This window comes from Akebia trifoliata, chromosome 12 (genome assembly GCF_017979445.1).
Source record: "Akebia trifoliata isolate Shusen 1 chromosome 12, ASM1797944v1, whole genome shotgun sequence".
In the NCBI taxonomy this organism is placed as follows: Eukaryota; Viridiplantae; Streptophyta; class Magnoliopsida; order Ranunculales; family Lardizabalaceae; genus Akebia; species Akebia trifoliata.
This window is the reverse complement of record NC_141386.1, coordinates 3696591-3768679: the sequence shown is the minus strand read 5'-3', so window position 1 is coordinate 3768679 and position 72089 is coordinate 3696591. Positions and strand designations below refer to the sequence as shown.

At 34.5% G+C, this 72089-nt stretch overlaps 7 protein-coding genes across 9 annotated transcripts in view; 1 reads left to right on the top strand and 6 right to left on the bottom strand.

Moving 5' to 3' along the window:
* Positions 1 to 7949, bottom strand: part of LOC147388669 (disease resistance protein RGA2-like) — a 20062-nt gene extending 12113 nt beyond the window's left edge. Inside the window, exon 1 of the mRNA XM_086418370.1 lies at positions 5165 to 7949. Within this exon, the coding sequence (XP_086274496.1) occupies positions 5165 to 7949 (2785 nt within the window). The remainder of the gene's footprint in view (positions 1 to 5164) is intronic.
* Positions 7950 to 14400: 6451 nt separating this feature from the next.
* LOC147388668 (disease resistance protein RGA2-like) lies at positions 14401 to 18659 on the bottom strand. Its single transcript, XM_086418561.1, has 2 exons — positions 15585 to 18659; positions 14401 to 14502 (listed from the first exon to the last, which is right to left on the bottom strand). The coding sequence occupies exon 1, from the start codon at positions 18617 to 18619 to the stop codon at positions 15626 to 15628; it is 2994 nt and encodes a 997-aa protein (XP_086274687.1). The 5' UTR covers positions 18620 to 18659; the 3' UTR covers positions 14401 to 14502; positions 15585 to 15625.
* Positions 18660 to 18664: 5 nt separating this feature from the next.
* LOC147388667 (ELF3-like protein 2) lies at positions 18665 to 19781 on the top strand (the record flags this gene model as incomplete). The annotated part of the gene is made up of 1 exon (XM_086418368.1): positions 18665 to 19781. A coding segment is annotated over one exon (849 nt), but the record flags the coding sequence as incomplete, so codon positions are not given.
* Positions 19782 to 21616: 1835 nt separating this feature from the next.
* Positions 21617 to 28523, bottom strand: LOC147388666 (putative disease resistance protein RGA4). Its single transcript, XM_086418559.1, has 2 exons — positions 25163 to 28523; positions 21617 to 21986 (listed from the first exon to the last, which is right to left on the bottom strand). Exon 1 carries the CDS (start codon positions 28449 to 28451, stop codon positions 25224 to 25226), a length of 3228 nt encoding a protein of 1075 aa, XP_086274685.1. The 5' UTR covers positions 28452 to 28523; the 3' UTR covers positions 21617 to 21986; positions 25163 to 25223.
* Positions 28524 to 35013: 6490 nt separating this feature from the next.
* Positions 35014 to 38475, bottom strand: LOC147388665 (disease resistance protein RGA2-like). Its single transcript, XM_086418367.1, has one exon. It carries the CDS (start codon positions 38473 to 38475, stop codon positions 35014 to 35016), a length of 3462 nt encoding a protein of 1153 aa, XP_086274493.1.
* An 8701-nt stretch (positions 38476 to 47176) lies between these two features.
* LOC147388664 (disease resistance protein RGA2-like) lies at positions 47177 to 50541 on the bottom strand. The gene has a single exon (XM_086418366.1). The coding sequence runs from the start codon at positions 50468 to 50470 to the stop codon at positions 47177 to 47179; it is 3294 nt and encodes a 1097-aa protein (XP_086274492.1). The 5' UTR covers positions 50471 to 50541.
* Positions 50542 to 54308: 3767 nt separating this feature from the next.
* LOC147388663 (uncharacterized) lies at positions 54309 to 63584 on the bottom strand. 3 transcript variants are annotated; one of them, XM_086418566.1, is made up of 6 exons: positions 63066 to 63584; positions 62919 to 62956; positions 59083 to 59314; positions 55470 to 55516; positions 55087 to 55154; positions 54309 to 54627 (listed from the first exon to the last, which is right to left on the bottom strand). In XM_086418566.1, the coding sequence occupies exons 1-5, from the start codon at positions 63402 to 63404 to the stop codon at positions 55127 to 55129; spliced, it is 684 nt and encodes a 227-aa protein (XP_086274692.1). In that variant the 5' UTR covers positions 63405 to 63584; the 3' UTR covers positions 54309 to 54627; positions 55087 to 55126. The 3 variants fall into 3 exon arrangements, with proteins under 3 accessions (XP_086274692.1, XP_086274691.1, XP_086274690.1); XM_086418565.1 differs by having other exon boundaries at positions 55119 to 55154; XM_086418564.1 differs by lacking the exons at positions 54309 to 54627; positions 55087 to 55154 and having other exon boundaries at positions 55198 to 55516.
* Between the last annotated feature and the right edge of the window lie 8505 nt (positions 63585 to 72089).

Below are 72089 nucleotides of genomic sequence, written 5' to 3'. Positions count from 1 at the left end.
TTTATTAGGTGGAAGCACATTTGAATAATTAAGTTGAAAGATACCATCCCTACTTGGCTTGGATTTTTGGGTGCTTTGGCTCAAAACTTATTCTAACTAACTCATAGAACCAACTTGGTAAAGTAGCGTCAACTCAATAACTCAATTGAGTCAACTCGAAAATTAACCGATTTGGTTCAGAAAAATTAACTAGAATTCAGGGTATTATATTTAACATTTTCCAGGAGAACAAAATAATAAATATTTTTTTATCATAAAATACGTATTAATAATATATATAACATTTTTATAAATATTTTATTAACTTATCTTAGTCAATTTGCAAGCCATCAAATTGATTTGACTCCGGTAACATTTGAGTCGAGTCAATTGAAAAGTCAAACATTCACAATGTGAAAAAAGCCCAAATTTGATGGCTTTAATTGGGCTGTCAAATTTCATAAAATTCGATGGACCAAGAGGTCTAATTTTTCATTGTCAAATTTTTTTTTGACGCCACGAAACTGTCAAATTAATGAAGGGTGGGAGAAATTCGACAGCTCTAAGAATTTTGACGGTCTTAAACTGTCAAAATTCAGTTTCTAAAATTCGTGAGCCTTGACCCATCAATTTTTTCTGTCTAATTTTCCAGTTTTCATGTAGTGTTTGTTGCTTCGTTGGAAGTTAAATGATATGAAGCTAAACACCCATCATATAGGTCTCTCATCAGTTTGACCAATTTGAATCTCGGTCGGACCCCTGTCCCATTAGTTGAGCAAAGTTTTGGTTCCATTATCAGTCTGATTTTTAAAACATTGTGTGGATCTATGTTATCTGTGTAAACAAGGACTTTTCATTGAAAACCCAATCTCTACTTGGATTTGGAGTCATCAACAGACACTAGTGATAAGGGTCGTGCCTCACAATGCTAGATTGCTACCGAGTGAGCGGCTCAAATTTTTCGGTCTATACAAGAAGAAAGGCACAGTGTGATCCATAGTAGGTCATGGTTTGGCAGTTATTCGTTTCGTAAACTTGAATCCCCTTGACCATCACTGCACCATAATGAATAGTGGACTTGTCCAAACATGTTTTATATTGGAACGTATCCTCAATAATTTGGTGTTTGATATTTTGTGTGTTGTTGACCTTTTCAATCTAATTCATGTTATTTATACTCATATATACTTAAGAAATATTGAGAAATAAAACCATGTTTTAGTGGGTTTTATGTGCATAACCCTTCTGAGAGATATCTAAGCTTTACAGAGTAAATCAGTTATTTACATGAAATTGGTATTTCGTGATAATTATCATCTTATTGTATTATGTGCTTTAGAAAAATCATATCTTGTACTGCTCAATTTGATTTTGCTTTGAATTTACACAATCTTCTATGGTCCTGCTTGGTACCATGCAAAAGCTTTGCACCACAAATGATTTGAAGCATTTTTTGAGCTGCAAACTATTTGCTGAAATTTGTGAAGGGTTTAATAGATTCATGCAAATCTATACATCCCCATCACAGGACCGTAGATCATTTGCCTCAGGATGCATAAGGAAAAAAATTTGTGATTATGCATATCCCGATGCAAAAGATCTATGATTCTGTGATGGGACATATGTCAGAGTGGGGAGTTGGAAAATCATTACATATCTTATAATCTTTTATACATGTTTTTTGAACAATATTGGGACAGACAGGCACACATCCATACTGAACGAAGTAACAAACCATACTTCAGTTTGAAAGATTTGTGATTTAGTTAAAGTGTGTTTGATCCATCAACAGCTTGAAATATTTATACAATGGCCGCCCACCTGAGTAGTCGTGAGATAGTCCTGTGAGGACTGAGGAGTAGTTATGGCCTAACCTCTGAAGATGTGAAAATATTCCTAAATTTAATCTTTTTATTTATTTTTTTATTTTTATTTTCCAGGTAAAACGTAATCATATTTGTTATAAGCATTCCATCAGTTTGAATAAATACTATATAATAAATATTTATTTTGATTAATCAAGAAAATAATAGGCAACTTCCAAATCTAAAAAGGAAAAAAAATAAATAAATAAACTACATTCCTAATTGAATCTATAAAGCAAATAACAACTACTAAATATTTTTAGGAAACTAAAATAAAGCAAACTCAAAATATAAATGCTGTTCAAAACAGGTTTATTTGGTTGCAGTTTCAATCTGGATCCAGGTTGGCTCGAATCAACTGACTGGATTGGCTTGGTTCGAACCATTTAGATATCCATAAAATTGAACATTTTTTTTTATGGATAAGGTGCTTGGAAGATCAACAATATAGGCATTGTTATTGATTTTGTGGATAACTTTTAAAGGACCAATCTTCATCTTCAGTTTAAGTCGACAAATTTTATAGATAAATTGGTTATTTTGTGCAAGTTAGCCATTTAATGGAAAATTTCGTTATTATCATCTCCTTCTTTGAACCATCTCTCTTATTCTTGTCTTTAACTAATCTCATCGAACATCGACATTTTCCAAAATTGCATCCTTAAATTGACTTGGGATGCCCCTATCTTTAGTGGACTACCTCCCTGATTCCTCTTCTTTCCTATAAAATTTAATGGTTTCATACATAATGGATTGCTTCTTGATCTCAGCAAATCATAGGTCACCTTATTCCAAGATCTAAGATTTTCTTTGATGGCTCTGGTTTTTTTCCTAAATCTCGCACTAAGACGAGAATCTAATTGTATTGAAATCACCACCCACACCCCACGGCTGATCCTGTCAAAGCAATTCATGCCATAGAGTTGAAGTTGAAGCCCCATAATTCAAGCACAATGTTACTCAACTTAGTTTCTTTCAAAACCACCATGCGAGACCCAATCGTTTCCTTCATAACCATCCTTTTTGAGTGATTGCCGAATCCCAAACATTTCAAGAGAAAATATGGTAACATAGGCATGTAACAAACCATAATTAGTCCCACCCAAATCTTGCCCTAGAATCGACCTAATTTGTATATTTAATCGTTCATTCTATATGACCAAATGTTCGAAATCATGCTCTACTAATTTTATCTTCTTAATATTGAGTTCCAACTAAAGCAAATCTTCAATGAGGACATGTTTCAAAAATCCCTAATACAAGATTTCAAAGCCATCCATAGGTAAAAGTTACGAAAATATTGGAAGAAATCACAAGCTAAATCTGTTGAATCTCTCTTGATTTATAGTCCATTATTACTAATAAAAATACAAGACACAAACATAACAAATCAAATCACGCAAGGTTTTTCAAATTAATAAAACGAAATATATATTAAATATCATAGACGAGTCTTGAACACGATGATAGCCATGAAACTCGCGACAACAACTACTTCTTCTTCTTTAGGAGCATCTTCCATAAAATTCAGATCCTTTTAATTTGTTCTTTATCCTGGACAAACAAAACAAATATTTTTTATGACTGTTAATGACATATTATAAAAACTATACAAAAACAATTTAAAGGTTTAATCTACTAAACAAAGAGAAGTCGTCACTTTAACTCTTAGCCAATGTCCCTTATCAAAAGCACACCAAGAAAGTTGAATGCTTCTAATATGAAATTCTCAACAGATCATAGATAGGTCACCTACAAATTCCATAGGTTCTGTTTCATTGTATGAAATTCGTTTTCAAGAGGATAAGAATTCCTTGAAAAAATGATCATGGGAAAATGAATTCCATTGTTTGATTGAAACCTTGGAAAATGTCAAAAAGAGAGTTGATTTTAGCATGGTTATAAAATTGTCCAGTTAACTTCAAACTTGATTGAGTCAACTCGACTTGGTCAGATTTTGAGGTGACATGGCCTCAATATTCGAAGAAACCAACTTGGAAAGTGTACTCAATTGGTAAAACTTGAGAAAGCACCTAGTCAAATAAAAAACTCAATCGAGTTATTTGATTATACAAAATATTTTTCTGGAGAAATGAAATTAAATCTTTTATTTAGTTTAAAATAGAAACTATTTTTTTAAATACTTTTATAAGTCAATTTTTATATTATTGTAAGTTGTTAGGCTTAACTCCACACTAGATGGCCATCCAAGTCGAAATTTTGTTGGTTTTAAAACCTATGGTTTAGTAGGTCTATTAATGGATAGTATCCAAATTCATATTCAAATAATCAAATATTATTTGATGTTTATGAATATGGATTCGAAGTCAGATATTGAGATATTCTATCTCAATAGCATTCAATTTAAACCCAAATAGATATAATAGTTATTATGTAATATAATACACTTATATTATTATATATATCAAATCCGAATCGGATAAGTATCTTATCAAATTTGAATATTGATTTAGAATAACCTTCCCATCATCTGAACCATTGGCATGTGATGTGATGATGAGAGATAACCTCAAATCACAAGCAATTAGGAGTGGAGTTGTTTCTTTTCTTAATTCAAAATTCAAAAGTAAAATCTTACTTAATTAAAAGAAAAACAACCCACGAACATTACCTCTTTCAGATCTCAGTGGAGTCTGAGATATTCTCATCTAAATAAATGTGGATGTTGGGGATGTGTGATATGATGCTCCAGTCCTCTCCTACCTCCTTTTCGCAACGTACTCCCAAAACAGAGCACTGATAAATTTCCAAGTGTTGAAGCGAGGTGAGCTGTTTCAGCTCCTCAGACATGCACATCAAGGAATCAGAATACAAGATTGACAACCTTTGGAGCGATGTAAGATGAGCCAAACCTTCAGGGAGTGACGAATGTGGTGATTCAGAGATAAGCAGAGACTTGAGATTGTTGTTGCTGTTGTTAACTTGGTTGGTGGGCAATGACCTTGAAAGAACACCTACATCCCCATTTAAAGTCAACTCTTCAAGGAGTGGAGGAAGGCATCGTGTCCAACTCAATTTTGGGCAATTATCAATTTTCAACTTCCTTAGTGAAGCAGGGAATATGTAATGAGGCACCTCCTTCAACTTGGAGCAATAACAAAGGTGTAATGTGTGGAGAAGTGGCATGATGATAATTATATCTCTTCCTCCTCCACTTCTAGCAGCATGTTCTTCTTCTTCTTTTTCTTCCCTCGTCAACATCTCCCACTCCTCCCACTCATACATATACGACAATTTAAGTTTCTTCAACTGTGGGAATGCTACCACAACTCTTGATTCTCCACCACCTCTTTTTGTACCATCATCATCAACATCCACATTAATTCCTAAAAACTCAACACCTACACGTTTCACCGAATTCATTATTCTTATATGGAGGCTTTCAAGGACTGGTAAATTTCCAAGAGCTGGCAAAACCTGAAACTTTGGAAAGTCCGAAAGGGATAATTTTCTGAGACATGGCATAATCACTCCATCTTCTACCCTCAAATCCCACTCCTCCAAGTTATCCATACCATCAATATAAAGTTCTTTCAATCTTGGCGGAACAATCGGAAGACCATCACTACCTGAAATTTGGCCAAACACCTGACCCATCAATTTAACCTCATCCATGTTTTTTATTTTGAGTTTTTGAAGAAATTGAAATTTCCCAAAAACAGGAAATTGCACACATTTCGTACAATCAACTATTTTAAGAGCGAAGAGTTCGAGCAACATTGAATCATCCATCCAATTAGGGAACTTAGAACCAAGGTAACCTTTTATTCGCAATTCCTCCAAGTTTCGATGTGGTTGGAGGCCTTCCAGCACACCTTCAATCCTTTTTATCTCGCCTTCTGCCATGTTTCCCAACCCATCGCACTCAAATATCAATTTCAAACCATGGAGATGTCGCTTATTCTTCAATTGTGCTTCATTAGCCTCATTTACATCCGCCACTCTTTCCAACCCAAATATTTTTAGATCCCCTTCAAGGTGGTCGAGATCTTTTAATTCTCCAATTTTGCATCCATCTCCTCCCACATCATCAACAATGAACTTGGACAATGTTCGAAGGGAGCTTAATCTACCAATTCCTTGAGGCAAGTAGCTTAGTTCAACAGTTTTATCAATTTCAAGATGCCTCAGATTAATCATTTTCCCAATCCCTTGAGGTAGTTTACATAGCCTCCAACAACTTTCAAGTCCCAATGTCTGCAAATTATACAATCTGCACATTGTTTCAGGCAATTCCTTCAAACTTGTTTCAGACAAGTCTAAGCATCTAAGATGTATCAACTTCTCAACCTCATTTGGCAGTCCTTCTAGATCCCAATTGCACAAAGATAGTGATCTAAGACATGTCACTTGACAAAACAAATCAGAAAGAGCTGGAAAGGATAATGGTGTCCGTGCAAGTCCGTCGATGCGAAGAGTACGCAGATTCTTTGCCTTGTAAATGGAAGTTACATCCATAAACCCAGTAGCGTCTAAATGGCGGACTGTCTTGCTGCATTCTGTGTTTATACCATCCATGATAAAGCATTCAGTCTTCGTAAGAAAATGAGCAAAATCATGTATAAGATCATGCATCTTGTAGTAAATTATATTTTCATCATCATCTGATCCCATGTTTTGGAAAAATGAGCGCATCAGTAGTTCATTGAAATATTCAACGCCCACTGCTTCCAATTCTCTTCTTCCCGTGGAGTTAAGAAGACCTTGTGCCATCCAAAACTTGATTAACCCATCCTTTCCTATCTGATGATCTTTTGGAATGATAGCACAATATGTGAAGCAACGTTTTACATTTGAGGGCAATGCATAATAACTCAACAGTAGAGCAGGCAAAACACCTTTTTCAACCTCTTGTAATTCCCATGCATCACTTTCCAAGACTTGTTCCCACTCTCGTCTGGTTCTTTTGAAGAGCATGAGACTTCCTAAAGTCTTCACGAAAAGAGGCACACCCTTGCACTTTTTTGTGATTTTATTACCGATATCTTCCAATTTCTTACAATCTTCTTTTCTCCTTCCCTGAAAAGCAATACGTTTAAACAATATCCAACATTCCTCCTCGGACAATTGGCCCAGATCATGAGTGTAGGCCGAACCCATCATTAATGTAACTTTCTCACTACGCGTAGTAACGACAATTCTGCTTCCTTGTGCACCACCCTTGAGAGCAAGCTTCAACTGACTCCAATCGGTGTGATTCTCGGTCCACACATCATCCAGCACAAGTAGAAACCGCTTTCCCATGACAGATCTACATAATTCTTGATGTAAATCTTGCCATTCAATGTTGTTAGAGACATTCTGACCACCAGCATCTTTAATAATCGCTTTGGCAAGCCTTGTTAAATCGAAAGGGTCAGATACACACACCCACGTTCTCTTTTCGAAATGCTTATTCACCTTATCATCATTGTAAACCATTTGGGCAAGAGTAGTCTTCCCAATTCCCCCAATTCCACGTATAGAGATGACAACTGGGACATTACTTGTTTCTTGTCGACTACTCTCTCTCAACAATTTGCTTAGTATAATATCTTTGTCGTGGTCACGACCGCATACATCTAATACATCAATCAAAGAGCTAGTCATTCGAAATGTTGGTGGTTCCTCTGTAGTAGTATTAATAGTCCTCATCCCACTATCAATAAGCTGGAACTGGTCTTTCTCCTTTGCGATCACATCTAGTTTTCCCTTTATTTCTTTTATCTTATAGCCGATGTCACGACGCAAAGAAACTTGACTGAAGCAATTGCAATTGCAGAGAGAGAACAAATAGGAGCATACCTTCTCAAATACGCCAACTCCCTCGATTTCCGATCTGAGAATTTCAGTGCTCCATTCGTCCAACACATCTTCCATGTCGTAGGCCACGTCTTTGAGTTTTTCTAACCAAAGCTTCACCGTTTCCTCTTTTACTTGTTTCTCCTCTGCATCTATGAGTACGGCTTGAATAGATTTGAGTGTAGAAGTAAAGTTTTCAACTTCTTGAGGGGTACCCAACACCAGTCTCACCTCTTTCTTCGCCTCTTCAAGGATGACAGATCCCAATTCCTTCAAAACAGAGGAAACGAGCGCATCCGCCATACTTGGAAATGAGAGATAAGTTGAGCCAAATGGGTCAAGATGAAGCAAGCAATGAGGATGAAGGGTGAACATGAACAAAACATGAATGAAAGATTAGAATCTATTATTTGACTTCAGTAATTATTATTTAAATTATTTCTAGTAAAGCTGTCACCATCTTTTTTTTTTTTTTTTTTTTTTTGACCCTTCGAGAGTTGTTATTGGCACTCCAACCTTTACTTATCAAATCTTAATTAAAAATAAAGAATTTTCCCCCAAACATGCACAACTTTTGTCCAAATTTTAGTTTCAATACCTTTTCATTTTAATTCCAAAAACATGTATCTAAGTGAAGTTGTCACTTTTATAATAAAAAACATGTATCTACAAATTCATAAATATTAAAATTGACAAATTCACAGATTTGTAGATTATAAAAATGACAAATACATGTTTTGAGAATTCAAATGAACTATGTACCCAACTCAAAATTTTCAATGCACAAAATGGAGATTCACCATTCTTCTTTTTAAAATTTTTTTTTATAATTAACTTATTTTTTTTTTAAATTTGAGATGTTATTTGAACCTAATCATAATTGTAATCAACTACTAAAATTGTGAACGAGTGTTATAATGTTTTATAATATTGAGATATAGTTTGAGACAAATCTCTCTAACATTTGAATGGTGAGTTTTAATCTTTAGTTAGGGGTATGATAAATAATTTTAGAAATTGGGCTGTAATAAGTAAGAGTTGGGGTGCTACTAGCGCAGTTTTTCTTTTTTAATTTTTAATTTTTAATTTTTAAATTTTGATTTGAGAGATTTACCAGACAGTCCTATCTGTAGCAATTTGATTACAAAAAACCCCCTTACTTCATAAATTTGTTATTAAATAAATCTTACTTTATTAATCAAGCTACCATGACTAACTTAGTAAGATTTTAAATCTTACTAATGATCGTTGGGCTCACATAGATTATCAAATCAGCAATCCAACAACAAGGCCTTTTAGGTTTCATGGAAAACCTTAGACTAAAAATTAAAAAAAAAATAAAAACCCTTTTAAGCTTAATCATAGTATTTAAAATCGATGGCTTCCATACTCCTAAATTTATAACTAAAAATAACGGTGAAAATTAAAATTGATGACTTCCATAATTCAAAACCACAACCCTCTAAATTTCATCAAAAAATTCAAATCCAAAGATATTAAAATCAATTTCCTAAATATCGCTCCAAATTTTTTGTATTTTTTTTCTCTTTCACCCCACTAAACCCCAAGCAAATTCTAATTTATATATGATTTGAATAAGATATCATGAGATATCTGATAATATAATAAAATATTTATACTATCTGCCAGATTTTGAATGTCATAAATGTTTTCCAAATTCAAATATTCACGTATCCATTGAACGTCCTACATATGAAAAAATAAAATTATAATTATTTTAATTTAAAATTAAATATTAACTTATAAAAAAGAAATTGAAGCCTCGATGCAAAGTGGGATTACAAACAATTTGACATAACTAAATGTGAAAAATCTAACATGGAAAGTTAGGCATAAAAAATATGTTAACAGTTAACACAAGTCCTCCAATAGGAAAAACTATTTTTCAAGCCTTAACCTATGTCATCAGGCTGAGAAATATATCGTTCAAGTCCCTAATTATTGCGCATCTGACAAATTTTCCAGGGTGATTGCTTGCCTACTTGAATGTATAAATTATTTTATTTTTCAGACTTAATTATTGCCACTTGATCCGGTAGTTGTTCTTGTGCTTCATATTTATATTTAAGTCAAATTCAGTTATGAATTGATCAATAACACTCTTACTATCCCAAAGTAGGCAATGGAAATATTGGTGCTAGGGCCGTTCATGGGTTGGTTCAAGCCTGGCTTGACTATGCCCTAACCCAGTCTTAAAGTGATGAACTGTAATTTAAACCAGTACTAAAATCCTATTGGGCTTAAGTCGTTTGCGGCACCCTAATAAAAATTTAGTGGGCTCAAGTTGGATTCAAGTCTTATAAAAATATTAAATTCATGCGTATTTTAAATTCATTTGGAGTCATCTAATATTACTTTTTCATCAAACTAGGGGTCCAATCTCTATCTTAATTGAAAGGATTTACCTACATCATCATTAATGGTTGCATTGACAATTATCTTCGTTCTGAAATCAGTATTGATAGTTTTGTTTCAAGCGAAAATGAAAATAATAGTAATGACAATTACATTTATAGTTACATTTGTTTTGAAGGCGTAAGTAGTAAAAAGAAATAGTATTAGTTCCACTAACACAAATAAAAAAAATTCAAAATAAACAAATTTCTACCATAATTTTTTTTTTTTTTTGATAATTGGGTATCCCTGTAGATAGCGGACCAGGCCCGTATCTGGGCATTGCCCAATCCATAGACCATGGTCTTATCCAAGAAGTAGTCCTAAGGTATGTAACGCTCGCACATCACATACACCAGGTAAGTGAGGGTGCGCCCTCACAGGTGACCCCTGAGGAATTAATACTCATACTGGGTATCGAACTCACGACCTATAGGCATTAACCGCTTATCGATCTGAAATTGCCACTGAGCCAACCCCTCAGGTTATTTTCCTACCATAATTAGTTTTAAGAAATTATGTAAATGACCTTATTTGAATCATATCTATTGCACTGAAAAGTAATAATATTCCTTTCTCAAATAGGACTTGGATCAAACTGTTGGTTCTGATCATCTGGGTTCAATCAATGGAGAATGTACCACACTGTCGCCTATCTTGTAGTGTCGATAGCAGTCCAACTCCTTGGTTCATAGGATCCAGATGGACTATTTTATGATCAATTGGATCAAATTCAAGGCCCTAGGTCAAGTATTCAATTTTTTTTTTTTTTCTAACGGAAGAAATATTAAGGAGATAATAAAAAAATACACCCCTAAATTTCTTTATTTATTGCCACTTGCTCGGTTGATTGCTCACCTGCTTCAATTATAATTCTATAATCTATGTTTAGTCGGTGGAACCTAATCCTTCAATAAGATTCTTATTGTTTTCAAGTTGACTAGCTTATCCTCCAGATTCTAATTTCAAAATTTGAGAATTATATAATAGTTAGGATTATAAGATGATATTTATATTAATATCCTCTTAGCTGGTCTTTGTACTTATTATGTTAGTTTAGTAAACACCAACAGTCTCTGTATTAGGTGGAGGCACATTTGAATATATAAGTTGAAAGATACCATTCCCACTTGGTTTGGATTTTTGGGTGATTTGGCTCAAAAATTCTAACTAACTCATAGAACCAACTTGGTAAAGTAGCGTCAACTCAATAACTCAATTCAGTCAACTCGAAAATTAACCGATTTGGTTCAGAATGCAGGGTATTATATTTAACATTTTCTAGGAGAACAAAATAATAAATATTTTTTTTATCATAAAATACGTATTAATAATATAAAATATTTATAAATATTTTATTTAACTTATCTGAGTCGACTCACAAGCCATCAAATTGATTTGACTACGTGAACATTTGAGTCGAGTCAATTGAAAAGTCAAACTTTGTTGCTTCGTTGGAAGTTAAATGATATGAAGCTAAACACCCATCATATAGGTCTCTAATCAGTTTGACCAATTTGAATCTCGGTCGGACCCTGTCCTATTAGTTGAGCAAAATTTTGGTTCCATTATCAGTCTGATTTTTAAAACATTGTGTGGATCTATGTTATCTGTGTAGACAAGGATTTTTCATTGAAAATCCAATCTCTACTTGGATTTGGAGTCATCAACAGACACTAGTGATAAGGGTTGTGCCTCACAATGCTAGATCTGCTACTGAGTCAGAGGCTCGGATTTTTTGGTCTATACAAGAAAATAGGCACAATGTGATCCGTAGTAGGTCATGGTTTGGCAGTTATTCGTTTCATAAACTTGAATCCCCCTGACCATCACTGCACCGTAATGAATAGTGGATTTGTCCAAATGTGTTTTATATCGGAATGTATCCTCAATAATTCGGTGTTTGATATTTTGTGAGTGTTGTTGACCTTTTCAATCTAATTCATGTTATTTATACTCATATATACTTAAGAAAGATCGAGAAATAAAACCAATGTTGTAGGTCATTTTGTTTGAATTTTAATGTTTTAGTGGGTTTTATGTGCATAACCCTTCTGGGAGATACCTAAGTTATACAGAGTAAATCAGTTATTTACATGAAGTTGGCATTTCGTGATAGTTATCATCTTTTGTATTATGAGTCTTATTGTATTATGTGCTTTAGAAAAATCATATCTTGTACTGCTCAATTTGATTTTGCTTTGTGTCCCAAAATTTACACAATCTTCTATGGTCCTACTTGGTATCATGCAAAAGTTTTACACCGCAAATGATTTGAAGCACTTTTTGAGCTGCAAACTATTTGCTGAAATTTGTGAAGGATTTAAGAGGTTCATGCAAATAATTTGCAATGAAAAAAAAAATAGAACGTAGCCAAGCATCTGTAAATTAGATTCTTACAAGTTATTTGCATTTGCAAATGATTTGCTTTGTACCAATCAGGGCCTATGAGTCGTGATAATATGACACCCCTTTCTGACATACGCCCCCATCACAGAACTGTAGATGATTTGCCTCGGGATGCATAAGAAAAAATTTGTGATTATGCATATCCCAATGCAAAGGATCTACAGTTCTGTGATGGGGCATATGTCAGACAGGGGAGTCAGAAAATCATTACATATCTACTATTTGGGTCTTAATGATCTTTTATACATGTTTATTGAACAATTTTGGAAGAGACAAGCACACATCCATATTGAATTAAGTAAAAAACCATACTTCAGTTTGAAAGATTTGTGATTTAGTTAAAGTGTGTTTGATCCATCGACACCTTGAAAATAATTTAGTTAAAGGGATACAATGGCCACCCATCCGAGTAGTCGTGACAAGCACACATCCATACTAGTTATGGCCTAACCTCTAAAGATGTGAAAATATGCCAAAATTTAATCTTTTTTTTTTTCTAGGCAAAATGTAATCATATTTGTTATAAGCATTCCATCAGTTTGAATATATAATTTTTAATAAATATTTATTTTGATTAATCAAGAAAATAATAAGCAATTCCAAATCTAAAATGGAAAAAAATAAATAAACCACATTCCTAATTGCTAAATATTTTTAGCAAACAAAAATAAAACAAACTCAAAATATAAATCCTGTTCAAAACAGGTTTATTTGGTTGCAGTTTCAATTTGGATCCAGGTTGGTTCGAATCAACCAACTGGATTAGTTTGGTTTCGAACCATTTATGAGTTTTTCTTGATTCTTCTTGTTTTTTTTTTTTTCCTTCTCCTTCTCTAGAAAAGTGAGAGCTAGATGTTTCACATCATTGTCATCACCATGATAAGGAAAGATATCCATAATATTGAACATTTTTTTTTAATGGACAAGTTGCTTGGAAGATAAACAATATAGGCATTGTTATTGATTTTGTGGATAACTTTTAAAGGACCAATCTTCATCTTCAGTTTAACTCATCAAATTTTATAGATAAAATTCGTTATTTTGTGTGAGTTAGCCATTTAATGGAAAATTTTGGTTTTATTATCTCCTTCTTTGAACCATCTCACTCGATTTTTATTTTTAACTAATCTCTTTAAACAACGATATTTTCTAAAATTATGTCCTTATATTGACTCAGTATGCCCCTATCTTTAGTGGACTACCTCCCTGATTCCTCTTCTTTTCTATAAAATTTCATTATTTCCTATGTAGATCATAGGTCACCTTCTTCCAAGATTCAAGATTTTCTTTGATGGTTTTGAGTTTTTTCCTAAATCTCGCACTCAAAGGAGAATCTAATTGTATTGAAATCACCACCCACACACCACAACTGATCCTGGCAAAGCAATCCACACCATAGAGTTGAAGTTGAAGACCCATAATTCAAACACAATGTTACTCAACTTAGTTTCTTGCAAAACTACCATGTGAGACCCAACCGTTTCCTTCATAACCATCCTTCTTGAGCGATAGCCCAATCCCAAACATTTCAAGAGAAAATATAGTAACATAGGATATGTTTTCCTCGAATCATCCCATCCAAATCTTTTCCTCGAATCAACGTAATTTGTATATTTAATCGTTTATTCAATATGACCAAATGTTCAAAATCATGCTCTACTAATTTTATCTTCTTAATATTGAGTTCCAACTAAAGCAAATCTTCAATGAGGACATGTTTTAAAATCACTAATACAAGATTTCAAAGCCGTCCATAGGGTAAAAGTTTCCAAAATAGTGGAAGAAATCACAAGTTAAATCTGTTGAATCTCTCTTGATTTATAGTCCATTACCACTAATAAAAATACAAGACACAAACATAACAAATATAACCACGCAAGGTTTTTCAAATTAATAAAACGAAATATATATATTAAATATCATAGACGAGTCTTGAACACGATGATAGTCATGAAACTCGCGACAACAACTGCTTCTTCTTCTTTAGGACCATGTTCCATAAAATTCAGATCCTTTTAATTTGTTCTTTATCCTGGACAAACAAATATTTTTTATGACTGTTAATGACATATTATAAAAACTATACAAAAACATTTTAAAGTTTTAAACCACTAAACATAGAGAAGTCATCACTTTAACTCTTAGCCAATGTCCCTTATCAAAAAAACAACATCAAGAAAGTTGAATGCTTCTGGTATGAAATTCTCAACAGATCATAAATAGGTCACCTACTAATTCCATAGGTTCTATTTCATTGTATGAAATTCGTTTTCAAGAGAATAAGAATTCCTGAAAAAATTATCATGGGAAAATGAATTCCTTAGTTTGATTGAAACCTTGGAAAATGTCAAAAAGAGAGTTGATTTTAGCATAGTTATAAAATCATCGAGTTAACTTCAAACTTGGTTGAGTCAACTCGACTTGATCGGATTTTGAGGTGACATGGCCCCAAAATTTGAAGAAACCAACTTGGAGAGTGTAATCAACTTGGTAAAACTTGAAAATGCACCTTGTCAAATCAAACACTAGATCAAGTTATTTGATTATATATAATATTTTTCTAGAGAAATAAAATTAAATCTTTTATTTAGTTTAAAATAGAAACTATTTTTTTAAATACTTTTATAACTCAATTTTTGTATTATTTTAAGTTGTTAGGCTTAACTCCACATTGGATGGGCTATCCAAGTTAAAAAAAAATTAGTTTTAAAACCTATGGTTTAGTAGGTCCATCAATGGATAGTCAATTATCCAAATTCATATTCAAATAATCAAATATTATTTGATGTTTATGGATATGGATTCGAAGTTGGATATTGAGATATCCTCTCTCAATAGCATTCAATTTAAACCCAAGTACATATAATAATTATTATGTAATATAATATACTTATATTATTATATATATCAAATCAGAATCAAATAAGTATCTTATCAAATTTGAATATTAATTTAGAATAACCGTCCCATCATCTGAACCCTTGGCATGTGATGTGATGATGAGAGCCAACCTCAAATCACAACCAAGTAGGAGTTGAGTTGTTTCTTTTCTTAATTCAAAATTCAAAAGTAAAATCTTACTTAATTAAAAGAAAAACAACCCACGAACATTACCTCTTTCAGATCTCAGTGGAGTCATGATGCATGCGTGTCCTCTATGACTGGATATTCTCATCTGGATAAATGTGGATGTTGGGGATGTGTGATATGATGCTCCAGTCCTCTCCTACCTCCTTTTTGCAACGTGCTCCCAAAACAGAGCAGTAATGAATTGACAAGCTTTGAAGCGAGGTGAGCTGTTTCAGCTCCTCGGACATGCACATCAAGGAATTAGACCACAGGATTGACAAGCTTTGGAGCGATGTAAGATGAGCCAAACCTTCAGGGAGTGATGAATGTGGTGAATCAGTGATCACCAGAAACTTGAGATTGTTGTTGCTGTTGTTAACTTGGTTGGTGGGCAATGACCTTGAAAGAACACCTACATCCCCTCCTAAAATCAACTCTTCAAGGAGTGGAGGAAGGCATGGTGTCCAACTCAATTTTGGGCAATAAGCAATTTCCAAATTCCTTAGTGAAGCAGGGAATATATAGTGAGGCAGCTCCTTTAACTTGGGGCAAAAATGAATTGTTAATGTGTGGAGAAGTGGCATGATGATAATTATATCTCTTCCTCCTCCACTTCCAACAGCATGTTCTTCTTTTTCTTCCCTCGTCAACATCTCCCACTCCTCCAACTCATCCATATACCACAAACGAAGTTCCTTCAACTGTGGGAATGTTACCACAACCCTTGATTCTCGACCACCTCTTTTTGTACCATCATCATCAACATCCACATTAATTCCTAAAAACTCAACACCTACACGTTTCACCGAATTCATGAATCTTATTTCGAGGCTTTCAAGGACTGGTAAATTTCCAAGAGCTGGCAAAACCTGAAACTTTGGAAATCTACCAAGGGTTAATTTTCTGAGACATGGCATAATCACTCCATCTTCTACCCTCAAATCCCACTCCTCCAAGTTATCCATACCATTGATATACAGTTTTTTCAATCTTGGCGGGACAATTGGAAGACCATCACTACCTGCAATTTGGCCAAACACCTGACCCATCAATTTAACCTCATCCATGTTTTTTATTTTGAGTTTTTGAAGAAATTGAAACTTCCCAAAAACAGGAAATTGCACACATTTCGTACAATCAACTATTTTAAGAGCGAAGAGTTCGGGCAACATTGAATCATCCATCCAATTAGGGAACTTAGAACAAAGGTAACCTTTTATTCGCAATTCCTCCAAGTTTCGATGTGGTTGGAGGCCTTCCAGCACACCTTCAATCCTTTTTATCTCGCATTCTGCCATGTTTCCCAACCCATCGCACTCAAATATCAATTTCAAACCATGGAGATGTCGCTTATTCTTTAATTGTGCTTCATTAGCCTCATTTACATCTGCCACTCTTTCCAACCCAAATATTTTTAGATCCCCTTCGAGGTGGTCGAGATCTTTTAATTCTCCAATTTTGCATCCATCTCCTCCCACATCATTAACAATGAACTTGGACAATGTTCGAAGGGAGCTTAATCTACCAATTCCTTGAGGCAAGTAGCTTAGTTCATCAGTTTCTTCAATTTTAAGATGCCTCATGTTAATCCTTTTCCCAATCCCTTGAGGTAGTTTACATAGCCTCCTACAACCGTTAAGATCCAATGTCTGCAAATTATACAATCTGCACATTGTTTCAGGCAATTCCTTCAAATTTGCTCCAGACAAGTTCAAGTATCTAAGATGTATCAACTTCTCAACCTCATTTGGCAGTTCTTTTAGATCCCAATTGCTCAAAGATAGTACTCTAAGACATGTCACTTGACAAAACAAACCAGGAAGAGCTGGAAAGGATAATGGTGCCCTTGCAAGTTCGTCGATGTAGAGAGTACGTAGATTCTTTGCCTTGTAAATGGAAGTTAAATCCATAAACCCTGTAGCGCCTAAATGGCGGACCGTCTTGCTGAGTTCTGTGTTTATACCATCCATGATAAAGCATTCAGTCTTCATAAGAAATTGGGCAAAATCATGAATAAGATCATTCATCTTGTAGTAAATTATATTTTCATCATCATCTGTTTTCATGTTTTGGAAAAATGAGCGCATCAGTAGTTCATTGAAATATTCAACGCCCACTACTTCCAATTCTCTTCTTCCTGTGGAGTTAAGAAGACCTTGCGCCATCCACAACTGGATTAACCCATCCTTTCCTATCTCCTGATCTTTTGGAAAGATAGCGCAATATGTGAAGCAACGTTTTATATTTGAGGGCAATGCATAATAACTCAACAGTAGAGCAGGCAAAGCACCTTTTTCAACCTCTTGTAATTCCCATACATCACTTTCCAAGACTTGTTCCCACTCTCGTTTGGTTCTTTTGAAGAGCATGAGAATTCCTAAAGTATTCACGAAAAGAGGCACACCCCTGCACTTTTTTGTGATTTTGTTACCGATATCTTCCAATTTCTCACAATCTTCTTTGCACCTTCCCTGAAAAGCAATACGTTTAAACAATATCCAACATTCCTCCTCAGACAATTGGCCCAGATCATGAGTGTAGGCCGAACCCATCATTAATGCTACTTTCTCACTGCGTGTAGTAACGACAATTCTGCTCCCTTGTGCACCACCCTTGAGAGCAAGCTTCAACTGACTCCAGTCGGTGTGATTCTCGGTCCACACGTCATCCAGCACGAGTAGAAACCGCTTTCCCATGACAGATCTACATAATTCTTGATGTAAATCTTGCCATTCAATGTTGTTAGAGACTTTCTGATCACTAGCAGCTTTAATAATCGCTTTGGCAAGCCTTGTTAAATCGAAAGGGTCAGATACACACACCCACATTGTCATCTTAAAATGCTTCTTCACCTTATCATCATTGAAGACCATTTGGGCAAGAGTAGTCTTCCCAATTCCCCCAATTCCACGTATAGAGATGACAACAGGAAGAACATTAGGAGTTTCTTGTTGACTACTCTCGCTCAACAACTTGCTTAGTATAATATCTTTGTCTTGGTCACGACCACATGCATCTAATGCATCAATCATAGAGCTAGTCATTCGAAATGTTGGTGGTTCCTCACTAGTAGTCCTCATCCCACTATCAATAAGCTGGAATTGGTCTTTCTCCTTTGCAATCACACCGAGTGTGCAGCCGAGAACGATGTACGGAAACCCTCTCTTCCTTCTCCAAATGATGATGTCAGCAAAGGACTTGTCGGTCAACATCCGAGTTATGGGTCCTATTCCGGAAACCCAGCACCAACACCCGTGTCTACCGATAATAACAAAACGGGTCCTTGGGGTTACTACCCACCACCGGGGAATCAATGGTTGCTTCCTATAATGTCCCCTTCAGAAGGACTCATTTACAAGCCGTATGCGATGCCTTTTCCTCCAAATTCAGGGTTTATCCCACCGATTTACGGTGGTTGTGGTGGGCCTATGAGCCTACCTTCGATGGTTCCAAATCCAGCTTATGGTGCTCCACCTCACCCACCACAAGGGTTAGGTGTTCATTCGGGAAGTAATGTTTCTCCGATGTACTTCCCTCCACCTTATTACCCTCCTTATGGAATGCCAATTATGAACTCGGCCAATTCTGGGCAAGCCGAACAAGTATCAACCGATGAGGTCAACCGAAACGTGCAAACTCGAAGCCCTTCTAACTTGTTGAACCGAAAGAGTACAGCCATGTACCAGACATCCAAAGACAGTGAAGTACATGGGAGTACGGCAAGTAGTCCATGCGACAAGGCACATGGAGTGGTTGCTGGTCAAGCTTCGGAAGGACAGGATGCACCACTCCATCTCTTTCCCATGGCTCCAGCTGTTGAGGTTTCCAGTTCAGACCTACCGCCCCAGACTCAAAGCAGTAGCCAACAGACACTAGTGATAAGGGTTGTGCCTCACAATGCTAGATCTGCTACTGAGTCAGCGGCTCGGATTTTTAGGTCTATACAAGAAGAAAGGCAACAGTGTGATCCGTAGTAGGTCATGGTTTTGCGGTTATTCGTTTTCGTAAACTTGAATCCCCCTGACCATCACTGCACCGTAATGAATAGTGGACTTATCCAAATGTGTCTTATATCGGAACGTATCCTCAATAATTCAGTGTTTGATATTTTGTGAGTGTTGTTGACCTTTTCAATCTAATTCATGTTATTTATACTCATATACTTCAGAAAAATCGAGAAATAAAACCAATGTTGTATGTCGTTTTGTTTGAATTTTAATGTTTTAGTGGGTTTTATGTGCATATCCCGTTTGAGAGAGATCTAAGTTTTACTGAGTAAATCAGTTTATTTACGTGTGAAGTTGGCATTTCGTGAGGAGAATCGCTGTTCAGTTGGAATGATAGTTACATCTTTTGCATTATGAATCTTGTTGTATTATGTGCTTTAGAAAAATCATATCTTGTACTGCTCAATTTGATTTTGCTTTGTGTTCCAGAATTTACACAATCTTCTATGGTCCTGCTCGGTACCATGCAAAAGCTTTGCTCCGCAAATGATTTGGATCACTTTTTGAACTACAAACTATTCGCTGAAATTTGTGAAGGGTTTAAGAGGTTCATGCAAATAATTTGCAGTGCAAAAAAAAAAAAGAATGTAACCAACCATCTATAAATTAAATTCTTACAAATTATTTGTATTTGCAAATGATTTGTTTCGTACCAATCAGGGCCTATGAGTCGTGATAATATGACACCCCTTTTTGACATACATTCCCATCATAGAACCGTAAATCATTTGCCTTGGGATGCACAAGAAAAAAATTTTGTGATTGTGTATTCTGATGCAAAGAATCTTGTGTTCTGTGATTAATCATTACATATCTTATAACTGAGTAGTAGTTATGGCCCAACCCCTCTGAAGATGTGAAAATATGTCAAAATAAGCATTCCATCAGTTTGAACATATAATTTTTAATAAATATTTATTTTGATTAATCAAGAAAATAATAAGCAACTGTCAAATCTAAAAAGGAAAAAAAAAAAAAAGTAAACTACATTCCTAATTGAGTCTATAAAGCAAATTTAAAAGAAAACAATCACAAAATATAAATCCTATTCAAAACAGGTTTATTTGATTGCAGCTTAAATCTGGATCCAGGTTGGTCCGAATCATCCCACTCGGTTGATTTGGTTCGAACCATTTATGAGCTTTTCTTGATTCTTCTTGTCCATTTTTTCTCTCTCTAGAAAAGTGAGAGCTAGATGTTTTACATCAGCACCCTCACCTCTAAAAAAAAAAGTGTCCCTTTGAACAACATTTTCGTCATCATGATAAAAAAAGAAATCCACAAAATTGAACATTTTTTTGATGGACAAGTTGCTTGGAAGATCAACAATATAGGAATTGTTATTGATTTTGTGGATAACTTTTAAAGCACCAATCTTCATCTTCATCTTCAGTTTAAGTTGTCAAATTTTATAGATAAAATTGGTTATTTTGTGCGAATTAGCCATTTAATGGAAAATTTTGGTATTATTATCTCCTTTGAACCATCTCACTCTTGTTTATTCAAACATCAATATTTTCTAAAATTCCATCCTTAAATTGACTCGGGATGCCCTCATCTTTAGTGGACTTCCCTAATTCCTCTTCTTTTCTATAAAATTTCATTATTTCCTACATAATGGATTGCTTTTTGATCTTAACAGATCATAGGTCACCTTATTCCAAGATTTAAGATTTTCTTTGAGGGTTTTGAGTTTTTTCCTAAATCTCGCACTTGGACGAGAATCTAATTGTATTGAAATCACCACCCACACACCATGGCTGAACCTGGCAAAGCAATCCACGCCATAGAGTTGAAGTTGAAGACCCATAATTCAAACACAATGTTACTCAAATTTGTTTCTTTCAAAACCACCATGCCATAGAGTTGAAGTTGCATAATTCAAACACAATGTTACTCAACTTTGTTTCTTTCAAAATCACTATGCGAGACCCAATCGTTTTCTTCATAACCATCCTTTTTGAGTAATTGCCCAATCCCAAGCATTTCACATAGACTTGGAACAAACATAATTAATCCCACCCAAATCTTTCCCTCGAATCGACCTAATTTGTATATTTAATCGTTCATTCAATATGACCAAACGTTCGAAATCATGCTCTACTTATTTTATCTTCTTAATATTGAGTTCCAACTAAAGCAAATTTTCAATGAGGTCATGTTTTAAAATCCCTAATACAAAATATTGGAAGAAATCACAAACTAAATCTGTTGAATCTCTCTTACTTGATTTATAGTCGATTACCACTAATAAAAATACAAGACACAAACATAACAAGTCAAATCACACAAGGTTTTTCAAATTAATAATACAAACTATATATCAAATATCATAGACAAGTCTTGAACACGATGATAACCATGAAACTCGCGACAACAACTGCTACTTCTTTAGGAACATCTTCCACAAAATTCAGATCCTTTTAATTTGTTCTTTATCCTGGACAAAACAAATATTTTTTATGATTGTTAATGACATATTATAAAAACTATACAAAAACATTTTTTAAGGGTTTAAACTACCAAACATGGTGAAGTTATCACTTTAACTCTTAACCAGTTTCCCTTATCAAAAGAACGACATCAAGAAAGTCTAATGGTTCTGGTATGAAACACTCAACAGATCATAGGTCACCTACTAATTTCATAGGTTCTATTTCATTGTATGAAATTCATTTTCAAGAGAATAAGAATTCGTTGAAAAAATTATCATGGGAAAATGAATTCCATTGTTTGATTGAAACCTTGGAAAATGTCAAAAAGAGAGTTGATTTTAGCATAGTTATAAAATCATCAAGTTAACTTCAAATTTGATTGAGTCAACTCGACTTGATCGGATTTTGAGGTGACATGGCCCCAAAATTCGAAGAAACCAACTTGGAGAGTGTACTCACACTACGTCATATTGGGGTTTAGGCGACGCCAAAATTGCGCTTAAAACGACGGCTAAAGACCGTCGTTAATTGCGACTGTTTTTAACTGTCGTTTTAACGTCGTTTCAACCATCACTGATTGTACTAAGTAAAAGTTGGGGTGCCAATAGCCACTCTAAAACCTCTGAAACTCGATCTAAGCAGAGAGAGAGCTTCTTCTCTCTCGACTTTCTTCTCGATTTACTGTAAAATAAAGGGACGAACGAAGCTGGGTTGATCTCACTCACTCGATTAATCTTCTCGCTCGTCTGTTTATCTTCTCACTCTCTCTCGAATCTCCGCCGCTCTCTCTCGATCTCCGCCGCTCTTTCTCGATCTCCGCCGCAGACAGAACTTCTTCTCTCTCGACTGTCTATCATCTCGACTTACTGTAAACTAAAGGGACGAACGTCTAGTACTCACTCGATCTCTGAGTTTCGATCTGTGATTTTGATCATATTTCGATTTGCAATCAGATTTCGATTTGAAAGTTTTAGGGCAGAATCGATCGGAATTTGATCGGAAGTTTTTGTGATTTGTTCGATCTCCCTCCCTTTGCTTTGTTTGTGATCGAATCTTCAGGTATGTTAAAGTTTTTGATTGAATCTCTGATTTTCCTTGATTAATTTAGGATTTCAAATGTTTTCTTCATTGTTAAAGCAAGTTTTAGGGTTTTGTTTGATCCTCCTTTCCTAATTATTTTAAATTACTTTCTATCGCAGAGGAAATCCATATAAGATAGCATTTCAGCAACTAAGTTTCGATCTCTCTCGGATTTGACACGAGTTTTGGCTAGGTTTCTTATCTAATCTTAAGGTATGTTAAGGCTTTGATCGAAACTCAGATTGTTCTCAATTATTTTAGGGTTTCAGATTCTAATTTTAATGTTATTTGTCAAAATGCTATATATTCTCGGATGTTAGTTGTTTAATTGATATAATTATAAAATCTTCATCTAATCCTAATTCAATTTTTAGGTTTATGATTTTATATGAGACTGATCCTACTTGTGGACAACTGCTGAAATTGTTTGAATGAGTGTTACAATGTTTAGTAATGTTGAGATAATAATTTGAGCAAACTTTGTAATGCTTTAATAGTGTGTTTTAATTTTTAATTGGTGTATTAAATAATTTAAGAAATTGGGGTTTCAATGTCTACAATGTTAAGATAATAAGTTTTACCAAGCAAAAAATTTGGCGATAAGCCAACCGATAAACATTTGATTATCAAATTTGTGGTTTGCATAAGAGAAAGGGCCATTCCTAGGTCTATACTGAAGTTGCCAGACTAGCGGTACTGGATCTAGCTAATTGATTATTACTAGTTCACTGGATTTGTGGAATGTTTCTTCTGACGGTCTCCTTGAATTTTTTACTCGTTCGTAGACCTTGAATTTTTAGCCATTTTATTTTGACGGTTGCAGCAGTCAAGCCAAGAAAAAATATCAGAGGAGCTAATTAATCGTCTTATGAGTATTCTTGGCCACATAGTGCAGCTGAAAACATTGAAGGTATTTTGTTATATTAGATGTTAATGAATGGATAGATCACCAATATCCATTGCTTTATTTTCTGCACATGCAGATAAATGTAATCATTTCAAATTGGTTTCGGTTATTGACTAGTCCTTGACATATGGACTTTTTAAAGCAGAACTTCCTTTGCATCAACGTCTTTGGGTTTTGATTTGTTTTGTTTTATGAAGTTACAAGAAGTAGTAAGTTAGTTCTAACTCCTTTGCAACAGAGAAATTTGAAGGAGATGGTTGAACTGGGATTGTCAACGAAGCAAGAGAAAGATGATAGGTTTCAACAAATAAAGAAAGAGGTCGTTGAAATGATTAGAATGCGGGCTCCCGCTTTAAAATCCAAGGTACACAATGGGCAGAAGACAAGATATGTGATCTATATGATCTATATGTTGAGGTACTGAATTATGACTGGGATGCCCTTATTTATTTGTATCCAGTAAGAGCGTTGTTTCTTGGTATCTTATTTGTTGATGGGTTCTAGGGGATGGACGAATACAAGGGTCCACAAATCAGAAAGCTGTACGTGGAGGTAGTTCAGACGCCCATAGAATGACTTTGTCTTTTATTCGGATAGGCTTATTTGTCTGGTATATTCTGCCATAGAAGTTATTAAGTCAAAATCTCAATCGAGTTATTTGATTATACAAAATATTTTTGTGGAGAAATAAAATTAAATCTTTTATTTAGTTTAAATAGAAACTATTTTTTAAAAATACTTTTATAAGTCAAAATTTATATTATTTTGAGTTGTTAGGCTTGACTCCACTGCATGGCCATCCAAGTCGAAATTTTTGGTCTATCAATGGATAGTAAATTATCCAAATACATATTCAAATAATCAAATATTATTCGAAGTTTTTAGATATGAATTCGGATTCGAATTCGGATATTGAAATATCCTCTCGATAACATTCATTCCAATCCCAAATAGATATAATAGTTATTATATAATATAATATACTCATATTATATCTATCAAATCCGAATCAGATAAGTATCTTATCAAATTTGAATATTGATTTAGAATAACTGTCCCATCATCTGAACTGTTGGCATGTGATGTGATGATGAGAGCCAACCTCAAATCACAACGAATTAGGTGTGGAGTTGTTTCTTTTTCTTAATTCAAAATTCAAATGTAAAATCTTATTTAATTAAAAACGATCTTTACCTCTTTGTCAGATCTCGGTGGAGTCATGATGCATGAGTGTCTCTAGTATTAAAGTCCCTCATTACTCTCCTCTTACGTCGATTCTGTTGATCTTGATGTTGGGGATGTGTGATATGATGCTCCAGTCCTCTCCTACCTCCTCTTCGCAACGTGATCCCAAAACAGAGCACCCAATAATTTCCAAGTATTGAAGCGAGGTGAGCTGTTTCAGCTCCTCAGACATGCACATCAAGGAATCAGAATACCGGATTGACAAGTTTTGAAGCGATGTAAGATGAGCCAAACCTTCAGGGAGTGACGAATGTGTTGACCATTTGATAGTCAGAGACTTGAGATTGGTGTTGCTGTTGTTAACTTGGTTGGTGGGCAATGACCTTGAAAGAACACCTACATCCTCAAATAAACTCAACTTTTCAAGGAGTGGAGGAAGGCATGGTGCCCTACTCAATTCTGGGCAATAACCAATCACCAATTTCCTTAGTGAAGCAGGGAATATGTAGTGAGGCAGCTCCTTTAACTTGGGACAAATAAGAAGTTTTAATGTGTGGAGAAGTGGCATGATGATGATGATTATATCTCTTCCTCCTCCACTTCCAGCAGCATGTTCTTCTTCTTCTTCTTCTTCCCTTGTCAACATCTCCCACTCCTCCAACTCATCCATACCCCGGATAGTAAGTACCTTCAACTGTGGGAATGCTACCACAACTCTTGATTCTCCACCACCTCTTTTTGTACCATCATCATCAACATCCGCATTAATTCCTAAAAACTCAACACCTACACGTTTCACCGAATTCATTCTTCTTATTTCGAGTTTTTGAAGTAATTGAAACTTCCCAAAAGCAGGAAATTGCACACATTTCGCACAATCAACTATTTCAACATCGATGAGATTGGACAATATCGAATCTACCATCCACCTAGGAAACTTAGAACCAAAGTAACCTTTTATTTGCCATTCTTCCAAGTTTCGATGTGGTTGTAGGCCTTCCAACACACCCTCAATCCTCTTTATCTCGCCTTCTCCCATGTTTCCCAACTCATCGTACTCAAATATCAATTTCAAACCATGGAGATGTTGCTTATTTTTCAACTGTGCTTCATTAGCCTCATTTACATCCGCCACTCTTTCCAACCCAAATATTTCTAGATCCCCTTCGAGGTGGTCGAGATCTTTTAATTCTCCAATTTTGCATCCACCTCCCCTCACATCACCAACAATGAACTTGGACAATGTTCGAAGGGAGCTTAATCTACCAATTCCTTGAGGCAAGTAGTTTAGTTCATCAGTTTCTTCAATTTCAAGATGCCTCAACTTAATCATTTTCCCAATCCCTTGAGGTAGTTTACATAGCCACTCACAACGGTTAAGTTTCAATGTCTGCAAATTATACAATCTGCACATTGTTTCAGGCAATTCCTTCAACCTTGTTTCAGACAAGTCAAAGTATCTTAGATGTATCAACTTCTCAACCTCATTTGGCAGTTCTTCTAGATCCCGATTGCACAAAGTTAGTTCTCTAAGACATGTCACTTGACAAAACAAATTAGAAAGAGTTGGAGAAGATTCTGATTCCCATGCATATTCATCCATGATGAGAGTCCGTAGATTCTTTGCCTCGTTAATGGAAGGAAGGATGAAACTTAAATCTATAAACTGTGCAACGTTTAAATGGCGGACCTTCTTGCTATTGTTGTTGAGTTCTGTATTGTTACCATCAACGATGAAGCATTCAGTCTTCGTAAGAAATTGGGCAAAATCATGAATAAGATCATGCATCTTGCAGTAAATTATGTTTTCATCGTTATCTCGTTCCATGTTTTGGAAAAACGAGCGCATCAGTAGTTCATTGAAATATTCAGCGCCCACTACTTCCAATTCTTTTCTTCCCGTGGAGTTAAGAAGACCTTGCGACATCCACAACTTGATTAACTCATTCTTTTCTATCTGATGATCTTTTGGAAAGATAGCGCAATATGTGAAGCAACGTTTCACATTTGAGGGTAATGCATAATAACTCAACAGTAGAGCAGGCAAAACACCTTTTTCAACCTCTTGTAATTCCCATGCATCGCTTTCCAAGACTTGTTCCCACTCTCGTCTGGTTCTTTTGAAGAGCATGAGACTTCCTAAAGTCTTCACAAAAAGAGGCACACCCTTGCACTTTTTTGTGATTTTGTTACCCATATCTACCAATTTCTCACATTCTTCTTTGCTCCTTCCCTGAAAAGCAATACGTTTAAACAATAACCAACATTCCTCCTCGGACAATTGGCCCAGATCATGAGTGTAGGCCGAACCCATCATTAGTGCTACTTTCTCACTGCGCGTAGTAACGATAATTCTGCTCCCTTGTGCACCACCCTTGAGAGCAAGCTTCAACGGACTCCAGTCAGTGTGATTCTCAGTCCACACGTCATCCAGCACGAGTAGAAATCGCTTTCCTGTGACAGATGCATATAATTTTTGATGCAAAGCTTCCCATTGAAAGGAATTAGGGATGCCCTCACCAGCAGCTTCAATGATCGATTTGGCAAGCCTTGTTAAATTGAAAGGGTCAGATACACAAACCCACATTGTCTTCTCGAAATGGTTATTCACCTCATGATCATTGAAGACCATTTGGGCAAGAGTAGTCTTGCCAATTCCCCCAATTCCACATATAGAGATGACAGCTGGGACATTACTTGTTTCTTGCCGACTACTCTCGCTCAACAATTTGCTTAGTATAATATCTTTGTCGTGGTCACGACCACATACATCTAAGACATCAATCATAGAGCTAGTCATTCGAAATGTTGGTGGTTCCTCAGTAGTATTAGTAGTCCTCATCCCACTATCAATAAGCTGGAACTGGTCTTTCTCCTTTGCAATCACATCTAGTTTGCCCTTTATTTCTTTTATCTTATGGCCGATGCCATGACGTAAGGAAACTTGACTGAAGCAATTCCAATTGCTATTGCAAAGAGAGAACAAATAGGAGCATACCTTCTCAAATACGCCAACTCCCTCGATTTCCGATCTGAGAATTTCAGTGCTCCATTCGTCCAACACATCTTCCATGTCGTAGGCCACGTCTTTGAGTTTGTCTAACCAAAGCTTCACTGTTTCCTCTTTTACTTGTTTCTCCTCTGCATCTATCAGTACGGCTTGAATAGATTTGAGTGTAGAAGTAAAGTTTTCAACTTCTTGAGGAGTACCCAACACCAGTCTCACCTCTTTCTTCGCTTCTTCAAGGATGATAGATCCCAATTCCTTCAAAACAGTGGAAACGAGAGCATCCGCCATGTTTGGAAATGAGAGAGACAAGGGGTTGTAGTAAATGGATCAAGATGATGAGTTTCCCAATCGTGTCCTGTTCTTGTGATGCTTTTTTTTTTTTTTTTTTTTTAATGTTGTTGACTTTGCTTTATTGAACCTGTCTAGCCTTACTAAGTTAGTAAGGATTTCACCCCTTACTAGAGGTCGTTGAGCTCACCTGTCCCTGTTTTGTAAGCTATGTACTAAGCTGAGGAACCAATGACATGACGCCATATATATTAAATGAGAAAAAGTGGTCGGTCACTCAGAGAAAATTTCGAGAGAAAATTTAGGAATACCTTACGTGCTTTATTTTTAAGTAACTTGTGACGTCAAAAAAAACATGATCCAATCCTCAGGGTTAGTAGAGAATAAATTTCTATTAAGTTTGAAAATAAAATTAATTTTTAAATTTTTGAGCTTGGTGAAAGTTCTGCTCTCTATTTTCAAAACCTTAGATCAAGCCCAAAGAAAAAAAAAGATTATTTTTTCATTTTATTTTTCTTTTGCATTTGAGTTTGAGCAAAACGACCCAACTTAGTAAGGTTTAAAATATGTAATAAAGTTAATAAAGAAAAAAAAATTCTCGGCTTTATTTTGTTTTACTTTTTTTCTTGATTGAATAATACTAAATTGACTAAAAAAAACACTCAATGACGTTGATCTGGCATAAAATCATATATAGATTTTTGAGAGATTTATACGACGAACGTATCTGTTGCAATTTTATTAGGAAAAATTACTTGAAGGACCTGGCAAAAGGATTTTTTCTAATTAATCCCTAAGTTGTAAGGCTTCTCTTAATAGTCCATTTTAGGATTCGCTTGTTGTACCATCAACGCCGGCAAATATTATTTGGATGCCTTTAGAATAGGAAATGAAAGAGTCGATGAACTACGTAACTTTAGAAATATGATGTAAAGAGTAGGAATTATACGATGCACCATCTTTAGAAATCCATGTAAAAGTGATCGAATGATCCATTAATCAGTTTAATTTTTCTTTAGAAATATATATCAATATTTAAACAATTTAACCTAAGTTGAAGATGTGAGTGAAAAGGTGAAAAAAAATTATCCAAATGGTTGAAGATGACTAGTTTCAAGAAGAAAAAATAAGGATATTTTGTTGAAGGTTGAAGACTTTTCATAACTAAATGTGAAAAATCTAATATGAAAAGTCAGGCGTAAAAAATGTGTTAACAATTAACACAAGTCCTCCAAAAGAAAAACTATTTTTCTAGTTTTAACCTATGTCATCAGGGCTGAGAAATATATCGTTCAAGTCCCTAATTATTGTGTATCTGAAAAAATTTCCATGGTGATTGCTTGCGTAATTGAATGTATAAATTATTTTATTTTTCAAACTTAATTATTGCCAGTTGATCCGGTAGTTGTTCTTGTGCTTCATATTTATATTTAAGTCAAATTCAGTTATGAATTGATCAATAATACTCTTACTGCCCCAAAGTAGGCAATGGAAATATTGGCGTTAGGGCCGTTCATGGGTGGGTTCAAGCCTGGCTTGACTATGCGCTAACCCAGTCTTAAAGTGATGAACTGTAATTTAAACCAGTCCTAGAATCCTATCGAGCTTAAGCCATCTACGGCACCCTAATAAAAACTTAGTGGGTTCAAGTTGGATTCAAGTCTTATAAAAATATTAAATTCATGCATATTTTGAAGTCATTTGGAGTCATCTAATATTACTTTTCATCAAACTATGGGTCCAATCTCTATCTTAATTGAAAGGATTTGTCTACATCATCATTAATGGTTGCATTGACAATTATCTTCGTTCTAAAATCAGTATTGATAGTTACGTTTCAAGCGATAATGAAAATAACAGTAATGACAATTACATTTATAGTTACATTTGTTTTGAAGGCGTAAGTAGTAAAAAAGAAGTAGTATTAGTTCCACTAACACAAACAAAAGTTTTTCAAAATAAAAAATTTTCTACCATAATTTTTTTTTGATAACTAGGTATCCCTGTAGACGGCGAACCAAGCCCGAATTTGGGCATTATCCAATCCATAGACCATGGTCTTGTCCAAGAATTAGTCCTGGGGCACGTGTAACGCCCGCACATCACACGGACTAGGTAAGTGAAGGTGTAACCTCACGGGTGACCCCTGAGGAATTAATGCTCATACTAGGCATCAAACTCATGACCTATAGGCATTAACCGCTTATCAATCTGAAATTGCCATTGAGCCAACCCCTCAGGTTATTTTCCTACCATAATTAGTTTTAAGAAATTATGTAAATGACCTTATTTGAATCATGTCTATTGCATTGAAAAGTAATAATATTCCTTTCTCAAATAGGACTTGGATCAAACTGTTGGTTCTGATCATCTGGGTTCAATCCATGGAGAATGTACCACACTGTCGCCTATCCTGTAGCATCGATAGCAGTCCAACTCCTTGGTTCATAGGATCCAGATGGACTATTTTATGATCAATTGCATCAAATTCAAGGCCCTAGGTCAAGTATTCAAATTTTTTTTTTCTAATGGAAGAAATATTACACCCCTAAATTTCTTTATTTATTGCCACTTGCTCGGTTGATTGCTCACCTGCTTCAATTATAATTCTATAATCTATGTTTAGTCGGTGGAACCTAATTCTTCGATAAGATTCTTATTGTTTTCAAGTTGACTAGCTTATCATCGAGATTCTAATTTCAAATTTTGAGAATTATCTAACAGTCAGGATTATAAGATGATACTTATATTAATATCCTCCTATCTGGACTTTGTACTTATTATGTTAGTTTAGTAAACACCAACAGTCTCTGTATTAGGTGGAGGCACATTTGAATAATTAAGTTGAAAGATACTATTCCCACTTGGTTTGGATTTTTGGGTGATTTGGCTCAAAACTTATTCTAACTAACTCATAGAACCAACTTGGTAAAGTAGCGTCAACTCAATAACTCAATTGAGTCAACTCGAAAATTAACCGATTTGGTTCAGAAAAATTAACTAGAATTCAGGGTATTATATTTAACATTTTCTTGGAGAACAAAATAATAAATATTTTATTATTATAAAATACGTGTTAATAATATAAAATATTTATAAATATTTTATTTAACTTATCTGAGTCAACTCACAAGCCATCCATGAACATTTGAGTCGAGTCAATTGAAAAGTCAAACTTTCACAATGTGAAAAAAACCCAAGTTTGAAGGCCTTGGGCTGTCAAATTTCTTAAAATTCGACGGACCAAGAGGTTAAATTTTTCATAGTCAATTTTTTTTTTTGACGCCTCGAAACTGTCAAATTAATGAAGGATAGGAGAAATTCGACAGCTTTAAGCCATCAAATCTGGGAACATCAAGAATTTCGAAGGTCTTAGACCGTCAAAATTTAGTTTTTAAAATTCGTGAGCCTTGACTCGTCAATTTTTTCTGTCGAATTTTCTAATTTTCATGTAGTATTTGTTGCTTTGTTGGAAGTTAGATGATATGAAGCTAAACACCCATCGTATAGGTCTCTCATCAGTTTGACCAATTTGAATCTCGGTCGGCAAAATTTTGGTTCCATTATTAGTTCGATTTTTAAAACATTGTGTGGATCTATGTTATCTGTGTAGACGTGGATTTTTCATTGAAAATCAAATCTCTACTTGGATTTGCAGTCGTCAACAAACACTAGTGATAAGGGTTGTGCCTCACAATGCTAGATCTGCTAATGAGCCAGCAGCTCGGAATTTTCAGTCTTTACAAGAAGAAAGGCAACAGTGTGATCCGTAGTAGGTCATGGTTTGGCAGGTACTCGTTTTGCAAACTTGAATCCCCCTTACCATCACTGCACCGTAATGAATAGTGGACTTGTCCAAATGTGTTTTATATCGGAACGAACCATACTTCAGTTTGAAAGATTTGTGATTTAGTTAAAGTGTGTTTGATCCATCGAGAACTTGAAAATAACTTTATTTTGTATATTCTTCATAGGGGATACAATGGCCGCCCATCCGAGTAGTCGTGAGATAGTCCTGTGAGGACACAGGACTGAGTGGTAGTTATGGCTTAAACTCTGAAGATGCGAAAATATGCCAAAATTTAATCTTTTTTTTTTCCTAGGAAAATGTAATCATATTTGTTATAAGCATTCCATCAGTTTGAATATATATAATTTTTAATAAATGTTTATTTTGATTAATCAAGAAAATAATAAGCAACTTCCAAATCTAAAAAGGAAAAAAACATAAATAAACAACATTCCTAATTTTGAGTCTATAAAGCAAATAACAACTACTAGGTATTTTTAGGAAACTAAAATAAAACAAACTCAAAATATAAACCCTGTTCAAAACAGGTTTATTTGGTTGCAGTTTCAATCTGGATCCAGGTTGGTTCGAATCAACCGACTGGATTGATTTGGTTCGAACCATTTATGAGCTGTTCTTGATTCTTCTTGTCTTTTTTTTTTTTTTTAATCTCTAGAAAAGTGATGGCTAGATGTTTTACATCAGCACCCCCACCTCTAAAAAAAAAGGGTCCTTTAGCTCAACATTGTTGTCACAATGATAAGGAAAGATATACATAAAATTGAACATTTTTTTCATGGACAAGTTGCTTGGAAGATCAACAATATAGGCATTGTTATTGATTTTGTGGATAACTCTTAAGTAGTTGAATTTTATAGATAAAATTGGTTATTTTGTGCGAGTTAGCCATTTAATGGACAATTTGGGTATTATTATCTCCTTTTTTGAACCATCACACTTGTTTTTATCTTTAACTAATCTCTTCAACATCGATATTTTCTAAAATTCTGTCCTTACATTGAATGGGGATGCCCCTATCTTTAGTGGACTACCTCCTTGATTCCTTTTCTTTTCTATAAAATTTCATTCTTTCCTATATAATGGATTGCTTCTTGACCTCAACAAATCATAGGTCACCTAATTCCACGATTTAAGATTTTCTTTGATTGCTGTGAGTTTTTTCCTAAATCCCGCACTTAGACGAGAATCTAATTGTATTGAAATCACCACCCACACTCCACAACTGATTATGGCAAAGCAATCCACGCCATAGAGTTGAAGTTGAAGCCCCATAATTCAAATACAATGTTACTCAACTTAGTTTCTTTCAAAACCACCACGTGAGACCCAATCGTTTCCTTCATAACCATCCGTTTTGAGCGATTACCCAATCCCAAGCATTTCACATAGGCTTGGAACAAATCATAATTAATCCCACCCAAATCTTTCCCTCGATTCGACCTAATTTGTACATTTAATCGTTCATTCAATATGACCAAACGTTCAAAATCATGCTCTACTTATTTTATCTTCTTAATATTGAGTTCCAACTAAAGCAAATTTTCAATGAGGACATGTTTTAAAATCCCTAATACAAAATATTGGAAAAAATCACAAGCTAAATCTATTGAATCTCTCTTAATTGATTTATAGTCGATTACCACTAATAAAAATACAAGACACAAACATAACAAATCAAATCACGCAAGGTTTTTCAAATTAATAATACAAACTATATATCAAATATCATAGACGAATCTTGAACATGATGAAAGCCATGAAACTCGCAACAACAACTTCTACTTCTTCTTAGCCAATGTCCCTTATCAAAAGAACGACATCAAGAAAGTTGAATGCTTCTAGTATGAAATTCTCAACAGGTCATAAGTCACCTACTAATTCCATAGGTTCTATTCATTGTATGAAATTCGTTTTCAAGAGAATAAGAATTCCTTGAAAAAATGATCATGGGAAAATGAATTTCATTGTTTGATTGAAACCTTGAAAAATGTCAAAAAGAGAGTTGATTTTAGCATAGTTATAAAATCGTCAAGTTAGTTTCAAACTTGGTTGAGTCAACTCGACTTGATCGGATTTTGAGGGGACATGGCCCCAAAATTCGAAGAAACCAACTTGGAGAGTGTACTCAATTGGTAAAACTTGAAAAAGCACCTAGTCAAATAAAAAACTCGATCGAGTTATTTGATTATAAAAAATATTTTTCTGGAGAAATGAAATTAAATCTTTTATTTAGTTTAAAATAGAAACTATTTTTTTAAATACTTTTATAAGTCAATTTTTATATTATTGTAAGTTGTTAGGCTTAACTCCACACTAGATGGCCATCCAAGTCGAAATTTTGTTGGTTTTAAAACCTATGGTTTAGTAGGTCTATTAATGGATAGTATCCAAATTCATATTCAAATAATCAAATATTATTTGATGTTTATGAATATGGATTCGAAGTCAAATATTGAGATATTCTATCTCAATAGCATTCAATTTAAACCCAAATAGATATAATAGTTATTATGTAATATAATACACTTATATTATTATATATATCAAATCCGAATTGGATAAGTATCTTATCAAATTTGAATATTGATTTAGAATAACCTTCCCATCATCTGAACCATTGGCATGTGATGTGATGATGAGAGACAACCTCAAATCACAAGCAATTAGGAGTGGAGTTGTTTCTTTTCTTAATTCAAAATTCAAAAGTAAAATCTTAATTAAAAGAAAAACAACCCACGAAAATTACCTCTTTCAGATCTCAGTGGAGTCTGAGATATTCTCATCTAAATAAATGTGGATGTTGGGGATGTGTGATATGATGCTCCAATCCTCTCCTACCTCCTTTTCGCAACGTGCTCCCAAAACAGAGCACTGATAAATTTCCAAGTGTTGAAGCGAGGTGAGCTGTTTCAGCTCCTCAGACATGCACATCAAGGAATCAGAATACAAGATTGACAACCTTTGGAGCGATGTAAGATGAGCCAAACCTTCAGGGAGTGACGAATGTGGTGATTCAGAGATAAGCAGAGACTTGAGATTGTTGTTGCTGTTCTTATCTTGGTTGGTGGGCAATGACCTTGAAAGAACACCTACATCCCCATTTAAAGTCAACTTTTCAAGGAGTGGAGGAAGGCATGGTGTCCAACTCAATTTTGGGCAATTATCAATTTTCAACTTCCTTAGTGAAGCAGGGAATATGTAGTGAGGCACCTCCTTCAACTTGGGGCAATCATAAAGGTGTAATGTGTGGAGAAGTGGCATGATGATAATTATATCTCTTCCTCCTCCACTTCCAACAACATGTTCTTCTTCTTCTTTTTCTTCCCTCGTCAACATCTCCCACTCCTCCCACTCATACATATATGACAATTTAAGTTTCTTCAACTGTGGGAATGCTACCACAACTCTTGATTCTCCACCACCTCTCTTTGTACCATCATCATCAACATTCACATTAATTCCTAAAAACTCAACAACTATACGTTTAACTGAATCCATTCCTGATATTTTGAGGCTTTCAAGGACTGGTAAATTTCCAAGAGCTGGCAAAACCTGAAACTTTGGAAAGTCCGAAAGGGATAATTTTCTGAGACATGGCATAATCACTCCATCTTCTACCCTCAAATCCCACTCCTCCAAGTTATCCATACCATCAATATAAAGTTCTTTCAATCCTGGCGGAACAATCGGAAGACCATCACTACCTGAAATTTGGCCAAACACCTGAGTCATCAATTTAACCTCATCCATGTTTTTTATTTTGAGTTTTTGAAGAAATTGAAATTCCCCAAAAACTGGAAATTGCACACATTTCGTACAGTCAACTATTTTAAGAGCGAAGAGTTTGGGCAACATTGAATCATCCATCCAATTTGGGAACTTAGAACCAAGGTAACCTTTTATTCGCAATTCCTCCAAGTTTCGATGTGGTTGGAGGCCTTCCAGCACACCCTCAATCCTTTTTATCTCGCCTTCTGCCATGTTTCCCAACCCATCGCACTCAAATATCAATTTCAAACCATGGAGATGTCGCTTATTCTTCAATTGTGCTTCATTAGCCTCATTTACATCCGCCACTCTTTCCAACCCAAATATTTTTAGATCCCCTTCGAGGTGGTCGAGATCTTTTAATTCTCCAATTTTGCATCCATCTCCTCCCACATCATCAACAATGAACTTGGACAATGTTCGAAGGGAGCTTAATCTACCAATTCCTTGAGGCAAGTAGCTTAGTTTAACAGTTTTATCAATTTCAAGATGCCTCAGATTAATCATTTTCCCAATCCCTTGAGGTAGTTTACATAGCCTCCAACAACTTTCAAGTCCCAATGTCTGCAAATTATACAATCTGCACATTGTTTCAGGCAATTCCTTCAATCTTGTTTCAGACAAGTCTAAGTATCTAAGATGTATCAACTTCTCAACCTCATTTGGCAGTCCTTCTAGAGCCCAATTGCACAAAGATAGTACTCTAAGACATGTCACTTGACAAAACAAATCAGAAAGAGCTGGAAAGGACAATGGTGTCCGAGCAAGTCCGTCGATGCGAAGAGTGCGTAGATTCTTTGCCTTGTAAATGGAAGTTACATCCATAAACCCAGTAGCGTCTAAATGGCGGACTGTCTTGCTGAATTCTGTGTTTATACCATCCATGATAAAGCATTCAGTCTTCGTAAGAAATTGGGCAAAATCATGTATAAGATCATGCATCTTGTAGTAAATCATATTTTCATCATCATCTGATTCCATGTTTTGGAAAAATGAGCGCATCAGTAGTTCATTGAAATATTCAACGCCCACTACTTCCAATTCTCTTCTTCCTGTGGAGTTAAGAAGCCCTTGCGCCATCCAAAGCTTGATTAACCCATCCTTTTCTATCTGATGATCTTTTGGAGCGATAGCGCAATATGTGAAGCAACGTTTCACATTTGAGGGCAATGCATAATAACTCAACAGTAGAGCAGGCAGAACACCTTTTTCAACCTCTTGTAATTCCCATGCATCACTTTCCAAGACTTGTTCCCACTCTCGTCTGGTTCTTTTGAAGAGCATGAGACTTCCTAAAGTCTTCACGAAAAGAGGCACACCCTTGCACTTTTTTGTGATTTTGTTACCGATATCTTCCAATTTCTCGCAATCTTCTTTTCTCCTTCCCTGAAAAGCAATACGTTTAAACAATATCCAACATTCCTCCTCGGACAATTGGCCCAGATCATGAGTGTAGGCTGAACCCATCATTAATGCAACTTTCTCACTACGCGTAGTAACGACAATTCTGCTTCCTTGTGCACCACCCTTGAGAGCAAGCTTCAACTGACTCCAATCGGTGTGATTCTCGGTCCACACGTCATCCAGCACAAGTAGAAACCGCTTTCCCGTGACAGATCTACATAATTCTTGATGTAAATCTTGCCATTCAATGTCGTTAGAGACGTTCTGACCACCAACCTCTTTAATAATCGCTTTGGCAAGCCTTGTTAAATCAAAAGGGTCAGATACAGACACCCACATTCTCTTCTCGAAATGCTTATTCACCTTATCATCATTGTAAACCATTTGGGCAAGAGTAGTCTTCCCAATTCCCCCAATTCCACGTATAGAGATGACAACTGGGACATTACTTGTTTCTTGTTGACTACTCTCGCTCAATAATTTGCTTAGTATAGTATCTTTGTCGAGGTCACGACCGCATACATCTAATACATCAATCATAGAGCTAGTCATTCGAAAAGTTGGTGGTTCCTCTGTAGTTGTATTAATAGTCCTCATCCCACTATCAATAAGCTGGAACTGGTCTTTCTCCTTTGCGATCACATCTAGTTTTCCCTTTATTTCTTTTATCTTATAGCCGATGTCACGACGCAAAGAAACTTGACTGAAGCAATTGCAGAGAGAGAACAAATAGGAGCATACCTTCTCTAATACGCCAACTTCCTCGATTTCCGATCTGAGAATTTCAGTGCTCCATTCGTCCAACACATCTTCCATGTCGTAGGCCACGTCTTTGAGTTTTTCTAACCAAAGCTTCACCGTTTCCTCTTTTACTTGTTTCTCCTCTGCATCTATCAGTACGGCTTGAATAGATTTGAGTGTACAAGTAAAGTTTTCAACTTCTTGAGGGGTACCCAACACCAGTCTCACCTCTTTCTTCGCCTCTTTAAGGATGACGGATCCCAATTCCTTCAAAACAGTGGAAACGAGAGCATGCGCCATACTTGGATATGAGAGAGACAAGGTTTAGGCAAATGAGGATGAAGGGTGAAGATGAACTGTCTCGTGCAATGATTCCACTGTATTGTGTAGTGCTAGGCGGCTAGCTTATGATGCATTTTTGACTTTTATAACTATTATTTAAATTATTTTTAGTAAAGCTGTCATCATCTTTCATCTTTCTTTTTCTTTTTCTTTTTCTTTTTTTTTGCTTTTTCCCCCTCCTTGAGAGCTGTTATTGGCACTCCAACTTTTACTTATCAAACTTTAATTAAGAATAAAGAATTTTTCCCAAAGTTCACAACTTTTGTCCAAATTCTAATTTCAATATCTGTTCATTTCAATTCCTAAAACATGTATTTAAGTGAATTTCTCACTTTTATAATCTATGAATTCACTTGTATATCTACAAATTCATAAATATTAAAATTCACAAATTCATAAATTTGTAGATTATAAAAATGACAAATACATGTTTTGAGAATTCAAATCAGTCTTGTACCTAACTCAAAATCTTCAATGCACGACATGAAGATTCACCATTCTTCCAAAAAAAAATTTAGTGGATATTTTTATTTTTAGGATTTAAGATCTTATTTGAGCCTAATCATAATTGTAATCAACTACTAAAATAGTGAAAAACTATTATAATGTTTTATAACATTGAGATATAATTTTAGGCAATCTCTCTAACATTTGAATGGTGAGTTTTAATCTTAAATTAGGACATGATAAATAATTTTAGAAAATGGATTGTAATAAGTAAGAGTTGGGGTGCCACTAGCGCAGTTTTTTTTTTTAATTTTTAATTTTTAATGTTTGATTTGAGAGATTTACCGGACAGTCCTATCTGTAGCAATTTTATTACAAAGAACCCCCTTACTTCATAAGTTTGTTATTTAAATAAATCTTACTTTATTAACCATGCTACCATGACTAACTTAGTAAGATTTTAAATATTACTAATGATCATTGGGCTCACATAAATTATCAAATCAGCAATCCAACAACAAGGCCTTTTAGATTTCATGGAAAAATTCAAATTAAAAATAAAAAAATAAAAGCCCTTTTAAGCTTGATCGTAGGTATTTAAAAATGATGGCTTCCGTACTCCTAAATTTAAAACTAAAAATAAAGGTGAAAATTAAAGTTGATGGCTTCCATAATCCAGAACCACAACCCTCTAAATTTCATCGAAAAATTCAAATCCAAAGATATTAAAATCAATTTCCTTTTTGAACTCAATCCAACATTTTGAAATTGGGCGGCTACTGATCTTCCACCTAACTCCCAAACTTATAAATAAAATTTAATGGTGAAAAATAAGTATTTTTACAGGAAAAAAAAAATATGAAGTTCATTTAATTTTATCGTTACAACTATAATTAGTAAGGGTGGAATCATTATTTAGTGGGGTTAGTTGGACTTTTAAAATATCCCCCCATTAATAACTTATTTGAATATTTATAAATATATAATATATTTATAAATTATAATATATATAATAAAATATAACGGTAGGTCCCACTTTATGTCTTAAGATTTATATAAAAAACAATGTATCTCGAGGAATTATCCCTCCCCCTTTGTCTTCTCACTTCTTCCCCTTCTCAAGAACGGGTCAAGACCAAGGGACATATGAAAAAACATATGTAAAAACAATGTAACATTAATAAATTTTCAAAATATGGGTTAGAAGTTTCGGATTGAGCTGATTTTTTGTGGGAATAATCTCTATAATGGGAAGATCATCCAAAAATAAATAAAAAATCAGTCCAATCTGAAATTTCTAGCCCCATTAAAAGTGATTTAGAATGTGGACCGTCAATTTTTTGCCAATTTTTGTTAATAATTTGTATATCACTTTGATGGATTTAGAAGTTTCAGATGGAGCTGATTTTTTGTGAGGACGATCTTCTCATCATAGTGACCACCCTCGCAAAAAATCAGCTCAATTCAAAACCTCTAACCCATATTTTGAAAAACCATTGTTTTTACGTATGTCCCTTGAACCGCCCCCCTCAAGAATATTCGCAATTTTATTGTTTTTTCTCTTCTATTCTTCCTAAATAACATCTACAAATTTTTATATTGCTTTCCACTTTTTCCCTTTTCAAATTTTTTGTTTTTTTTTTCTCTTTCACCCCACTAGCAAACTCTAATTTATATATGATTTGAATAAGATATCATGAGATATCTGACAATATAATAAAATATTTATACTATCCGCCAAATTTCGGATGTCATAAATGTTTTCCAGATTCAAATATTCATGTATCCATTGAACATCCTATCTATGAAAAAATAAAATTATAATTATTTTAATTTAAAAATAAATATAAACTTATAAAATAGAAATTGAAGCCTTGATGCAAAGCGTTATCATAAATAATTTGACAAAACTAAATGTGAAAAATCTAACATGGAAAGTCAGGGGTAAAAAATGTGTTACCAGTTAACACTAGTCCTCCAAAAGAAAAATTATTTTTCTAGCCTTAACCTATGTCATCAGGGCTGAGAAATATATCGTTCAAATCCCTAATTATTGTGTATCTGACAAAATTTTCACGGTGATTGCTTGCCTACTTGAATGTATAAATTATTTTATTTTTCAGACTTAATTATTGCCACTTGATCTGGTAGTTGTTCTTGGCGCTAGGGCCGTTCATGGGTGGGTTCAAGCCTGACTTGACTATGCCCTAACCCAATCTTAAAGTGATGAACTGTAATTTAAACCCGTCCTAAAATCCTACTGAGCTTAAGTCGTCTGCGGCACCCTAATTAAAACTTTGTGGGCTCAAGTTGGATTCAAGTCTTATAAAAATATTAAATTCATGCATATTTTGCAATCATTTGGAGCCATCTAAGATTACTTTTCATTAAACTATGGGTCCAATCTCTATCTTAATTGACAGGATTTGCCTACATCATCATTAATGGTTGCATTGACAATTATCTTCGTTCTGAAATCAGTATTAGCGATAATGAAAATAATAGTAATGACAATTACATTTATAGTTACATTTGTTTTATAGGCGTAAGTAGTAAAAAAGAAATAGTATTAGTTCCACTAACACAAATAAAAGTTTTTCAAGATAAGAAATTTTCTACCATAATTTTTTTTTTTTTGATGACTGGGCATCCCTGTAGAAGGCGAACCAGGCCCGTATTTGGGGATTGCCCAATCCATAGACCATGGTCTTGTCCAAGAATTAGTCCTAGGGCACATGTAACGCCCACACGTTAGACACACCAAGTAAGTGAGGGTGCGCCCTCGCGGGTGACCCCTAAGGAATTAATGCTCATACTAGGTATCGAACTCACGACCTATAGGGATCAACCGCTTATCGATCTGAAATTACCACTAAGGCAACCCCTCAGGTTATTTTTCTACCATAATTAGTTTTAAGAAATTATGCAAATGACCTTTTTTGAATCATGTCTATTGCACTGGAAAGTAATAATATTCCTTTCTCAAATAGGACTTGGATCAAACTATTGGTTCTAATCGTCTGGGTTCAATCCATGGAGAATGTACCACACTGTCGCCTATCTTATAGTGTCGATAGCAGTCCAAATCCTTGGTTCATAGGATCCAGATGGACTATTTGATGATCAATTGGATCAAATTCAAGGCCCTATGTCAAGTATTCAATTTTTTTTTAATGGAAGAAATATTACGGAGATAATAAAAAAATACACCCCTAAATTTCTTTATTTATTGCCACTTGCTCGGTTGATTGCTCACCTGCTTCAATTATAATTCTATAATCTATGTTTAGTCGGTGGAACCTAATCCTTCGATAAGATTCTTATTGTTTTCAAGTTGACTAGCTTACCCTCGAGATTCTAATTTTAAATTTTGAGAATTATCTAATAGTCAGGATTATAAGATGATATTTATATTAATATCCTCCTAGCTGGTGTTTGTACTTATTATGTTAGTTTAGTAAACACCAATAGTCTCTGTATTAGGTGGAGGCACATTTGAATGATTAAGTTGAAAGATACCATCCCCACTTGGTTTGGATTTTTGGGTGATTTGGCTCAAAACTTATTCTAACTCATAGAACCAACTTGGTAAAGTAGCGTCAACTCAATAACTCAATTGAGTCAACTCGAAAATAAACCGATTTGATTCAGAAAAATTAACTAGAATGCAGGGTATATTTAACATTTTCTAGGAGAAAAAAATAATAAATATTTTTTTAATATAAAATACGTGTTAATAATATAAAATATTTATAAATATTTTATTTAACTTATCTGAGTCGACTCGCAAACCATCAAATTGATTTGACTCCATGAACATTTGAGTCGAGTCAATTGAAAAGTCAAACTTTCACAATGTGAAAAAAAGCCCAAATTTGACGGCCTTGGGCTGTCAAATTTCATAAAATTCGACGGACCAAGAGGTCGAATTTTTCATTGTCAAAATTTTTTTTTAACGCCTCGAAACTGTCAAATTAATGAAGGATAGGAGAAATTCGACAACTCTAAGCCGTCGAATCTAGCAACATCAAGAATTTCGAAGGTCTTAGACCGTCAAAATTCAGTTTCTAAAATTCGTGAGCCTTGACTCGTCAATTTTTTCTGTCGAATTTTCCAGTTTTCATGTAGTATTTGTTGCTTTGTTGGAAGTTAGATGATATGAAGCTAAACAACCATCGTATAGGTCTCTCATCAGTTTGACCAATTTGAATCTCGGTCGGACCCCTGTCCCATTAGTTGAGCAAAATTTTGGTTCCATTATTAGTTCGATTTTTAAAACATTGTGTGGATCTATGTTATTTGTGTAGACATGGATTTTTCATTGAAAACCCAATCTCTACTTGGATTTGAAGTCGTCAACAAACACTAGTGATAAGGATTGTGCCTCACAATGCTAGATCTGCTAATGAGTCAGCAGCTCGGAATTTTCAGTCTATACAAGAAGAAAGGCAACAGTGTGATCCGTAGTAGGTCATGATTTGGCGGGTATTCGTTTTGTAAACTTGAATGCCCCTTAACATCACTGCACCGTAATGAATAGTGGACTTGTCCAAATGTGTTTTATATCGGAACGTGCCTCAATAATTCTGTGTTTGATATTTTGTGAGTGTTGTTGACCTTTTCAATCTAATTCATGTTATTTATACTTATATATACTTCATAAAGATCGAGAAATAAAACCAATGTTGTATGTCGTTTTGTTTGAATTTTAATGTTTTAGTGGGTTTTATGTGCATAACCCTTTTGAGAGATTTCTAAGTTTTGCTGAATAAATCAGGTTATTTATGTGAAGTTAGCATTTCGTGAGGTGAATCGTTGTTCAGCTGGAATGATAGTTATCATCTTTTGTATTATAAATCTTATTGTATTATGTGCTTTAGAAAAATCATATCTTGTACTGCTCAATTTGCCTGGTACCATGCAAAAGCTTTCACTCCAAATGATTTGAAGCACTTTCTGAGCAATAAATTATTTGCTGAAATTTGTGAAGGGTTTAAGAGGTTCATGCAAATAATTTACAATGCAAATAAAAAATTTGGAATGTAACCAAGCATCTATAAATTAGATTCCTACAAATTATTTGCATTTGCAAATGATTTGCTTCGTAACAAGAAAAGCCTATGAGTCATGATAATATGACACCCCTTTCTGACATACGCTCCCATCACAGAACCATAGATCATTTTCCTTAGGATGCACAAGAAAATTTTTATGATTATGCGTATCCCAATGCAAGGGGTCTACGGTTCTGTGATGGGGCATATGTCAGAGAGGAGAGTCAGAAAATAATTACATATCTACCATTTGTGTCTTATAATCTTTTATACATATTTTTTAAATAATTTTGGAACAGACAAGCACACATCCATATTGAATGAAGTAACAAACCATACTTCAGTTTGAAAGATTTGTGATTTAGTTAAAGTGTGTTTGATCCATCGACGGCATGAAAAACTTTATTTTGCATATTCTTCACAGGGGATACAATGGCCGCATCCGAGTAGTCGTGAGATAGTCCTGTGAGGACTGAGGAGTAGTTATGGCCTAATATCTGAAGATGTGAAAATATGCCAATATTTAATATATATTTTTTTCCTAATCGAGTTTATAAAGCAAATAACACCTACTAAATATTTTTAGGAAACTAAAATAAAACAAACTCAAAATATAAATCCTGTTCAAAAAAAGTTTATTTGGTTGCAGTTTCAATCTGGATCCAGGTTGGTTCGAATTAACCGATAGGTTTTTTTTTTTTTCTCTCTCTCTAGAAAAGTGAGAGCTAGATGTTTTACATCAGCACCCCCATCTCTAAAAAAAAAAGTGTCCCTTAGATGGACAAGTCGCTTGGAGGATCAACAATATACGCATTGTTATTGATATTGTGGATAACTTTTGCGGGACAAATCTTCATCTTCAGTTTAAGTCGTTGAATTTTATAGATAAAATTGGTTATTTTGTGAGAGTTAACCATTTAATGGAAATTTTTGGTATTATAATCTCCTTCTTTGAACCATCTCAATCTCGTTTTTTTTATCTTTAACTAATATCTTTAAACATCGATATTTTCTAAAATTCCGTTCTTAAATTAACATGGGATGCCCCTATCTTTAGTGGACTACCTCCATGATTCCTCTTCTTTACAATAAAATTTCATTATTTCCTACATAATGGATTGCTTCTTGATCTCAACAAATCATAGGTCACCTTATTCCAAGATTTAAGATTTTCTTTGATGGCTCTGAGTTTTATCCTAAATCTCGCACTCATACGAGAATCTAATTGTATTGAAATCACCACCCACACAACACGGCTGATCCTGTCAAAGCAATCCATGCCATAGAGTTGAAGTTGAAGCCCCATAATTCAAACACAATGTTACTCAATTTAGTTTCTTTCAAAACCACCATGCGAGACCCAATCGTTTCCTTCATAACCATCCTTTTTGAGCGATTGCCGAATCCCAAACATTTAAAGAGAAAATATGGTAACATCGGCGTGCAACAAACCATAATTAGTCCCACCCAAATCTTTTCCTAGAATCGACCTAATTTGTATATTTAATCGTTCATTCAATATGACCAAATGTTCGAAATCATGCTCTACTAATTTTATCTTCTTAACATTGAGTTCCAACTAAAGCAAATCTTCAATGAGTACATGTTTTAAAATCCCTAATACAAGATTTCAAAGCCATCCATAGGGAAAAGTTACGAAAATACTGGAAGAAATCACAAGCTAAATCTGTTGAATCTCTCTTGATTTATATAGCCCATTACCATTAATAAAAATACAAGACACATACATAACAAATCAAATCACGCAAGGTTTTTCAAATTAATAATACAAACTATATATTAAATATCATAGACGAGTCTTGAACATGATGATAGCCATGAAACTCGCGACAACAACCGCTTCTTCTTTAGGAACATCTTCCATAAAATTCAGGTCCTTTTAATTTGTTCTTTATCCTGGACAAAACAAATATTTTTTATGATTCTTAATGACATATTATAAAAACCATACAAAAACATTTTAAGTTTTAAACTACTAAACATAGAGAAGTCATCACTTTAACTCTTAGCCAATGTTCCTTATCAAAAGAACTACATCAAGAAAGTTGAATGCTTCTGGTATGAAATTCTCAATAGATCATAGATAGGTCACCTACTAATTTCATTGTATGAAATTCGTTTTCAAGAAAATAAGAATTCATTGAAAAAATAATCATCGGAAAATGAATTCCATTGTTTGTTTGAAACCTTGGAAAATGTCAAAAAGAGAGTTTATTTTAGCATAGTTATAAAATCGTCGAGTTAACTTCAAACTTGGTTGAGTCAACTCGACTTGATTGGATTTTGAGGTGACATGGCCCCAAAATTCGAAGAAACCAACTTGGAGAGTGTAATCAACTTGGTAAAACTTGAAAATGCACCTTGTCAAATCAAACACTCGATCAAGTTATTTGATTATACATAATATTTTTCTGGAGACATAAAATTAAATCTTTTATTTAGTTTAAAATAGAAACTATTTTTTTAAATACTTTTATAACTCAATTTTTATATTATTTTAAGCTGTTAGGCTTAACTCCACATTGGATGGGCCATCCAAATTTTAAAACCTATGGTTTAGTAGGTCCATCAATGGATAGTCAATTATCCAAATTCATATTCAAATAATCAAATATTATTTGATGTTTATGGATATGGATTCAAAGTTGGATATTGAGATATCCTCTCTCAATAGCATTCAATTTAAACCCAAATAGATATAATAGTTATTATGTAATATAATATACTTATATTATTATATATATCAAATCCAAATCGGATAAGTATCTTATCAAATTTGAATATTGATTTAGAATAACCGTCCCATCATCTGAACCCTTGGCATGTGATGTGATGATGAGAGCCAACCTCAAATCACAACTAAGCAGGAGTTGAGTTGTTTCTTTTCTTAATTCAAAATTCAAAAGTAAAATCTTACTCAATTAAAAGAAAAACAACCCACGAACATTACCTCTTTCAGATCTCAGTGGAGTCATGATGCATGCGTGTCCTCTATGACTGGATATTCTCATCTGGATAAATGTGGATGTTGGGGATATGTGATATGATGCTCCAGTCCTCTCCTACCTCCTTTTTGCAACGTGCTCCCAAAACAGAGCAGTAATGAATTGACAAGCTTTGAAGCGAGGTGAGGTGTTTCAGCATTCAGACATGCACATCAAGGAATTAGACCACAGGATTGACAAGCTTTGGAGCGATGTAAGATGAGCCAAACCTTCAGGGAGTGATGAATGTGGTGAATCAGTGATCACCAGAAACTTGAGATTGTTGTTGCTGTTGTTAACTTGGTTGGTGGGCAATGACCTTGAAAGAACACCTACATCCCCTCCTAAAATCAACTCTTCAAGAAGTGGAGGAAGGCATGGTGTCCAACTCAATTTTGGGCAATAAGCAATTTCCAAATTCCTTAGTGAAGCAGGGAATATATAGTGAGGCAGCTCCTTTAACTTGGGGCAAAAATGAATTGTTAATGTGTGGAGAAGTGGCATGATGATAATTATATCTCTTCCTCCTCCACTTCCAACAGCATGTTCTTCTTCTTTTTCTTCCCTCGTCAACATCTCCCACTCCTCCAACTCATCCATATACCACAAACGAAGTTCCTTCAACTGTGGGAATGTTACCACAACCCTTGATTCTCCACCACCTCTTTTTGTACCATCATCATCAACATCCACATTAATTCCTAAAAACTCAACACCTACACGTTTCACCGAATTCATGAATCTTATTTCGAGGCTTTCAAGGACTGGTAAATTTCCAAGAGCTGGCAAAACCTGAAACTTTGGAAATCTACCAAGGGTTAATTTTCTGAGACATGGCATAATCACTCCATCTTCTACCCTCAAATCCCACTCCTCCAAGTTATCCATACCATTGATATACAGTTTTTTCAATCTTGGCGGGACAATTGGAAGACCATCACTACCTGCAATTTGGCCAAACACCTGACCCATCAATTTAACCTCATCCATGTTTTTTATTTTGAGTTTTTGAAGAAATTGAAACTTCCCAAAAGCAGGAAATTGCACACATTTCGTACAATCAACTATTTTAAGAGCGAAGAGTTCGGGCAACATTGAATCATCCATCCAATTAGGGAACTTAGAACAAAGGTAACCTTTTATTCGCAATTCCTCCAAGTTTCGATGTGGTTGGAGGCCTTCCAGCACACCTTCAATCCTTTTTATCTCGCCTTCTGCCATGTTTCCCAACCCATCGCACTCAAATATCAATTTCAAACCATGGAGATGTCGCTTATTCTTTAATTGTGCTTCATTAGCCTCATTTACATCCGCCACTCTTTCCAACCCAAATATTTTTAGATCCCCTTCGAGGTGGTCGAGATCTTTTAATTCTCCAATTTTGCATCCATCTCCTCCCACATCATTAACAATGAACTTGGACAATGTTCGAAGGGAGCTTAATCTACCAATTCCTTGAGGCAAGTAGCTTAGTTCATCAGTTTCTTCAATTTTAAGATGCCTCATGTTAATCATTTTCCCAATCCCTTGAGGTAGTTTACATAGCCTCCTACAACCGTTAAGATCCAATGTCTGCAAATTATACAATCTGCACATTGTTTCAGGCAATTCCTTCAAATTTGCTCCAGACAAGTTCAAGTATCTAAGATGTATCAACTTCTCAACCTCATTTGGCAGTTCTTTTAGATCCCAATTGCTCAAAGATAGTACTCTAAGACATGTCACTTGACAAAACAAACCAGGAAGAGCTGGAAAGGATAATGGTGCCCTTGCAAGTTCGTCGATGTAGAGAGTACGTAGATTCTTTGCCTTGTAAATGGAAGTTAAATCCATAAACCCTGTAGCGCCTAAATGGCGGACCGTCTTGCTGAGTTCTGTGTTTATACCATCCATGATAAAGCATTCAGTCTTCATAAGAAATTGGGCAAAATCATGAATAAGATCATGCATCTTGTAGTAAATTATATTTTCATCATCATCTGTTTTCATGTTTTGGAAAAATGAGCGCATCAGTAGTTCATTGAAATATTCAACGCCCACTACTTCCAATTCTCTTCTTCCTGTGGAGTTAAGAAGACCTTGCGCCATCCACAACTGGATTAACCCATCCTTTCCTATCTCCTGATCTTTTGGAAAGATAGCGCAATATGTGAAGCAACGTTTTATATTTGAGGGCAATGCATAATAACTCAACAGTAGAGCAGGCAAAGCACCTTTTTCAACCTCTTGTAATTCCCATACATCACTTTCCAAGACTTGTTCCCACTCTCGTTTGGTTCTTTTGAAGAGCATGAGAATTCCTAAAGTCTTCACGAAAAGAGGCACACCCCTGCACTTTTTTGTGATTTTGTTACCGATATCTTCCAATTTCTCACAATCTTCTTTGCACCTTCCCTGAAAAGCAATACGTTTAAACAATATCCAACATTCCTCCTCAGACAATTGGCCCAGATCATGAGTGTAGGCCGAACCCATCATTAATGCTACTTTCTCACTGCGCGTAGTAACGACAATTCTGCTCCCTTGTGCACCACCCTTGAGAGCAAGCTTCAACTGACTCCAGTCGGTGTGATTCTCGGTCCACACGTCATCCAGCACGAGTAGAAACCGCTTTCCCATGACAGATCTACATAATTCTTGATGTAAATCTTGCCATTCAATGTTGTTAGAGACTTTCTGATCACTAGCAGCTTTAATAATCGCTTTGGCAAGCCTTGTTAAATCGAAAGGGTCAGATACACACACCCACATTGTCATCTTAAAATACTTCTTCACCTTATCATCATTGAAGACCATTTGGGCAAGAGTAGTCTTCCCAATTCCCCCAATTCCACGTATAGAGATGACAACAGGAAGAACATTAGGAGTTTCTTGTTGACTACTCTCGCTCAACAACTTGCTTAGTATAATATCTTTGTCTTGGTCACGACCACATGCATCTAATGCATCAATCATAGAGCTAGTCATTCGAAATGTTGGTGGTTCCTCACTAGTAGTCCTCATCCCACTATCAATAAGCTGGAATTGGTCTTTCTCCTTTGCAATCACATCTAGTTTACTCATTATTTCTTTTATCTTATGGCCGATGTCACGACGCAAAGAAACTTGACTGAAGCAATTCCAATTGCAATTGCAAAGAGAGAACAAATAGGAGCATACCTTCTCTAATACGCCAACTCCCTCGATTTCCGATCTGAGAATTTCAGTGCTCCATTCATCTAACACATCTTCCAGATCGTAGGCCAAATCTTTGAGATTTTGTAACCAAATCTTCACCGTTTCCTCTTTTACTTGTTTCTTCTCTGCATCTATGAGTACGGCTTGAATAGATTTGAGTGTAGAAGTAAACTTTTCAACTTCTTGAGGGGTACCCAACACCAGTCTCACCTCTTCAAGGACGAAAGATCCCAATTGCTGCGAAACAGTGGAAACGAGAGCATGCTCCATACTGGGAAATGAGAGAGAAGGTTGAGGCTAATTGATGAAGATGAAGCTAGCAACGTGGATGAAGGGGGAGTAAAAGTGAACAGAATAGGAATGAAAGATTAGAATCTATTATTGGTTTGGTTGAAGACTAAAGTAATGATTCCACTATTTTGTACAGTGATAGGCTGCTGGCTTATGATGCCTTTTTTTGACTTTTATAACTATTATTTGTATTATCTTTAGTAAAGCTGTCATCATTTTTTTGTTTTTTTCTTTCTTTCTTTCTTGAGGATTGTTATTGGCACTTCAAATCTTACTTATCAAATCTTAATTTAAAAAAAAAAGATTTTTTCAAAAACATGCACAACTTTTATCCAAATTCCAATTTCAATATCCTGCTCATTTTAATTTCAAAAAACATGTATTTGAGTGAATTTTTCACTTTTATAATTAATAAATTCACTCGTATATCCATAAATTCATAAATATTAAAATTGACAAATTCATAAATTTGTAAAAATTATAAAAATGACAAATGCATATGTTGGGACTCCAAATTTTCAACACACGAAATAGAGATTCACTTTTCTTATTTTTAAGTAGTTTTTATTTTTATTTTTAGGATTAAAGATTTTATTTTAAGTCTAATCATAATTGTAAATAACTACTAAAATTATGAATGTTTGTTATAATGTTTTATATAATATTGAGATATAATTTGAGGCAAACTTCTCTTACATTTGAATGGTGAGTTTTAATCATTAATTACGGTATGATAAATAACTTTAGAAATTGAGCTGTAATAAGAAAGAGTTGGGGTGCCACTAGTGCAATTTTTCAATTTTTTAATTTTTGAGAGTAAGGTTTACTCTCTGTACGAAATGAGTAAATTTTGATTTAAGAGATTTACTGGACAGACCTATCTGTAGAAATTTTATTACAAAAACTACTTAGTTAGTAAGTTTGCTACTTAAACAAATCTTACTTTATTCATCAAGTTACCATGACTAACTTAATAAGATTTTAAATCTTACTAATGATCGTTGGGTTCATATAGATTATCAAATCAGCAATCCAACAACAAGGCTTTTTAGATTTCATGAAAAAACTCAGACTAAAAATAAAAAAAAATAAAAATCCATTTAAGCTTGATTGTAGATATTTAAAATTGAGGCTTTCATACTACTAAATTTAAAATTAAGAATAACCGTGAAAATTAAAATTGATGGCTTCCGTGATCCATAACCAAAACCTTCTAAATTTCATCGAAAACTCAAAACCAAAGATATTAAAATCAATTTTCTTTTTGAGCTCAATCCAACATTTTGAAATTGGATGACTACCGATCTTTCACCTAACTCCCAAACTTAAAAATAAAATTTAATGGTGATTTTTTTTTTTTTTTTTATAATGTTGTTGACTTTACTTTATTGAACACGACTAGTCTTACTAAGTTAGTAACGATTTCACCCTTACTAAAAGGTCGTTGAACTCAACTATTGCTGTTTTGAAAGTTATGTGCTAAGCCTACGATCCAAAGGCATGATGCCATGTTTATTAAATGAGCAAAAGTGATTGGTCTCTTAGAGAAAATTTAAGAGTACTTTAAATACTTTATTTTTAGTAACTTTTCAATACACAAGACGTCGTACCATTTATTCATCAACTTAACAAAAAACTTTCAAACCATTAAATCTTTGTTCGGCTCACCTTATGATGTCAAGAAAACATGATCCTATCCTTGGGGTTCGTAGAGAAAAAATTTCTATGAACTTTAAAAATAAAATTATTTTTTACCATTGAATTTTAATTTTAAATTTTGAAGTCGAGTGAAAGTTTCGCTGTCCATTTTTAAAATCTTGGATCAAACCTTTAAAAAAAAGATTATTTTGTCATTTTGTTTTTCTTTTGTATTTGAATTTTTCAATGAAATTTAGAGAGCTGTGTAGTTGGATCACTAATGTGATAATCCATTTGAGCAAAACAACTTTTATTAAGGCTTAAAATATTATTCTTGTTCGAATAATATTCAATTGACTAAAAACGACATTCAACTGACGTTGACTTTGCAAAGAATCATATATAGATTTTTGAGAGATTTATAAGACGAACCTATCTGTTTTTATTAGGGAAAATTACCAGAAGGACCTGGCAAAAGGATTTTTTCTAATTAGTCCCCAAGTTGTAAGGCTTCTCTTAATAGTCCATTTAGGGTTTCGCTTATTGTACCATCAATGCCGACAAATATTATTTGGATGCCTTTAGAAAAGGAAAAGAAAGAGTCGAGGAACTACGTCACTTTAGAAATATGATGTAAAGATTAGGAATCATATGATGCACCATCTTTAGAAATCCATGTAAAAGTGATCAAATAGTCCATTAATTAGTTTAATTTTTCTTTATAAATATATATATATATATATATATATATAATTTAACCTAAGTTGAAGATGTGGGTGAAAAGGTAAAAAATTTTACCCAAATGGTTGAAGATGACTGATTTCGAGAAGAAAAAATAAGGATATTTTGCTAAAGGTTGAAGATGGAGGTATTTTTGGCATTTTTCACTAGTCGATAAGAGAAAACCAAGGTCAAGGGGTGCACGCCATCAGTTTGAAAACATAAGTTTATATCTCAAATATTCTTCAAAACTAGGAGACCCATGCCTAAATCATAATGCTTCAAAAAATTAAATATTTACAATAACAGTAAAAATCATGATTTGGTAATTATTTTGGAACGTGTACTGTCCCAATAATTTCATGATCTCTCGCCCTATGAGTTGGTAAATTTCTTCATGTTAGATCAAATAATTAGAAAAGTCCAATCGATTTAGCTGAGATATTTCATGTGAGGGAGAATCTCACTTTAGCTTAGTTGGTAGCCTTTATGGGTGATGCCGATGATACCATGGACCTTTGTTGAATTCTCGTCATCACCAAGTTATTAATCTCATTAAAAACATACTTACTTATTAATAAAAATTAAGTAGGTTGGTTAAAATACTTTATATGTAATAGTGGATTTATTTTTGTTTTGTTCTCTTTGTCTAATGTTGTATGTGTGTACATTAAGGAAGACATCTCAAATACCACACATGGATTACATTTGCATTTATATGTGCATATCCACTAATCAACAAATGATAAATTGTCATCCCATTCAATCCGATTGGGATGCCTTGGCTTTGAACATGTCTCTTGATTTTGTGCAGACTTTCTATAATTCGCTGCATTTGATAATATATTTGATTGTTGGATTAAGACTAAATCATGAAGAAAGGTGCATGTTAAGCAAATTGTTCTTGGTTTGATTGAAAATCCCAGTCATTAACATCAACGGCTTCAACAACTCTTATTTCATCGAAATGCTCGTACGCACGTATCAACACTCTAATACACCATTCCAACTAAACCTTTATTTAAAAATCAAAGTAGTAAATTATTGGTTAATTTAATTTTTGATTGACAACCATAAAGAGAGACTTCCATTGTAATTTCCTTAGTATAATTTTTAAGGGTGAAGATTAATGAAAGCCCATCTTTGACGGCCTCAGCCCATCAAATTTTGAGAAATATGTCGGACTAACCATCAAATATTTTCTTGTAGAAATTATTATTATTATTTTTTTATTTTTTTATTTTTATTTTTATATTTTTATTTTTACCGTCCTGAATTGTCAAATTATTGGAGGATGAACTTCAAAAAAGACATTAAAAAAAAGAATCTATAGTCTATGAGTATCAAATATGGAGATTTAAAAAAACAATAGGACTGTCCTCTAATTCACCAATATCACAACAAACAAAATAGTAATAATAATAAAAAATCATTAAAAAAATTCATAAAAGAAAGATCATTCATAGAAATCAAATCTTGACCATTCAAGAAACTCAATTCACAGCTAATCCAATTAAAAACAAATGGAAAGACTATCTGAATCTCTTCTCCATTCTTATCTTCTATGATACTGACCTCATGTCCGCTGCTCGAAGAATCACTCTTATGAGTCATCTTAATTTTCTTCCAATCGATTGAACTCTTAGTACATCTTCTTTTGTTGTTCTTCTAATGGAAATTGTGCCTTTGAGGCATGATTCACCTGGAATTTTCCATAATTGAAGGCTTTCCAATGTTGTATCCGTCGTCTTATGGCCTTTCGGCCTCTCTGGTGGATCCTACACAAATAAAAAGAAAATTGGAAACTTTTAGGCTTTTAAGAATCTCTTGAACTCAATTTTATATCTCCAAAATAAAATATTTCAAAGAACCCAATTCAATTGCCAACGGTTTATGTCCTTTTAATTGAGAATGATCAAAAGCTAGTTGTTGATGAGATAGAACACAGTCAATCAGACCACCATTAGGACTCTTCAACAACAAACATTAATAACAACCCAACTCATTAGACCCAAATTAGAACAACACTTCAAATCTCTAGACCCCCAAAAACTATTACCAAAAAAAAATCAAAGATAAAGAAAACTTCCTGAATGGTCTTTGATAGCAAGTTCGTTGATCTTTCTTACTATTTTATTTTTTACAAAGAAACTAATAAAATCAAAGGTCAAAAAGAAATAAAATAAAACAGATTTCATTATAAGGAGATAAATTCCAAGTCTATTCGTGAGATTTACTTGCTAAAAATAAGTGACACAAGATTTCTTACAGTTGATTTCATCTCTGGTATGTATTTGGATCTCTTCTGCAAAATGAAAAAAAAAAAACTCGGTTAGTAGTTATTTTATTTTCTATGTATAGGAGTTTGTGAGAGAAGTTACTATGCCGAAATTGAGCAACAAGAATTAGAATATTGAGAGGCTATATATATCTCACTACAAACTCAATTCACATTTACAATCACAACTATCATCTGTTATCCCATAAAAATTCAAACCAGAACTAGAAAACATAAAATCAAAATCTAAGAAAACCCAAGATTATAAAGGTAACAGTGCAAGCAGTAGTAGTGGTAATAATGTGCATCCATTAGCAGAACAACAAATTAAAATGGGCTAACCTCAACAGTATCAATGGCTTCATTTGAAGGAATAGAATGCAAAACCCAGCAAAACAAGAAACTAAAATGGCTAAGGTAATGCAAAAGATTGCATAAATCTGAATATATTTTTTGTTAATTGTGAGACTAACGGTATAAGCATTAAAACCAGAATTATGCAAACTTCACATGATAAGTGCTTTTGTTGGGTCGGTGGGGAATTAATAAAACAAACATCTAATTGTTGCTCAAGGCCTGGAAACCTGATATCAGGATTTTCTGCCCATGATTTGTATAGTTTCTTCAACCAAGCAGACTGACAAAGAAGATAAAAAACCTAACCTCAACATATAATTTTCTATAATGAGTTTTAACCAAATAACACAATTTGCGGATTGAGAGCAGTTATAGCAGAAGACAAACAAAACTAACATCAATATACAATTTTCTATAATGGGTGTTAATCTCATACCAAACCAACAAATATTCTGAGAGAAAACAATAACATACAATTTAGAGCAGAAGAACAACAAAAAATAACAACATACAATTTTCTATAATGGGTGTTGACCATATACCAAACCAACAAATTTCAAGTTATTTAGTGTGGATTAGGAGTATGATTCCCATAGGCTCTTTGAGCTCTTCCTTGAATGAAACTCAGGGCTGGTAAATAAATAAAAAAAAGTGGGTTTCACCTTCACCGCTTAGTTGGGAATGGTCTTTTCTGCACCTCTGTTGATCTCCCTACTTTTATCTGGCAACCTAGAGTTCCATCCAAGGAGGCTTTCTTCATTTGAACAAAGAGGGAAAGAGATGTTCATATTTATTTTTTAGAACTATAAATAGACCACAGATTAAGGGATTTGAGCTGTAATTAAGGCCTCAAATTGAACTAAACAAATGATTTTAGCTCAAATAAGAAATTTATTTAAATCTGTAAGTAAAATTTCAGTTAGAGAAATTAAAGTAGTGGATTTTACCTGTATTTTCTAATACGTACATTCTGTTCTTATTGTTTGGCCAAAACCTGAGATTAATTTAACAAACACATACTTAGTTTTAATGGGTAAAACTCTACTTAGTACTAATTACAAAGTCCATAAAGTATACCTACCTGTATCTCATGCACCATAGCCTTGAAGATTCAACCTCCCTTACTACAACTTGGATTCCCTCCTTTACTAAGAGGGTTGGAAGATTTGCCTCTAAATCTTTCTGTCATTTTCATCAATTAAAAAATGTCACAAAGAACTATCTAACTAGAGGACATGTCAGAACAAATTTTAATTCTCACTAATAAATGTTATTGGTATTGTATAAATAAGGAGGTAAGTATAGACTCTGTTATCTGGCTTCGGTGGTTCCTATCTTGGTAAAAGCTTGTTAGGACTGCTCTCCTATATTGATACTACATCAGTACCCTTGAGACTTAATTCTGCTCTACACATCATATTACCACCTCTTGTTCTCAAATTTCGACTCCAATTAATGAACCAGTTCACAACAATTCAGACTTCCGTCTACTCATCATGAGCTCAGTTTCAGGCAAACATTTGCAGGCCGATGACAATATCTTCACCCTGTATTGTTCTTGCATGTCATTTGGTTCAGTTATTGCTCTATCAGAGTCTAATTGTGATTCACAGGCTCTAACGGATCCTAAATGATGTGAAACCATACCGGCAAACTTTTATCCTCTTCTCTAGAACCAGAATTGGTCTCATCCCTAGTCAGGCTTTTATGAGTCTCGTTGGCTGCAAGTGAGTCTCGAGATTAAAAATTGGGATTAGAAAGCTATAAAGTTCTATTTGTAACAATTACGAGAAGATGGCTAAGGGATTCTTTCAGTAGCATAGCATCAAGTACCATAAATGGTACTCTAGTAAAGCTGACTGTCGTTTATCATCTCTGTAAGATGATATATACTGCACAAAAGTGTAATCAAACTTAAGTACTTTGTAGCTTATTCATTAATATAATCCTATGCTATTTCGAAGAAAGGAATGAACAATGAAGATTTGTATTCTCCTTAAATCATTGTGAGACATATTAGACATGGCACAATAAGACTTCAACTAAATATTTAGAAGGGAAAACCTCATTATTTTCCAGGGGAAAAATTATTCACTGAGATCAAGTACCATAGCACAAGAAACCATTGGATCTAACAGTGAATCATTGACTATTTACCAAATTGAGATATGAAAGTAAAGGGGGGAGAAAAATAAATGGTAAGTAAAGACTTGAGAAGGGAGGAGGTGCACTTTCTACATTGATGATGCCCGTGAAGGTGGGACAATGGCCTTCAGCCTTTCCAAAAATTTCACGAAACAAGAAATCAGGCAGCTCTATATTCGGTATATGGCAATGTGAGACCACCATCATGTAATTTCGCATGGGGAGGGATATGAGAAGCATCGTTTAAGCAGGTGCCTGGAATGGCACCAAAGATGATGATGATTGTTCATGGCCAATCCCCTCTGAGTTGCTACAAATAACTTTAGTCTTAGTTGTTGTGGGGAAGGAAACATCTTCAGCCACCAACTTCAAGATGTTCTTTAAATTGTATCCATCAAATTAACATTGGAGAAAATAGAAATAGAGATTACAAAAAGGTATTGGATTTAACAAACCATTTGTACATTCACCAACAGGTCATGTGCTTGTTAAATCCTTAAAGATAGTATTTGAAATTGCAGTGAATCAACTCATATCGAGTACCAGAGTTTGCAGTGCATCATCTTCCCATTAGCATTTATACTATAATTTATTTTCCCATATTATCAAGTACACCAGACGGATGTGAGGGGTGTACATAAGGAAAGGTAATTTTATTTTCAACCTGAGAAAAGCTTCCATGTTGGTCATAGCTAACATTTATCTAGAACTTTTGGGCATCTTATGGTTCATGCAACAAGAAAATATAATTATTTTAGTGAACACATGCTGAGCTGTTGAGAAACATGTTGTTAGATGAGCATAGCATAGATGAAGATGTTGCGACGGATGAGTGGCAAGATCAAGAAACACAAAATGAAAAATGAGTATATTCAAGGAAATTTATGAGTAGCTTCAATAGAAGATAAAATAAGGAAAAGTTGCTTTAGGTGGTTTGGGCATGTGCAAATAAGATCAATGACACCACCAGTGAGGACTGCTTTAGTGTGACGTCAAGGGTTATAAAAGGACAAGAGGAAGCCTAAAAATGATTTGGATGGAGTTAATATGAAAATAAATAAAAGAATGTGCCTTGACTAAAGATATGGTTCATAATAGTGTTAAATGGGATTCATGACCCAATTATTTTTATGATGTATAGAAAACGATGACGGCATGATATTTAGGTTATTTAGATTGCTTTTTTACAATTTTGTCCCAATCCTGAATAAACCTACAATAGTTCTATGATACACAGTTTTGTGCACAAGGTCTTTTACATAAGTTTGTGGAACCCACATTACAACAAAAAAAAATGAGTCAAGGAAAGAATTTTCATGATAATGATCTCCTCAAAAAGTCAGCCCCCAACCTTAATTAATCTCCATATGGGCCCACATACCATTTAATATCTGAAAAGAAATTGCATTGATCCACTCAGTTATACAAAAACAGTTTGAGTAGTCAAGATTCCTTTGGAACGAGGTGCCAATACTTCAACGGGAAAAGACGCAAAACCTGTAGCCCATGCTGACAGGAATCCAGAACCAAATGCCAACTTTGATCTTTCAGCATCACTGGTAAGAACCCACCTTACCTTTTTGACAGAATCAGAGTTTGAAGAAAATATTTTCCCGTTCATATTGTTCCAGTTAATCCATTGCTTCACAGGGCTTAAAGTTATCCAAAGACTGAAGGAAACACCACTGCATGCCAGTTAGAAACCATAAAAGGAGTAAATTCTTGGTGGATCTGCTAAAAAATAAGGAGTTATTCTTCAGCACACCACAATGTTAGCTTTAGCATTCTTTTTTTCCCCCTTGAATGGACGAATTCCACTTTTCACGTAAAATTCCACCTCTTTCAATGACCTAAATTGATGGTCTTCAATTGGATCATAGTAAAACTGCACAAAATAATAACATTTTCTAAGCTTCTTAAGCACATCAACAATTTCAAACAACTTTCAAAGGGGAAAAAAAAGGGACAAAAGCTGATAACCTTTTTATATGATGCTAATAATATTAGTTCAAAACAAAAAGAATTTCGAACAGAGTTCCTCATTTTGTCCTTTGCATTTGAATCACATGTCGCCTATAAGTTATGGATGTATTAATAATCTCGACCTTCCCCTATGCACCCGTACCAGAAACAAAATAAGAAGACCCATAGAAAAGTACATGATTGAGAAATAAAATCCTAATTAATAAAATCATGACAAGTTTCCCCCTGAGTTGTTCTTAGAAGATAGATCATAAAATAATAGCTTAACAATTTGATGGAACTGTTTGTGTAAGTTGGGAACCATTTAATAGCTACATAGGGAACCATATCAGAATAGATGCTTCCAATTCACTTCAACAGAATACTAGCACGCAAATAGCGAACAAAAAACATATAATAAAAATCTAAAATACGTAAAACATCACATAAATGATCTATTTTTATCTAAAATATTAGTTAGAGAAATGCAATTAATTTCTAGAAAATCAACAAATCTGAGAGCAATGTTAAAACAATGAATCTTATGATCATCAACAAAAAAAATATATGAAAATTAAATAAGGAATCAAACAACCTTACAACATCCAATCCAGAATCATCGACAGATCACCAAAATATTTAGATCGAGTATCGAAACAAAATCTCATATTCTAATTTTTTTTTTAAACAACTTACCTAATCTCCAAAGCTTATAAGGTTTAATAAAACCCTAAAACATGATGACGAAGCAATTGAATATAACTCTTTTAGAGATTAAGAAGACCAGCAGACGATCAAAATCTTGCAGATTTCAAAAATCTCTGAAACAAATCGACAGGAGAAGAAATAGTGTCGATGTTCATGTATCTCACTTTTGTAAATCAAATTAAAATGATATGAAATCCTAATTTGTGGAAAAAAAAAAAAGAAATCGAATAACAAAATTACCTTTCAACTTGAAGAATTTGATAACAACTCTTCGATAAATACATCAAATTTTTATTTGTTCTTTGATTTTGTTTCGTGCAAAATTAACACATTTGGATCCATCTTCAACAACCTGAACAGTGTTATGGATCCATCAACCTGAGAGAAAGGAGAAAGAGAGACTCACCTTAAAAAATAACAAATAACTTTTTCTTCACTCCATCGTTTCCAATGTTGAGAAATCGAGAGATCAGAGATTAAGCGATCAGATAGAGAAATATCAAGAGATCAAATAGAGGGAGAGATGAGATCCATCAAGAGACGAGATCGAAGGAGACAGGGAGGGATAGGGATATAGACATTTGAGAGATCAAAGAGAGAGACACGCACACACAGAAAGTGAGTGAGTGAGTGAGAGAGACGGAAAGTGGCAATTGCAGAATGTGTTTTATAGACACGAAGGCCCCGTTTGATAACGCTTTTAAAATTTAATGTCAGATTCTGCTATAAGAAGTTGCTGTCAGAAATAGCTGGAAAACTAAAAAGCTTATTTTTTAAAGTCTTATAAAAGTGTTGTGTTATTTACCAGAATTTAGTAATTATTGTTTAATACAACTGCTGGATTTTGTAGTATTATGGTAAAATAACCAGAATACCCTTAATGTTGATAATGGACCAAAAATGACTAGAATACCCTTACAAATATATAATTATACTAAATATAATAAATTTATATTAAAAAAATTTAAAAATAATTATTTTAATTTAAATAAATTTATAAGTTTTATAATTCTATAGAAATTTCGACAACATCTCCACTTAAAAATGGACATATAAAATTTTTCTGATAAAGAAAATACTTGCATAATACACAATCCAACATCCACATTACATCGTATATACATAACACATTCACATAACATCTCATTTATATTCTGACATCATTTAAACATAATAACCATAACTAATATAATAAGTAAGACTGAAATAAATAAAAACATGAAAAATATGCATCCAACAAATGCATATAAGTAAAAGGTAGTCGTTGACCATATTACAATATCTGGGTTCCATTGCTCATGATAGAATTGAGTGGTACACGAAATGCAAGAAAAGGGGCATGCCTAATTCAATCTGTGGGATAAATGCAACGACGTCGTGTCTATTGAGATCAGAATATTAATTTGTGTTGCAGTTCAATAGGTAGAACCAGTAATAATAATAACGGATAGAAGAAAAAGAAGGGCTAAGACCCATAGCTCAGTTGGTTTGACACATTGCAATCCAACTTTGAGGCAGTGGATTCAAGTCCAGCTTAAATAACGGATAGAAAGAAATAATTAAATGGCTAGCCCAAGTACTTAGAATAAGGCTTCGATGATGATGATGAAGAAATGCTATAATCCTACAATAAATTAGCTAGATATTTAATAAAAGAAATTTGTGTCTCAAACTGGACTCATCACTTGCAATCTTGGGATTCTAGTTTGGTCACACGAGATTTCAGAAGTTCATACTTTACTCGAGGAAAATAATGATGACCATACAAATAACAATAGTGGTAGTTAACAAATGTCAACAGATGCAGAATATATCTTGGCAATGATAATAGACTGTGACATAGAAGAAATTGAATGATGGTGATACCATATGAAAAAGATAAGTTAGAATCTAATATTTGACAATGTAGCCCCAATAAATTTGTTCGAGATTCACTTTTAGGTCTATGAACCATTTTTTTTAGATGGGATTTATTTTGTACCTTTTAGTGTTGTTTTTGTTTTCCTTCTTCGCCCTTTGTTAAAGTTGTTGTATCATTGTTGTTAGGTGGCCAGCTTGGCCTCACTTTGTTTGTTTCCCTTTTTTTTTCTCATTAATAAATTTGCTCTTTTTTCTGTCAAAAATAAAAGTTTCTACAATATCAGAGATGCATCAAAACATTAAGCACCGACTCATATAAATATGTTCTAACACCATACAAGAGGTTGGTTCTAAATGCATAAGAAGTAAATATTAAAGGTCGAACACCAAGTTTTTTCTTTTGTTTGTTAATCACAAACCAATCACTATCAATCAAAACAGAACTTAACAAGGAAAACCCAGGACGGAGCAGAGACTCATCAAAACACAAGGCCCATCCCAAACAACTAAGATGAAGAGCCTGTTTGGATAACCGTGTTTTGCACAACAAAAAAGTTCTCTCCTTTCTTTTCTTTGTTTTTGCTTGAAAAGTGTTGAAAAAAAAAAAAACAATCTTTCTTCAAGAACAACACAATAAACCAAACAGGAAAGAAGAATTTACAAGAAACGATATGAAACTCCAATCTATAGCTTAAGTACGACATAAGTCTCAATCTACTACCGAAGGAGAAGCAATTAGAATTAAGTAAACTAACATACTTTTCATCCGCCATGTGGATTGTCGACACCAAATCGACCTGCACAAGAGAAAAACCTCATCAACCGATTACAGATATCAGCTTTATAAGAAATTGTAATTGAACTAATCAAAGAGAATGAAATTTTTCAGAGAATTAATTAGTGCACCTGAAGAAAAGGTTGAAGAAGAGACCACGGAAACTTCTTTCTGCAGCTGACAACAGCAGTCTGCAACTCTCCATTGCTCTCTCTTCTCCCTTTTCTGAATCTCATGAAATCTGCGATCGAATTGTTGTCGAGAAACTGATCCGCGGAACCATCGTCTACGACTGATTGATTCAAAGAAGCTCCAATTTTCAGAATAACTGGTTTTACATATTTAGGTTTTCGTTTCGAGTAGTTGAAGGATCTAAATCTTGTTGAAGTAGTTGCAGAAGGTGATTCGTTGTTGGAATTGGCGGGAAACGAAGATGAGGAAGATAAGATTGAAAGAGAACCACAGACCATAGTGTGTGAGGGAGATAGAAATAGTTTCGATTCTCAGAAACCTAAAGAGAGATTTCTTCAGTTTCTTCGAAACCGTAGAAGGGAAAATGAGGAAGGAGGATATGACTTGTAATTTGCTTGAAGTATAAGGGACGTTTCGGTAATTTCCCACGAGGCATTTTTTATTTTTATTTTTCCAACAAACGCGAAGTGTGGATTGGCTTTTCTTAAGTACTTTTAACTCTTCTGAAGAGCACAAGAGTCAAAAGCACTTTTAAAGGTGTTTGGATAAATAGTTTCTGGAAAGAACTACTTTATTTTGGAGTCATTTTGGTATTTTTTCATGAAGTACCGATGGTGTTACTTTTCTAAACTATTCTAGCGCGGAGTCACAAAACATTGTAAAAATGACGAGATTGAGACAAGTATGCCTATCATAATTTCGAAAATTATAAGTATACCATCAAAAATGCAATTGGAATAATATTATATTACTATCCATTGATATGATGGTAGCATTTTGGTATAGCATTTGGGACAAATATGCCCCCTCCTAAATTTTGAAAATTACAAGTATACCCTAAAAAATGCAATTAAATAATATTATAATACTATGCATTGATGTAGTGGTAGCATTTTAGTGTAGCATTTAAAGTTTTATTTCTAGCTTTCCCAATTGTTCACTCAACTATTTATCCATAAGAATTCCAACCATGGTTGAAAGTTTACTATCCATTAATGTGGAAAAAGCTTCTTCATATTTTTAATGGTTGTATAATTGTTGGGTATTTATATAAGTTTTTATGGATAAAAATAGCAACTAAGTTTATTTTTTTGGAACATAATTTGTTGAGTTATAATGTTAAAAATAGTAACTAATACTTATAAGGGCATTCTGGTCATTGTAACAGAATCCAAAATAATTCATAAACACAAAACTTTATAATAGTATTTCTAACAGTACTTCTTAGAACCTACATCGAAATACATAATAGTTATCTGCTTACTCCAAACAGTACTTCAAAAAATACTTTCAGGAGTACTTATATTCTAAGTACTTCTCGCTCCTGTATCCACATTGGCCCCAACTATCATCCGCTTTTTATCAAACGACAATCATGGCTAAAAAATCGGTTTAATGACGCAAAAGCTAAAAAAACACTTTTAGAATCGGTATCAAACACCCACGAAATTTGTGATCCATTGGCCATAGGATTTAGATATTAAAATTCAACAGGCCAGGCCCAACAATTTTTTTCATTAAAATTTGGGATTTTCACGTAGTATCTCTTCTTACATTTGAGTCAAAGAATTTCTTACATTTTAAATCCCATGACACTCCTTTTACAATTACAGTTGATTTTGAGATTTTCTACAAAGATCATGAAGGCTTAAATACTCATGATTTGTTTTTTTGGAATTGTTTTGAGATTTTCAGATTTGAGAAACACCATGTTTGTTGCTTCGGTGTATTGGGTAACTAGTTATGTTTCGATTTTAGATGCAAGAAGCAGATATTGTGACCGATGATACTACTAAGTATGATATTTGAACAATTCTATATATATATATATATATATGGGGAGCATTCGAAGGCCCCAAAGAGGGCCCAATATTGTGCCAAACATTTTATCAAAAATGGGTGAGATACTTCAAAATGGGTTGATTTTTTGCGAGTATGATCTCTACGGTGAGGAGATCATCCTCAGAAAAAATCAGACCAGTCTGAAACTTTTATCCCCATCAAAGTGGTTTACAAATAATTGATGGTCCACATTTCTTCAACTTGTAAATTAGGGTTAGAAGTTTCAAAATGGACTAAGTTTTTTATTTTTTTAAGATGACAAAACAAACAGCCCATTCCTAAACTTCTAACCCATATTTTGAAAAATGTTTGGCACAAGTTTGGTTCTCTTTGAGGCCTCCAAACGCTTCCTTATATATAAATCCTAAAATCATACGTGCTCATTTTAAATACTTTTGCTCTTTTACTTATCCTTTTTCTATATCCTTCTTTATGTTTATTGTGTTGAAACCAACCACACAACTTTGGCTTCTTTTTTTTCTTTATCCCATGATAAGGATACTATGCTTCGATTGAAAGCCAAAGTTGGATCCAATCTTTTGTTGAGTAATTGTCTTGTATTCTAATGTTGGGGTTTTTTATTTTTAGGATTATTAAAAAGAAATTATGTTAGATTTTCTTTTGGGTTTTTTCTATTTTGGGGGAGATAGACATGTTTTAGTAACTATTGATTTATAAATAGAGATCTTTAAGGTTGTAAAAACTACAAGGGGTTTTCTTCTTCTAGGGATTGAGAGAGAAAAGGAGAGGGTGTGGGTTTGGAATTAAAACCTTAGGTATTTTTTTGTACTATTCTCATTTGATTTCTTAGTGAAAATGATTAGTTATGATTTGTGGACGTAAGCACACTGCCGAATCACGTAAATCATTGTGTGTTTCATGTGTTTTTTTATTTTTGTTCTATTTACTATTTCATTATTTCACATCTTTTTCACCTAATTTACTACGGTGGTAAGTTTAGAAAATCGAGTGGGATCAATAAACAAGTGGACCAATCTTCTTCACTTAGTTTACCCACCACTAGTCTCATCTCTTGTTAGATGATGGAGCTCAATTGATCTAATATAATGTAAATGAGCGCATCCACTGTCCTTGGAATGGTGAGAGGAAGTTGAAGCAATGAATAAAAATGAAGGGCAAATAAAATTATACATGAGAGTCTATTATGGTGGGAGGCTGAAGCAATAAATGTCTTCTTTTTTTTTTTTTTTTTTTGTGTTGAGTCGTGCTGGAATGACATTAAAATTGGCATCGTTTCACACACAACTATAAATGCTTTCCACTCTTATCTTGATGAAAAGCATTTATGGTTCCTTACACACATCCATGTCAGCAATGTGTGAAACAGCATGAATTTTAATGTCATTCCAGCATTTATTTATTTTTTTGCTTTTTCATAAAGATTCTATTGCCATGCCAACTTTTGCTTACATCAACTCAATTCATATGTAAATCACACACCTTCGGGTGGCATTAGCTGTGACATTAGCAAAAGTTGGTGGGGCAATAGAAACTTTTTTATTTTTTGGGAAAAAGGAAAAGAAAGAGATTTATGATGGTAGGGGAAAAGGTTCATCACATTAGAAGAGCAAATGGCTTAATTTCCACTAGATTTTGATGACATTTCAATTTACACCAAAGATGCTTAATCACAAGATCTTGTTCTATATAGGTAACACTCAAATGATAAGAGATTGATTAGAGAAATCAGAGTTGAGCATTTGAAAGAGTACGTGATTAGAGAAAAGAATGCTGAATCCTTGAAACACAACAATGCTTATTTGAATATAGAACATCAAAGTAGTCCAATGTACGATTTTGACAGATTGCATGATTCTGGTGCACAATTTCATCAAGAGTATAATACTGGTTTGCTGAGAGAAAAAATTATCGACAGTAACGGATTGTCTGTTGAATATCTAGGAGCTTTGGAGAAGGGAAACATTGCAACAGTTATAAGGGAATCTGTTGCGAAAAAGTCTTTGTTTTGTCATCTACTGTCCTAGTCTTTAGGATTTGTTAATAATGGGATATTGCTGAACTAGTTTTTAGCAAATCTATTTAGTGGTTTGTTATTTTACCAAGTTTTTAGTTTAGTGCCTAGTGGTTCCTACTTTTGTGCTTTTATCCGTTGATGTACTTGCCTATATATAGGACATTTGTTTAATGATTTAAGGCAAAGTTTTTCTGTCTTTCCCCTACCAACTACTTTACTACTTTATTAGCTTTACTTGGCAACAGTGGTATCCAAGCCATAAAAGAGATAAAGTGAGTTTGTGAGTCCCAAAAATTGGTGAGGTAGAGAGTCCAAAACAGTAGCAGATTTTTTCTATTTCACATTTGTTTTTTTTAGGAGCAGTGAGGAGATGTCTATTTCACTATGACATTGGAGCATGCTGATAGAGAATTTCATGAGGTCTAAACAATATTGGCAGCTGATTGTTTCTAGGGTAGCAAAACCAGCAATTGGTACAATATTGATAGAGACAAATGACAAACTTAGAAGCACTAAAGTTGAAGGAATTGAAGGTGAAGAACTATTTTTTTTACAGGCGATTGATCGGTCTATCTCGGAGACAATTCTCTGTAAAGAAACCTCTAAGCAAATTTGGGACTCCATGAAGAAGAAGTACCAAGGGAACACAAAGGTGAAGAGTATGCAGCTCCAAGCTCTTCGTAGAGAGTTCAAAGTTCTTCAAATGAAGTCAGGGGAGTCAATTCAGAGTATTTTTCAAGGACAATGGCAATCGCAAACAAGATGCGGATCCATGGAGAGAAGTTAGAGGATATCACCATTGCTGAAAAGATCCTTCGTTTAATGATGTTTAAGTTTAATTTTGTGATTTGTTCTATTAAGTCTAAAGACATTTATACTCTTTAAATATATGAATTGCAAAAATTCCTTGTTGGTTCATGAGCAGAAGATAACCCAGCAAGACAGTAAAGAACAAGCATTGCAAGCAGCAACAAATACAAGAGGACGTGGAAAGAGTGGATGGAAAAGCAAGAATACACACCAGAGACAAGGACAGAATAAAAGTGTTGAGTCTCAAGCAAACTGGAAGGGTTGTGATGCTCAAATTTCAGAAGGACACAAACCAAAGTCAGCAGACAAATCTAAGGTTGAATGTTATCGTTGGCACAGGTATGGTCATTATCGCTCAGACAACCGTACAAATTTAAATAAACATTGTGGGGAAAGGTCTAACTTTGCAGAAAATAAAGAAGAAGAAGTTTCACTTATCATGGTGTGTCATACTAAGGAGGAAACTCACCCGAATTTATGGTATCTGGATACGGGCTGTAGCAATCATATGTATGGAGACAAATCAGTCTTTTCTGATTTGGATGAATCATTCCAAAATACTGTAAAGTTTGGTGATAACTCTACAGTATCTCTTTTGGGAAAAGGAAGGATTACAATTCAAACCAAAGGGAATTCTCATTTTATTTCCAATGTCCTGTTTGTTCCAAATTTAAAAATTAATTTGCTTAGTGTTGGTGAGCTTCAAGAAAAGGGGTATGAGATTTCTATCAAGGATGGAGTTTGTCGAATCCAAGATAAGAAGTTGGGCTTAATTGCTCAAGTGAAGATGACAGCAAACCAGATATTCCCTTTGTATCTCCATCACACCACCCATTTATTAAAGGAAGGTTTTAATAAAGCCCGTATGAGTATACTTTTTACACAAAAAGTGAAACTGGAGGAAAAATGCTTATGGTATGCTTATATGTAGATGATTTGATCTATTCTGAAAATGATAGAACCATGTTTGAAAAGTTTAAACAATCCATGATGCTTGAGTTTGGTATGTCTGATCTTGGGAGGATGCACTACTTTCTTGGCATAGAAGTAGTGCAATCTGATGCCAGAATTTTTGTGTGTCAAAAGAAATATGCCCAAGAAATTTAGGACAGATTTCATATGCAGAACTGCAACTCAGTTACTACTCCGGTTGAGGCAGGATTGAAGCTTGTGAAGGATCCAGCAGGAAAAAGGGTTGACAACACTCTTTAAAAGCAAATGGTTGGAAGTTTGATGTATTTGACAGCAACACGACCTGATTTAATGCATATTGTAAGTCTTATCAGCAGGTATATGGAGCAACCAAAGGAGATCCATCTTCTAGCTGCAAAAGAGGATTCTTCAGTATTTGCGTGGCACTACAAAGTTTGGGTTTTTCTACAAAAAGGGCAAACAATCAGATTTGATTGGATTTACAGACAGTGATTATGCTGGTGTAGACACCCCATTTTTGCATCCGCCTGATTAATCAAGTCGTCAACCCGATCGCAAAGGTTCCCAATGATGGATGTCTATTCCATTGCTTTATTTTGTTACCAGATATGTTTCAGAAATCCGGATGAGGTATCTCGAACTGACAAAACTTAGAAACCACGCTACGCTAGGAAAATACGACCCCAGAAACATAGAAATCATCATCTTGCAAACCAAAAAGAAGCTTCACGATAAAAATCACTAAAAATGATTAAATTGCCAAAATACCCCTAACCTCAAAACAACCTTAGAGCCTACATTACGCTTAGGAAAATCCGTTCAAACATATAAAACAACAAATCGAAACCAAGTAAACCACTTCGCCAATTTTCACAAAATTTGACAAAATTACGAAAATACCCCTCATAAAGTTCACGATCATTTCATACAAAAAACTTCATAAATGACAAAAACCAACATTCCCATTGAATTCCTTACGAAAAACTGATTCCAAAACATCCTGGAACATTGAAAAATGACTTAAAACGTAAAAAATCCTCTCCGAGGGCAAAACGGTAATTTCACAATTTTCATAATTAAAAAATTCGAAATTAATAAATAAAACATTAAATAATTAAAGTGAAACATTAATGAAATTAATTTAAAAAGTTGAACCTAAAAAATCGATTAATTGGACTCTCAGGCAAAATTGTTGAGGGTTCGTGGGATATTTCTTTAAGGACCCCTCCATTTGGGGGTCCAAAGAATTAAAGATATAATAGAAGGGGGTTCTCCAAAAATTAAAAGTAAATCAAGCAAGACTGAAATCAAGGTATTAAAGTCAATCAAGTGAGACTGAAGTCAAAATTAAAGTCAATCAAGCAAGACTGAAGTCAAGGTACTAATCGAGTCAATCTCATAAGACCAAGGTCAAAACCCTAAATCAAAACCCTAATCTAAATTAATCAAGTCAATCTCATAAGACTAAGGTCAAAACCCTAAATCCAAACCCTAATCTAAAACTAATCAAGTCAATCTCATAAGACTAAAGTCAAAACCCTAAAACCCTAAAGACTAAGTCAAAACCCTAATTGAAACCCTAAAAAAAACCCTAATCAAACCCTAAATGCTTCTAAAAATTTTATAAATAGGAGCCTCCACACCCTATTTTCGTATCAAAGAAGAAACCCTAGAAAAAGTAAGTGAAGAAGCCTCCACAACCTCCCCAAAACCCTAATTTTGGAGCCCCAACTCCTTCCCTAACACCCCTACTCCGATTTTAGCCTAAAAAACACCTAGAAACCTTTCAAAAACACCCCAAAAATCCACCACAAATTCAAAGCATCCAGATCCAAGAAGGAGACGCCTTGCCTCGGAGATCAGAAATCAGATCCGGGAACAAAACGAAGCAAGGAGTACGGTACAAGGAACTGTTTTTTCAGATCTGAGGGAATAGTACTTTTGCAGATCGAAGGTAAGGTTTTTATTATTTTTTTTTAATCTAGGTTTTATCATTAGCGATGTAGTTATATTGGGAATAAGTAGAGACCGGCATTGGCCGGGCGGGATTGGTGCCTAACACCTTCCAACCCCGTAACATGATCTCCGGGTTCAGATTTCTATAGTAGATTAGTTCCTTTTTATCCATTTTAGAGTCAGTTTGGTTCCTAGACCACAATAACTAGGTGACGACTCCCAAACCTCAAGGGTCAAAAGCGGATCCGCGCACCCCGCGGATTGAGGGCGCTTTCAGCTGGAGATTTGGATGACAGGAAGAGCACATCGGGTTATGTCTTTATGTTGGGTTCTGCAGCTATTTAATGGTCATCAAAGAAGTAGTCACTAGTTACGTTGTCAACAACAGAAGCTGAGTTTGTAGCAGCGGTTTCTTGTGTGTGTCAAGCACTTTGGCTGAGGAAAATTCTTAAGGAGCTGCAGTTTAAGCAACCAGGTTCAACTCAGATTTTCTGTGACAACAATTCAGCAATTAAGCTCTCAAAGAATCTTGTTCTTCATGGAAGATGCAAGCACATAGATGTGAGGTCTCACTTCTTGCATGATCTCACAAAGGATGAAGTTATTGATCTTGTCTATTGTAGAAGTGAGGACCAAGTTGCTGATGTTTTTACTAAGCCCTCAAATTGGCTGTTTTTCTGAAGTTGAGGAAGTTACTTGGAGTTTCCAATCTGGAAGATTTGATTTGAGGGAGGGTTCTACATATTTTTAAACTGGATGTTTGAGAATATCAGTTTAAGGGAGGGTTTGTTGATAAAAAGTCTTTGTTTTGTCATCTACTGTCCTAGTCTTTAGGATTTGTTAATAATGGGATATTGCTAAACTAGTTTTCAGCAAGTCTATTTAGTGGTTCGTTATTTTACCAAGTCTTTAGTTTAGTGCCTAGTGGTTCCTACTTTTGTACTTTTATCCATTGATGTACTTGCCTATATAAAAGCCATTTGTTTATGAAAGCGCTCTCAATCCGCGGGGTGCACGGATCCGCTTTTGACCTTTGAGGTTTGGGAGTCGCCACCTAGTTATTACGGTCTAGGAATCGATCGTTGACTCTAAAAATAAAGACAACTAATCTACGAAAGAAAATACGGGTCCGGGGATCACGTTACGGGGTTGGAAGGTGTTAAGCACCAACCCCGCCCGGCAAGTGCCGGTCTCTACTTCTTCCCAAAAATCGATTACATTGCAAAATAGATCAAAAATAACAAATAATTATAATATTAAAAAAATATAAAAGAAAGTTACCTTGCCGATTACAACGATTCCCTCAGCACCAGCGAAGAATATCTACGTATGTATTTCCTTGCTATTCGTCCGTCACCGGATTTGATTTCTGATCTCCAAGTTGAGGTATCTTCTTCTTAGATCTGTGAGTTTTCTAATTTTTCTT

What these genes read in the sequence shown, in the direction of transcription:
- LOC147388665 (XM_086418367.1), bottom strand. Translation starts at nt 38,475, where the DNA reads ATGGCGCATGCTCTCGTTTCCACTGTTTTGAAGGAATTGGGATCCGTC.
- LOC147388666 (XM_086418559.1), bottom strand. Translation starts at nt 28,451, where the DNA reads ATGGCGGATGCTCTCGTTTCCACTGTTTTGAAGGAATTGGGATCTATC.
- LOC147388668 (XM_086418561.1), bottom strand. Translation starts at nt 18,619, where the DNA reads ATGAGGACTACTAGTGAGGAACCACCAACATTTCGAATGACTAGCTCT.
- LOC147388663 (XM_086418564.1), bottom strand. Translation starts at nt 63,404, where the DNA reads ATGGTCTGTGGTTCTCTTTCAATCTTATCTTCCTCATCTTCGTTTCCC. An exon ending in ATCCACATGGCGGATGAAAA is followed by an intron (nt 59,315 to 62,918) that starts GTATGTTAGTTT and finishes ACTGGCATGCAG; the next exon opens with TGGTGTTTCCTTCAGTCTTT. An exon ending in TATTGGCACCTCGTTCCAAA is followed by an intron (nt 55,517 to 59,082) that starts GGAATCTTGACT and finishes TCTTGTTTTGCT; the next exon opens with GGGTTTTGCATTCTATTCCT.
- LOC147388664 (XM_086418366.1), bottom strand. Translation starts at nt 50,470, where the DNA reads ATGGAGCATGCTCTCGTTTCCACTGTTTCGCAGCAATTGGGATCTTTC.